The sequence below is a fragment of the Pectinophora gossypiella genome, unplaced genomic scaffold (assembly GCF_024362695.1).
Source record: "Pectinophora gossypiella unplaced genomic scaffold, ilPecGoss1.1 Pgos_35, whole genome shotgun sequence".
NCBI lineage: Eukaryota > Metazoa > Arthropoda > Insecta > Lepidoptera > Gelechiidae > Pectinophora > Pectinophora gossypiella.
Genome location: NW_026063245.1, coordinates 520,658 through 592,746, shown reverse-complemented (window position 1 = coordinate 592,746; position 72,089 = coordinate 520,658). Strand labels below are relative to the sequence as shown.

The window sequence follows — 72,089 nt, the reverse complement described above, 5'->3', positions numbered from 1 at the left end:
GACCACCCGGTGAGTATGGGAAAACTTCCAGATCCTGGAAAACTGCTCCGCATCAGGGAGACAACCGACAGTCTGGCGCAACTATTATACCTGGATCAATTTTTTTTTCGCAAAACCTATTTAAATCTTGGTCAAATTCTATTGTGGGTGAAAAAAAATCAAAATGGCGGAAAAACAAGATGGCCGCCATACAAAATTTCGTTTTTCCAGAAAATGTCTCGGAGGTAAAAATGATGTATGGGAGGTGTGATCGGAACGTATTGTTGAGTATGGAAATACTTCTCGATCTTGAAAACCTGCTCCGCATCAGGGAGACACCCTACGGCCTGGCAAAACTATCGCATCTGGCACGATTCTTTTTTCACAAAACCTATTTAAATCTTGGTCAAATTTTATCGCCGATAAAAAAAAATCAAAATGGCGAAAAATCAAGATGGCCGCCATACAAAATTTTCGTTTTTCCTGAAAATGCCTCGGGGGTGAATATGATGTAAGAGGGATGTGATCAAAATGTCATGTTGAGTATGGAAATACTTCCCGACCTTCAAAAACTGCTCCGCATCAGGCAGACACCCTACGGCCTGGCAAAACTATCGCACCTGGAACTTTTTTATTTTCACGAAACCTATTTAAATCTTGGTCAAATTTTATCGCCTGTGAAAAAAAAACAAAATGGCCGAAAAACAAGATGGCCGCCATATAAATTTTTGTTTTTCCAGAAAATGTCTCGGGTGTAAAAATGATGTATAGGGGTGTGATCGGAACGTCATCTTGAAAAACTGCTCCGCATCAGGGAGACACCCTACGGCCTGGCAAAACTATAGCACCTAGAACTTTTTTGATTTCACGAGACCTATTCAAGTCTTGGTCAAATTCTATCGCGGTAAAAAAATGGCGGGAAAACAAAACACGCGAGCAGCTTGCTGCGAGCGAACCACGCGACATCTAGTTATATTATATATAGCTACAAACCCATGTACTGACTGACTGACTCACTGACAGGGTTGTTCTCCCAGAAGGAGTGTCGGGGGGTGAAAATCATGTATGTGGGGTGTGACCGGGACCTTCCGGTGAGTATGGGAAAACTTCCAGATCTTGGAAAACTGATCCGCATCAGGGAGACACCCTACGGCCTGGCGAAACTATCGCACCTGGAATGATTCTTTTTTCACAAAACATATTTAAATCTTGGTCAAATTCTATCATGAGTGAAAAAAAATCAAAATGTCGGAAAATCAAGATGGCCGCCATACAAATTTTTCGTTTTTCCTGAAAATGCCTCGGGGGTAAAAATGATGTATAGGAATGTGATCGGATCGTCATGTTGAGTATTTCAATACTGCTCGATCTTGAAAACTGCTCCGCATCAGGGAGACACCCTACGGCCTGGCAAAACTATAAAACCTGGAGCAATAAATTTTTCACGAAACCTATTTAAATCTTGGTCAAATCCAATCGCCGGTAAAAAAAAAACAAAATGGCGGAAAAACAAGATGGCCGCCATACAAATATTTGTTTTATCCGAAAATGCTTCAGGAGTGAAATGATGTCTGAGGGTTTTGGTGGCAACGTCATCTTGGAAAACTGCTCCGCATCAGGGAGTCCCCCTACGGCCTGGCAAAACTATAGCACCTAGAACTTTTTTGGTTTCACGAGACCTATTTAAGTATTGGTCAAATTCTATCGCGGTAAAACAATGGCGGAAAAACAAGATGGCCGCCATACATAGCATCGAACTAATACAGGACACGCGAGCAGCTTGCTGCGAGCGAACCACGCGAAATCTAGTTATTATATTATATTATATATAGCTACAAACCCATTGACTCACTGACTCACTGACTCACTGACAGGGTTGTTCTCCCAGAAGGAGCGTCGGGGGGTCAAAATGATGTATGGGGGGTGTGATCGGGACCTCCCGGTGAGTATGGGAAAACTTCCAGATCTTGGAAAACTGCTCCGCATCAGGGAGAGACCCTACGGCCTGGCGCAACTATTATAGCTGGATCAATTTTTTTTTCACGAAACCTATTTAATTCCTGGTCAAATTCAATCACCGGTGAAAAAAAATCAAAATGGCGGAAAAACAAGATGGCCGCCATACAAAATTTCTTTTTTCTAGAAAATGTCTCGGAGGTAAAAATGATGTATGGGAGGTGTGATCGAAACGTCAAGCTGAGTATGGAAAAACTGTTCGATCTTGAAAAACTGCTCCGCATCAGGGAGACACCCTACGGCCTGGCAAAACTATCGCACCTGGAACGATTATTTTTTCACAGAACCTATTTAAATCTTGGTCAAATCCAATCCCCGGTGAAAAAAAACCAAGATGGTGGAAAAACAAGATGGCCGCCATACAAAATTTTCGTTTTTCCTGAAAATGCCTCAAAGGTAAAAATGATGTATAGGGATGTGATCGGATCGTCATGTTGAGTATTTCAATACTGCTCGATCTTGAAAAACTGCTCCGCATCAGGGAGACACCCTACGGCCTGGAAAAACTATAAAACCTAGAGCAATATTTTTTTCACGAAACCTATTCAAATCTTGGTCAAATCCAATCCCCGGTGAAAAAAAACCAAAATGGGGGAAAAACAAGATGGCCGCCATACAAATTTTTCGTTTTTTCTGAAAATGCCTTGGGGGTAAAAATGATGTTTAGGGGTGTGATCGGAACGTCATGTCAAGTATGGAAATACTTCCCGATCTTCAAAAACTGCTCCGCATCAGGGCGGCACCTTACGGCCTGGCAAAACTATCGCACCTGGAACTTTTTTGTTTTCACGAAACCTATTTAAATCTTGGTCAAATTTTATCGCCGGTGAAAAAAAACCAAAATGGCCGATAAACAAGATGGCCGACATACAAAGTTTTATTTTTCCAGAAAATGTCTCGTTGGTAAAAACTGTGTATGGGATTGTAATCGGAACATCTTGTTAAGTATGGAAAAACTGCTCGATCTTGAAAAACTGCTCCGCATCAGGGAGACACCCTACGGCCTGGCGAAACTATCGCACCTAGGACTTTTTTGTTTTTTTGATACATATTTAAATCTTAGTCAAATTTTATCGCCGGTGAAAAAAAAACAAAATGGCGGAAAAACAAGATGGCCGCCATACATATTTTTCGTTTTTCCTGAAAATGCCTCGGCGGTAAAAACTGTGTATGGGGAATGTGATCGAAACATCATGTTGAGTATGGAAATACTTTTCGAACTTCGAAAGCTGCTCCGCATCAGGGAGACACCCTACAGCCTGGCGAAACTATCGCACCTGGAACTTTTTTGTTTTCACGAAACCAATTTAAATCTTGGTCAAATTCTATCGTGAGTGAAAAAAAACAAAATGGTGGAAAAACAAGATGGCCGCCATACAAATTTTTCGTTTTTCCTGAAAATGCCTCGGGGGTAAAAATGATGTATAAGGATTTGAATGGAACGTCATGTCGAGTATGAAAATATTACTCGATCTTGGAAAACTGCTCCGCATCAGAGAGACACCCTACGGCCTAGCAAAACTATAGCACCTAGAACTTTTTTGATTTCACGAAAACAAGATGGCCGCCATACAAAGCTTCGAACTAATACAGGACACGCGAGCAGCTTGCTGCGAGCGAACCACGCGACATCTAGTTATACTATATATAGCTACAAACCCATGTACCTATTGACTGACTCACTGACAGGGTTGTTCTCCCAGAAGGAGCCTCGGGGGTTGAAAATAATGTATGGGGGATGTGATCAAAATTTTCCGGTGAGTATGAGAAAACTTCCAGATCTTGGAAAACTGCTCCGCATCAGGGAGACACCATACGGCCTGTCGAAACTATTGCACCTGGAATGATTCTTTTTTCACAAAACCTACTTAAATCTTGGTCAAATTTTATCGCCGGTGAAAAAAAAACAAAATGGCCGAAAAACAAGTTGGCCGCCATACAAATTTTTGTTTTTCCAGAAAATGTCTCGGGGGTAAAAATTGTGTATGGGGTTGTGATCTGGACCTCCGATATAGTATGGGAAAACTTCTAGATTTTGGAAAACTGCTCCGCATCAGGGAGGCACCCTACGGCCTGGCAAAACTATCGCACCTGGAACGATTATTTTTTCACAAAACCTATTTAAATCTTAGTCAAATTTTATTGCCGACGAAAAAAAATCAAAATGGCGGAATAACAAGATGGCCGCCATACAAAATTTTGTTTTTTCAAAAAATGTCTCGGTGGTAAAAATTATGTATGGGGGTGTGATCGTAACGTCATGTCGAGTATAAAAGTATGTCTGGGTTTTCGATAGCTGCTCCGCATCAGGGAGACACCCTACGGCCTGGCGAAACTACAGCACCTGGAACTTTTTTATTTTCACGAAACCTATTTAAATCTTGGTCAAATTTTATTGCTTGTGAAAAAAAATCAAAATGGCGGAAAAACAAGATGGCCGCCATACAAAATTTTCGTTTTTTCCGAAAATCCCTCGGGGTGAATATCATGTAAGAGGGATGAGATCAAAATGTCATATTGAGTATGGAAATACTTCCCGACCTTCAAAAACTGCTCCGCATCAGGGCGGCAGCCTACGGCCTGGGAAAACTATCGCTCCTGGAACGATTCTTTTTTCACCAAACCTAATAAAATCTTGGTCAAATTTTATCGCCGGTGAAAAAAAAACAAAATGGCCGAAAAACAAGATGGCCGCCATACAAATTTTTGTTTGTCCAGAAAATGTCTCGGGTGTAAAAACGATGTATAGGGGTGTTATCGGAACGTCATGTTGGAAAACTGCTCCGCATCAGGGAGACATCCTACGGCCTGGCAAAACTATAGCACCTAGAACTTTTTGATTTCACGACACCTATTTAAGTCTTGGTCAAATTCTATCGCCGGCAAAAAAATGGCGGGAAAACAAGACACGCGAGCAGCTTGCTGCGAGCGAACCACGCGACATCTAGTTTATATATAAATACACAATACAATAAACAGTTACAACAACACAAATATCTACGATAATATAATGTATAATATATTTATAATATAGTATCTTAATACAAGTAATATAACATCAGCTGATCGTCCGGCCGCACCTGTTGCCGTACATCAGTGGAAACTTCGAGGCGAAACTAGTTTCTTTGTTCTCGCCTCGGGCGTAGCTGTGTGACGTCAGGCCGGTCGATTCGCGGCGCCGGCGCAGACTGCGTGGCGCCAGTCAGATACCTATCTCGACGCGAAGCGCACGCTGCTTGAGCCTAAAAATTCCTTTGTTCTCGCTACGCTGTTAATTTTTGCCGTATCTTCTGTGCTGTTCTCTTGTGTTCGTGCTACGCTTTGCCTATCTTTCGATTACTGTTCTCCTTCTTTCTGTGTGCATACTGTGTATATTTGCTGTGAAATTTATTGTGTGGAGTAATATTATACGGACTTCTACCCCGTAAGGATTATTTATTTCCAACCGCATACCTACGCCGTGCACACTGACAACTGGAATAAAGGTATTTACTACGCATAGTTCCATAGAACTATTGCCCGAGGACACGCACACATTTGTCAGTTCCTCTAACGGCTGTCTCCGCGCTGGTTGGACCACTGCATTGTTTCTAGTGCAGCGCGACCATTAGTAGTAAATGCGACTGTCTTATATGGGGTTTATCCATCTGATCACATTCCCTTATTATTTGAGTGTAACATAAATTTGGTTACGCCAAAAACCGTTACTACACCTTCTGTGTGTAATAAAGCCACATGGGGTGAGAGAACCACGGATCAGATTAATAGGTACACTGAGTTTTGTAATTCTAGGCTAAGGTTAATGGATTTTCCCAGTGAATTTTATCGTTGCTCATTTTCAAGTTGCTCCGATCCCAGTCATCACCAAGTGCTAGATAATATGTATCATAGTCTGATAGGCATTATGAAAGACGGTGCGGAGTATACTTATCTGGGTAAATGTCACAGTCGTAATAAGATCAAGTATATACCTGGGTGGAATAAGCATGTACGCGATGCTCACAGGGAAGCTCGAATTTGGTATCAAAATTGGTTGTCCTATGGTAAACCAACCTCTGGTTTTGTGTATAATAAAATGGTCGAATCTAGAAAAAAAATTCAAATCAAAATTAAAATTTTGTCAAGACAATCAGAAGCAAATAAAAATGGATATGTTAGCCAAATCTCATACGGATAAACAATTTAGTAAATTTTGGAAATCTTGTAGCAAGCTGAATCCCAAACCGAGCGTTCCGGTGAGCGTTGCGGGCATGTACGAACCCACCGACATAGCCAATGCTTTTATGCAGCATTTTAGGGTGCAGTCACCTCTAGCAAGCGTGCTTCGGGGGTAGACGAGGGGGCCGGGCCTGGTGATCTTAATACTACTATTAGTTTCTGCGCTAAAGAAGTTGATCGCGTTATTAAAAAAATGGTAAGGGGAAAGTCACCAGGACACGATGGCCTCAGCGTCGAGCACCTGAGGTATGCAGGAGTACATTTGCCTAGGGTACTGGCTATGTTTTATAACTTGTGTGTTAGTCATTGTTATTTGCCTAAAGATCTCATGTATACCATAGTAGTGCCGATTGTAAAAAACAAAACGGCGGACGCCTCTGACATTTCCAATTACAGGCCGATATCTTTGGCTACTATAACGGCTAAGGTTCTGGACAGTCTGCTTGACAAACACCTGGCTAAACATATGACTCTGTACGACGCTCAGTTTGGCTTTAGACCGGGATTGTCCACAGAGAGCGCTATTTTATGCCTAAAGCAGACTGTGCAATATTATACCGACAGGAAGACGCCTGTATTTGCTTGTTACTTGGATTTGTCAAGGGCGTTCGACCTAGTTTCATATGAGGTGCTGTGGCGTAAACTTCAGCTTGAAACCACGCTACCTCCGGAAGTCGTATCACTGTTCAAGTTTTGGCATGATAATCAGGAAAACAGTGTAAAGTGGTGCGGCTCGAGATCCGATTCGTACGGGTTGGAGTGCGGTGTGAGGCAGGGGGGGTTGACTTCACCGCGACTCTTCAACCTGTACATGAATCGACTGATGGGTGAGCTCAGCAACACCAAAATCGGATGCCACGTTGATGGTGTTTGTATAAACAGTATCAGCTATGCGGATGATATGGTGTTGCTGACCCCATCCATCAGTGCTTTGAGACGCCTGTTGGCAGTGTGTGAGACATACGCGGAGGCCCATGGACTCAAATATAATAGCAAGAAAAGTGAGCTTATGGTTTTTAAGGCTGGTTCTAAAACCTATGATGATATTCCAGAAGTCTCACTGTGCGGAACACTCTTAAACAGGGTAAGCAAATTCAAATATTTGGGTCACTGGGTCTCTGACGATATGAATGACAACGACGACATAGAGAGGGAACGCAGGTCGCTGGCTGTCCGGTGTAATATGCTGGCTCGTAGGTTTGCACGATGTTCAACAGCAGTCAAAATCACGCTCTTTAAAGCCTACTGTCAATCGTTTTACACGTGCAGCCTATGGACTACTTTCACGCAGCGGAAGTACAGCGACCTGCGAGTCCAGTACAATAACGCATTCAGGATGCTGGTGGGGCTGCCGTGGCGCTGCAGCGCGTCGGGGATGTTCGCGGATGCGCGGGTCGATGGTTTCGCCGCCATTATCAGGAAGCGGTGCGCGTCCCTACTAGCGCGCGTCCGGGGCACCACCAGCACCATCCTGAGTGTGTTCGCAGACAGGTGGGACTCTCCACTGCTGCGCAGGTGGATGGAGCTCCATACCGACTGACAGACTGACTGACAGGACTGATGCATTATTTTTAGTTACTAACATTAGAGAGTAAGAAAATTGTTACTAACAAACTATGGACAAATGTCTGAAAATAAAATAAATAATAATAATAAAATAAATAAACTCTTCGTACGTCAAATAACAATTTCCCAACACTCTAATTAAATGGAATTTAGTTGATTTTACCCCCGCTTCCCAAAGACCTCCGAAATGGGGAGCGTAGGCAGGAGAAAAATGAAAATCAATGCCTTCGGTGGCAACATTCTCAGAAAACGAACTGCAATTAGCCTTCAGGAATTTACCTAACTCGTTGGCAGCGCCAACGAACGAAGTGCCATTGTCAGAATAGATGTTAACAGGTTTACCTCGTCGCGAAATAAATCGGCGCAAAGCTGACATAAAGCAATTGCTTGTTAAATCACCCACTAATTCTAGGTGGATGGCCTTTGTTGTGAAGCACACAAATATGGCAATATACACCTTTACGTGCCGGCATCCACGACCTTGACGACTTACCACTAACATTGGACCTGCGTAGTCTATACCTACGTTAAGAACCGTACAGCCGCCAGAATCTAAGCGCTGCCGTGGCAAATCTCCCATTATAGGCGCAACAATACGTCCTTTTACGCGACTACACCTTACGCATTTTCGGTAGCAAGCTTTCGCTAGTTTTAAACCTCCGATGGGCCAGTACTTGTCACGCAATGACGCCAATAATAATTGAGGCCCTGCATGCAACATTTTAATGTGTTCGTGATCAAATATTATTTTAGATAAAATATGACTGGACTGTATTAAAATAGGGAACTTTTTGTCATAATCAAAATCAGTGTTAGCGAGACGACCACCAACTCTCAATACTCCTTTGGCGTCAATAAATACATTAAACTTGAGCAAATGATTTTTATTTGGTAGATTTTTGTCCCTTCAATAAAATATTATACTCAGGGAATGATTCATTTTGTGCAGTTTTAATAATCACATTAAAAGCTTGGTTTAATTCTGGTGCGCTAAGACAGGCCGTGTCCCTTACACGATATTTGCAGTTCTTGATGAAACGCAGTACGTAAGCCATGGTACGTGTGAGCCGATTCAATTTAGAAAATCGATTGAAATCAATCAGCAACGATTTATTACTGTCAGAAACAACGGTATTTAATGTGACTTCGAGTTAGGAAGTCGTGTTTCTGGCAAATGACAATGGGCACTTTTGTATGAAACTTGGTCCAAGAACCTCCACTGATGAGACTTATATGTAATGAAAGCTTATGCTTTCCCTATGAATCTGGCAAAGTTCTATCAGATTCTGTCCCGGGGTTCTTTTTTTACGGCCATGTTTGTCCTGGCTAAAAATGTGATAAAATACAGTGGGAGCTAAAATCAACTCAAGATTTGTTGCTGGATAACTAAGTCTACATAAATAATTATGTATCATTATTGTATATCATTTTAAAGAGGATCTTTTCCAGAATCCGAAACATAAAAAAAAAAAAAAAAGTCTTTATGTAAGCGAATTATAGTCAATTTGCATCTGCAGCGCCATTGTTTCTCGGTAGCTAAGTTCAAGTTTCATGCCTTTTACCCCTTCCAAAAGTATCTTACCGATTTTTTTTTTATTGCTTCCGGAATTTGATCTGAGTGATAATAACAAGAAAAATAAATAGACACCTCTCCGATAGAGACCGCCTAAGCTATTGCCTATTGCAAGAAATCGTCATCATTAGCAAGTCATTACGGTATTGCATATTATAAGCTTATCAGCAACTTGGAACTTGGTCCAAGAACCTCCACTGGTGAGACTTGCATGTAATGATAGCTTATACTTGTCCTATGATTCTGCCAAAGTTCTATCAAACTCTGTCCTAGGGTTTTTTTACGGCCATGTTTGTCCTGAGTGTATAATCATGTTACGTCTGTTGGATTACGTATATAATGACTAGCCTTTGAGTACGTTATCTTGCAATAGGTCCATAGCTTACGCGGCCTCTATCGGAATGGTATCTATTTTATTTCTTGTTGTTGTCACTTGTCAGGTTAAGAATGCAATATCAGAAGAAGGAAAAAATGATTGGGCTTCTTTGGAAAGGTTGTAAGGCGCGAAACTCGTACGTAGCTGCTGAGAAAAATGGTGCTACGGACGTGAGTTGGCTAAAAGTCGTTTACATACTTAATGCATTTTTTTTTATATGTGTTTCTGATTCTGGTAACCTTCCCCTTTAAAATTGATATACATTATGATATATAATTATGTATATAGACTTAGTTAAATAGTTTTTCGACAACAAATCCTGAGGTGATTTTGCAGTCCACTACTGTACACTCAGGACAAACATGGCCGTAAAAAAACCCTAGGACAGAGTTTGATAGAACTTTGCCAGAATCATAGGACAAGTATAAACTATCATTACATGCAAGTCTCACCAGTGGAGGTTCTTGGACCAAGTTCCAAGTTGCTGATAAGCTTATAATATGCAATACCGTAATGACTTGCTAATGATGACGATTTCTTGCAATAGGCAATAGCTTAGGCGGTCTCTATCGGAGAGGTGTCTATTTATTTTTCTTGTTATTATCACTCAGATCAAATTCCGGAAGCAATATAAAAAAAATCGGTAAGATACTTTTGGAAGGGGTAAAAGGCATGAAACTTGAACTTAGCTACCGAGAAACAATGGCGCTGCAGATGCAAATTGACTATAATTCGCTTACATAAAGACTTTTTTGTTTTTTTTAATGTTTCGGATTCTGGAAAAGATCCTCTTTAAAATGATATACAATAATGATACATAGTTATTTATGTAGACTTAGTTATCCAGCAACAAATCTTGAGTCGATTTTAGCTCCCACTGTATTTTATCACATTTTTAGCCAGGACAAACATGGCCGTAAAAAAAGAACCCCGGGACAGAATCTGATAGAACTTTGCCAGATTCATAGAGAAAGCATAAGCTTTCATTACATATAAGTCTCATCAGTGGAGGTTCTTGGACCAGATTCGCCCATTCTCCTTTACTGCTGACTTCTCCACCACGTTAGCTGGCCAACAGGACTCTGCACTGTTCAAAAAGCTAGGGCCTGACCACCACTGCTCCAGGGAATGGATTGAAGAGGCATCAACTCCGCGCGAGATGTAATCGGCTGGATTGGCATCTGCTGGCACATGACGCCAAATACAGTTGCCACTTTTGTCCAAGATATCTGCAACACGATTACGCACGAAAACTTGTAATTTGTTAGGATGCATCTTCAACCATCCTAGAACAATAGTTAAGTCAGTCCAGAACGTGCAACGATCAATCTTCAATCTGCGTGAAGAGACGACCCTCTCATATAACTTCGCACCAACCAGAGCACCACACAGCTCAAGCCTTGGTATCGTGGTTGGCTTGACAGGAGCGACGCGGCTTTTTGCAGTAAGTAAACGAACGAGTATATGGGCGGCGTACCTTTTTGTTCACTATATATTACTATAAGTAATTAGTAGGAAAACTGTATCGTGTTATTTTTATGTTAAATCAATTTATGATTACATCCAAGTTGAGTGTTTACAACTTCCGGTTCTAGTTTATTTATAATTCTGTATTTGAATTACGCAAAATAAGTTATCTAATTGTATTTATATTTATATGCAACTTCTTGTATTTTTACTAATAATTTAATTGTAATATTGATTTATTAGAAGTTAAATCAATTGTAGTCACATCACTTGAATGGCGTGGTCAGGGAAATAGTGGGGGGTTGTTTGTCACTCACTATTTAAGTCCGCGCGCCATTCGAGCGGAGACATTTGTATTTGAACTGTGTTGTAAGCTGTTACTCTGCCCGAATTTCAATAAAAAAAAGTGAACTATACATTCAAAAGGATTTCCTTATATCCCCCATGGAACCTCACTATGTGGACTGTGGCCCTCCGCCGACAAGTACCTTGTTCTTCACGTCAATACTCCTTACATACACACACGCGCCGTACGCTGTCTGCGACGCATCAGTGCATATGTGTAACTCAATAGAGTTAACACTGTCGCACACGACATGTCGCGGTATGCGAACATGATTTAAGTCTGGCAAGCAGCTAATAATTTTGTTCCATTGTTGACAAACATCAGACGGGAGTGGTTCATCCCATGACAATTTTAATAACCAGAGCTTCTGTAGCATCATCTTAAATAATATAACGCAGGGTGATAACAAACCCAACGGATCAAACACCTGAGATACTACAGAAAGCATAATGCGCTTAGTCACATTCTTTGGGACATCAATATCAATCGAGAAGTACATCACATCGCTATCAGGCACCCAACCCAGGCCCAGTGTTTTACATGGTTCATTATCACCTAATTTTAAGTTAAGTGACGACTGTCTATCTTCGTGCATTAATAACAGGGGTTCATTAGATTTTCACTTACGCAGTGGCATGCACCCAGATGCAAGAGCCTTAGTTACGCCTTGACGTATTTTAATGCCTTCACTAATGGAATCAGCACCAGTAAGTAGGTCATCTACATAAAAATCGTGAAGGATAACCTCTGCGATCATCTCATCAGTGCACTCGATACCCATTGCTTCAAACATCTCACAGCCAGAAAGGGTGCACTGGCCGTGCCGTACGTAACGGTGTTGAGCTGGAACGACTTAACATCATGAGAGGGATCATCCCTCCATAGTATCTGCTGCAAATGCCTGTCATCGGGGTGAACAACAATCTGCCTGTACATCTTTTCCACATCTGCAGATAAAATGAATTTATGTTGACGAAAGCGTAATAATATAGAAATCAGATCATCTTGAATGGTAGGTCCCACCATCTGAATATCATTAAAAGAATGGCCTGATGTTGTGGGACTACTACCATTATAAACCACTCTTAATTTAGTAGTTGTACTACTTTCACGTTCAACACCGTGATGCGGTATGTAATGGGCAGACTGATCGTTGTTCACCGTTCATACTCGGCGTTCATACTCCGACATAAACTGACAGTATTTTTGCCTTAACGCAGGATTATTTTTCAACTTGCGTTCTAATGACCAAAGACATTTTAGAGACTTGTTGTAAGAATCATCTAGCAAACTTTCAGAATGTTTTAACGGGATTCTAACGCAGAAACGACTAGTTTCTAAACGTGAAACATTTTTTTATAAAATGTTCTTCACACATCCGCTCCTCATCAGAATAATATGATGTCTTAATGTCAACTTCTTCGAGTTGCCAGAACCGCGTTAATTGGGTGTCAATGACATCATGAGGAGTGTGATTACCCTGGTCAACATGTGCAAAGTTACATAAAATTGGATTGGATTCTGAATGAGTGACATGGCCTATAGGCCCGGAAATTAACCAACCCAATTTTGTATTACAAAGTGTAGGTTTACCTGCACCTAGTGAGATCTTTTGTGATTCTAGTAAGTCCCAAAATACATCGGCACCGATAATTAAATCCACAGAGGACGGTGAGTTAAAGCTAGGATCACATAAAGCCAAGTCAGACGGAATGTTCAATTCCGACACGTTCACATGACGACTTGATAAATCTACAATTATTGTTGTTAAAACAAAGCAGTCAATATTGCGAGTATAGTCGGTGTTTATTGATTTAATTTTGACACGACACATTTTTGTAATTAATGACGACGCATTTCCAACACCTAAAACCGTTTGGTTAACTTGTTTTATGGGCAAATTCAGACGCTGAAACATTCGCTCCGTTATGAGGTATGACGTGCTGCCGCTGTCAAGTACAGCCCGCGCGACGTGCTCGCGATGGTTGACATCGTATAACATTACCCTTTCTGGTACAGTAGAGCACTCATTAGGATTCTCGCCAAAAAGGAAAAGGTCCGCAGGCGATTGAAGAAATATGGCAATCCGAGAGATGCACATGAGTTCAACCTTCTGCGTTCGAGAAGTGAAAGACTTGCTCTTTTAAATTATAATGACTATGTTAGATGTTTAGAAAGTAACATTACTAATAATTGCAAATATTTCTGGTCTTTCATTAAGCAAAAGAGGGGAGATAAGAGTAATTATCCTGTTACAATGAGTGATGGCAATACGTGTTGTTCTGATGGTGACGGAATCTGCAACTTATTCGCTGGCCACTTCAGGTCGGTATATGAAGATGTCAACTCAGTAATTAATAATGACTCTCACAACAGCCCTAGTGTTGATGCAATAAATAGTACTGATTGTTTCACAAATCTTTGTATTGGGGAATCTGAAGTTAAAAAGCGCTTTAAGTCCTTAAATAAATCCAAGGGTGCTGGGCCAGATGGAATTCCTCCATTATTTATATCAAATTGTGCTGACACACTAGCTGTGCCGTTAACTTTAATTTATAATTCTTCGCTAAGCTCTGGTATCTTCCCAACAGCATGGAAAATGGCAAAAGTTGTACCGATCCATAAATCTGGTGATGACGGACTAGTCGGAAATTACAGACCGATCTCAATTTTATCGGCTTTTGCTAAAGTACTGGAAGCTCTTGTTTGTCCACATATTCAAAATTACTTTAAACAGCATCTGTCTGATCACCAGCATGGTTTCACTAGAGGTCGATCGACTTGTACTAATTTAGCGTCTTTCGTAGAGACAGTTATTGGTCATATGGACTCAAGTGCTGATGTTGACGTCATTTATACCGACTTCAGCAAGGCTTTCGACAAAGTTTCGCATAGTATTTTTGTTGATAAGTTGGCGAAGTACGGATTTAGTGGTCCTACGTTGCACTGGCTTAAATCTTACCTAAGCAATAGAAATTTCTACGTAGTAGTGAACGGATTTGCTTCTAATACATGTAAAATTACCTCCGGCGTCCCCCAAGGCTCCCATCTTGGTCCTATCCTTTTTAACATATTTATAAACGATATTCCAGATATATTTCAATTCTCAATACCATTTTTGTATGCTGACGATCTTAAATTAGTTAAAAGAATTAATTCATTATCTGATGTTAATCTACTACAAAGTGATTTAAATAAATTAAATTTATGGTGCAAGTCGAATAGCATGTATCTTAATGCTAATAAATGTTTGTTTATTGAATTCACACGTAGAATAAATGTATTTCGATCAGCTTATTTGCTAGAAGGGACCATTTTAAGTGAGGTAGAGTGTATAAAGGACCTGGGTGTGCTAATTGACAAAAAATGGGCTGCATTCCCTACCCTAGATTGCCGTGGTATTGGAGAGCTGGTATCAAACTTGATTTAGTTAGCAGCGTAATGACAATGGATCGATTTTTAATACTCCGTAACGCACTTCACGTTGTTCCTACAGAATCGCCACCTGAGTCTGAAAAAAATAATCCACTCTGGAAAGTGCAGCCATTAATAAAAAGAATAAAGGAAGCGTGTAACAATATAGAAAGAGTGCCAGGGTTTTACTCCATTGACGAGCAAATGATTCCGTTCACTGGACGTTGTAAGCTCCGTCAGGTGGTTAAAAACAAGCCACGTCCAGTGGGCTTAAAAAACTTTGTCTTGACTACTAGTAATGGACTTATGCTAGATTTTGAAATCTATAGAGGAGCAAAATCAATGTTTGGCGATACTAATCTCGGCCTTGGGCCTTCTGTGATTTTACACTTGGTTAAGAGTATTCCGCCGGGCAGCTGTGTTTATCACGACAGGTATTTTACTACCATCCCACTAATTGAAGAAATGAACAAAATGAACCTACATTCTACGGGAACAATAATGTTGAATAGAATCCCTGATAGGGCGACACTGAAATTAAAAAAAGATACCGAAATGAATCGTGGCGACACCCAACAGTTCATTTGCTCACCTACAGTAATTACCAAATGGAAAGATAATAAGTCAGTTTTACTTGCATCGAATTGTACTGGCGCAGGAGTGACGACTCTCGTAAAAAGGTGGGATAAAAACAGAAAGAGTTACATTGATGTATCAGCCCCAAAAGTAGTCCAAAACTATAACCGTTACATGGGCGGTGTTGATGTGCTCGACCAAGGGATGGAATACTACCGGACTTTCATTAAGACCAAGAAATGGACATTGAAAGTCATAATACACTTTTTGGATTTGGCTTTAGTAAATTGCCACAGGCAATATAAGAACGACTGCTTAGCCAATGGCTATGCCAGAAAAGACATTATGGAACTCCTGGATTTTCGCATGGATGTAGCGAATACGCTGGCCTGTACACCAGAACGAAGACGTATCGAAACCGAAGACGAGCCTCAGCTAGCTCCGCGTCGAGAGTATTTAATATACAGACCTGCAGTTCGGCCGTCTGATGGCAAAAGGTATGACGGTTATGACCACTGGCCAACCAGTGATGACATAAAGTCGCCAAGGTCCTGTCGCTTAGAGGATTGCAAAAGTCGCTCGAAAATTCGATGTTTAAAATGCGATGTTTATTTATGTATGTCTCGGGACAAAAACTGCTTTTTAACTTATCATACCGTGACCTAAGTTAGTAATTGTACGACTGATTCGACTGTGATTGATTAAGTTCCTATTCGAAATACGTTAAATTAAAAACTAGAAGAGAAACAAAAAGGCTGATTATTAATTATGTTGTTATTTAATTTGTAATGAGTATTTTTCTAGAAAATAATATTTTTATTAAGTTCAAGCTGAAGAGCTGTATTGTGTTACATTTTTCTTAATAAGAAGTGGTCTAAGACTCATCCATACTAATATTATAAATGCGAAAGTAACTCTGTCTGTCTGTCTGTCTGTCTGTCTGTCTGTCTGTCTGTCTGTCTGATACTCTTTCACGCCTAAACGGCTCAACGGATTTTGATGAAATTTGGTATGGTGATAGATGATAACCTAGAAATGGTCATAGGCTATAAATAATCACGCCATCGTTCTTAGGGGGTAGGCAGTTGGCAGATAACTAAATTGATTTAGTGATTTGTAGTCGTTTTTGTTGGGACTTTTGCTCTTTCACGTCTAAACGGCTGAACGGATTTTAATGAAATTTAGTAAGGTAATAGTTGGTTATGTAAAAACGGTTGTACGATCAAATTGATCACGTCATCGTACTTAGGGGGTAGGAAGTAGGCAGAAAACTGAATTGAGTTAGTGATTTTTTTATGGTTTTTGCTGGGAGTTTTGTCTATCATGCCTAAACGGCTCAACGGATTTTGATGAAATTTAGTTAGCTGATAGATAGTAATCTAGAAAAGGATATGGCCTATTAATATTTATGCTATCGTACTTAAGGCGTAGGCAGTAGACAGAAAACTAGGTTAGTGATTTTTAATTGTTTGTTTTAAAAGTTTGCCTCATTCACGCCTTAACGTCTGAACGGAATTTTATAAGACTTGGTTAATTTAAAGATAGGATCTTAGGCACGGACACAGGCTACTTTTTATGGCGGGAAAATACCTCATTCCCGCGGAAATCTAGATTTCGTGATCGTGTCAAGAAGCGCATGACGCCATAGCTACTGGAATGATTTCGATGTTTTTTTTTAAACTGAGTGACCTCAAGTTAGTATTTGATCACTTTTCTAACTTAGAGGGTAGGTAGGCGCCATAATTTAGGGAATTTATGATAAAATTTTGATGCAACTGTCTTTATTAAACAGTTATATCTCATTCCTACAGGAACCTACACATAGCTATAGCTAGCTATCTATTAACATTAAAACTCTTTCTAGAATCACATTACGCCAATTAATTGATCTGATTTGTATAAGTTTTTTTATTCAACTAACTATTACATTACATACAGATAAAATCTAATTACTTACACCACATAATTAATATAGTACTACATGACTAGCTACGCTTTAAACTTGAGGAGGTAATTCGATAGACATTTATACGAACTTTAAGCCCAGTAATCAATCATAGTAATAAGGTAATACTCATTTTAGACAAAGAAACGGATAGGTAATCAGTTCGTCAACGAAATTATAACACCTACACTTAGTTTGTTTACTATTTAACGAGGGAAAATAATCCTTACTAATATTATAAATGCGAAAGTAACTCTGTCTGTCTGTCTGTCTGTTACGCTTTCCCGCTAAAACCTCTCAACCGATTTTGATTAAATTTGGCACAGACAATCTTTAGACCCTGAGAAAGAAAATAGGATACCTTTTATTGCGAAAAGAAGGGACGAAGAGATTGAAATAGGGGTTGAAAGTTTGTATGGGATATTTTAATTTTAAAATATAAATCCATGAAACTTTATATTTAAGCACTTGATAAAAAATAATTAAACATTTGTTCTAGCGTTGCTGAAATTTCGACCAGTGAGGGGGTGAAATGAGGGTTGAAAGTTTGTATGGGAGTTCGTCATTTTTGGGGATAAAACCACGAAACTTTATATTTAGGAACTTGATAAGAAATAAAAAAACAATTTGTTAAAGCGTTTTTGAAAATTCGATCTTTGAGGGGATGAAATAGGTGTTGAAATTTTTTATGAGGTTCGTCATTTTTCAAGATAAAAATATTAAATTTTGTGTTTAGGCACTAAATAACAAACAAAAAATCGTTTGTTCAAGCATTTTGAAATTTTTACCAGTATGGGGGTGAAATACGGGTTGAATGTTTGTATGGGTATTCGTCATTTTTGAAGATAAAACCATGAAACTTGGTACGTAGGTCTCTTAGGATGTGCAGAGTTTTTCAACAAACGGATTTTCCGAAATTCGAACGGAACGGAACGGATTCGGAACGGGAACTACGAAGCCAAACTTTTTGTATACAAAATATTAACCACTGAACCTAGGAACATGATATTTAGTAGTTTTGGGTGTATCAAGTTAAAAAAATTTGGCTTTTGTAGATAAAGTTCCTTTTAACGAATACTCTGCATCGCCGCCACTGCCGTCGGTCGTCGTTCGTCGTCGCGCACATTCGCCGAAGTGTGGCGGCAGTCAACGGCGCTGTCTTGTGGTGGGGGAGCGCACGTGGTGTATACGTGGCCTGCTCGCGAGTGTCGAGTCCAAACAATTTCTACATTTTAACAAATAATAACAAAATAGCAAACGTTGTGTACAAAAAAGTTTTAAATTAGGTCATTTTAAAATATTTTTGTACACAACGTGACGCTGACCCCTGTAAGTGTCTTGGACATAAGGGACCGATAAATATTCCTAGGTAATTTCTGCCACTCAATGGAATACATAGGTACTTTATAACGACTGTAAACAGATATTTTTTATTTTTTTTAAATATACCTACTTACTCTCTTTTAATCACATGCTATACCGTTCCTTTTATATAATCCTTAATATTCAAATTAAAAGTACGCAGACGAAGTCGCGGGTACCAGCTAGTTTACTATAAGTATAAAACAATATTCTCATACCAAATGTGTTTTATTTCCACTAATAGGATTAAGCAAAATTAAAAATTTTGAAAAAACCCACGACGGTAAAAATATCATCGAAAAAGAATAAAATAACTCAAAACCCCCGACTTAACCCAATTATTATGTAACGAAATATTATATTAGACTTAAAAATACTTTCTAAAAAAGAGTTGATATCTCGAGACATCGGTAATAGATATACTTAAGTACCTAAACAATGAATATGGATGTTTACAGTTTTTTCCTAACGTGTCTGTTTCTCGAAGATATACTTAAATGTAGCGATAATAATTTTACCATAATACATAACCGAGGAATATCCGTCGGGGGCTGTCTTTTCTATATGAAATTTCAACAGAAATGTAATCATACTCATAAGTGTATTTTATGTCGTCGTTAAACATCTACAATTCTTCAATAATTGTATTCACGTCACTAGAAAAACTTTAGCTGGGTTAATGGCAGCCCCCGACGGATATTCCTCGGTTATGTATTATGGTAAAATTATTATCGCTACATTTAAGTATATCTTCGAGAAACAGACACGTTAGGAAAAAACTGTAAACATCCATATTCATTGTTTAGGTACTTAAGTATATCTATTACCGATGTCTCGAGATATCAACTCTTTTTTAGAAAGTATTTTTAAGTCTAATATAATATTTCGTTACATAATAATTGGGTTAAGTCGGGGGTTTTGAGTTATTTTATTCTTTTCCGATGATATTTTTACCGTCGTGGGTTTTTTCAAAATTTTTAATTTTGCTTAATTTTATTTTTAAAAAATTAAGCAAACCCCGACGGATATTCCTCGGTTATGTATTATGGTAAAATTATTATCGCTACATTTAAGTATATTTTCGAGAAACAGACACGTTAGGAAAAAACTGTAAACATCCATATTCATTGTTTAGGTACTTAAGTATATCTATTACCGATGTCTCGAGATATCAACTCTTTTTAGAAAGTATTTTTAAGTCTAATATAATATTTCGTTACATAATAATTGGGTTTAGTCGGGGGTTTTGAGTTATTTTATTCTTTTTCGATGAGATTTTTACCGTCGTGGGTTTTTTCAAAATTTTTAATTTTGCTTAATTTTATTTCAGACTTTTTAGAGAGCATATACGAATCATAATCTATAATTATAATGTGTAGGTAAGATCTCGCAAAACAATAAGTGTGATTCATCCTACCACATAATATTAAGTCCCTTATTATATACTAGCTTTTGCCCGCGACTTCGTCCGCGTGGCGTGTTATATAAGAGAGAGATCTTTGTGTGTGTGGGAGTGCATACTTATGCAGTTTAGATTTTTTCATAAGTACAATTTTTTTCCCAATAACTCCCATTTTTCAAAATACAGCCAAAAATAAACTTTATATTTACTAAGGTATGCATGCATGCTAGATTGAATCAATTGATTGAATTGATTTTTTTTAATTGATTGTTCATTGAGTTTTCATTTTAATACACACTTCCTCTCTTCCCTTCAACGTTGCTGTGCCCTACAGGGTCCATGTTTTAGTTCCTATGCCTATGTAACACCCCATTGTACTACATGGAATGCAATAAATAATTTAATTTAATTGAATTGAAAACATCTTCTATCTTACGCGGTTTCGATTTTTTCATACAAATGTTTTTTCCCGCTAACTACCGTTCCCGTGGGAATTTTGTAATATCCTGTTGCAACTAAGCTTTAAGTTTACTAAAGTACCTGCATGCCAAATTTCAAACGTCTAACTTGAGTGGTTTAGATTTTTCATACAAAAGGATTTTCCCGCTAATTCCCGTTCCCGTGAGAAATTTGGGAATTCCTTTCTTAGTGCACCTCTACGGTACCTATGGTACCTGCATGCCAAATTTCAAACGTCTAGCTTGAGTGGTTTAGATTTTTCATACAAAAGGATTTTCCCGCTAATTCCCGTTCCCGTGGGAATTGAAATTCCTTTCTTAGTACACCTCTACGGTATCTAAGGCACCTGCATGCCAAATTTCAAACGTCTAGCTTGAGTGGTTTAGATTTTTCATACAAAAGGATTTTCCCGCTAATTCCCGTTCCCGTGGGAATTGAAATTCCTTTCTTAGTACACCTCTACGGTATCTAAGGTACCTGCATGACAAATTTCAAACATCTAACTTGAATGGTTTAGATTTTTCATACAAAAGGATTTTCCCGCTAATTCCCGTTCCCGTGAGAATTTTGGGAATTTCTTTCTTAGTGCACCTCTACGGTACCTATGGTACCTGCATGCCAAATTTCAAACGTCTAACTTGAGTGGTTTAGATTTTTCATACAAAAGGATTTTCCCGCTAATTCCCGTTCCCGTGAGAATTTCGGGAATTCCTTTCTTAGTACACCTCTACGGTATCTAAGGTACCTGCATGACAAATTTCAAACATCTAACTTGAATGGTTTAGATTTTTCATACAAAAGGATTTTCCCGCTAATTCCCGTTCTCGTGGAAATTTCGGGAATTCCTTTCTTAATGCACCTTTACGGTACCTAAGGTACCTGCATGACAAATTTCAAACGTCTAACTTGAGTGGTTTAGATTTTTCATACAAAAGGATTTTCCCGCTAATTCCCGTTCTCGTGGGAATTTCGGGAATTCCTTTCTTAGTGCACCTCTACGGTACCTAAGGTATCTGCATGCCAAATTTCAAACGTCTAACTTGAGTGGTTTAGATTTTTCATACAAAAGGATTTTCCCGCATTCCCGTTCCCGTGAGAATTTCGGGAATTCCTTTCTTAGTGTACCTCTACGGTATCTAAGGTACCTGCGTGCCAAATTTCAAACGTCTAACTTGAGTGGTTTAGATTTTTCATACAAAAGGATTTTCCCGCTAATTCCCGTTCCCGTAGGAATTTCGGAAATTCCTTTCTTAGTGCACCTCTACGGTATCTAAGGTACCTGCATGCCAAATTTCAAACGTCTAACTTGAGTGGTTTAGATTTTTCATACAAAAGAATTTCCCTTCACTACTCTGCTCCTATTGATTGTAGCGTGATGAAAGGTATACTATAACCTGTCCAGGAGTGTGAAGAATAATTGTACCAAGTTTCATTAAAATCCGTCTAGTAGTTTTTGTTTCTATAAGGAACATACAGACAGACAGACAGACAGACAGACAGACAGACAGACAAAAATTTTACTGATTGCATTTTTGGCATCAGTATCGACCACTTATCACCCCCTGATAGTTATTTTGAAAAAATATTTAATGTACAGAATTGACCTCTCTACAGATCCATACTAATATTATAAATGCGAAAGTAACTCTGTCTGTCTGTCTGTCTGTCTGTCTGTCTGTCTGTCTGTCTGTCTGTCTGTCTGTCTGTCTGTTACTCTTTCACGCCTAAACGGCTCAACGGATTTTGATGAAATTTGGTATGGTGATAGATGATAACCTAGAAATGGTCATAGGCTATAAATAATCACGCCATCGTTCTTAGGGGGTAGGCAGTTGGCAGATAACTAAATTGATTTAGTGATTTGTAGTCGTTTTTGTTGGGACTTTTGCTCTTTCACGTCTAAACGGCTGAACGGATTTTAATGAAATTTAGTAAGGTAATAGTTGGTTATCTAAAAACGGTTGTACGATCAAATTGATCACGTCATCGTACTTAGGGGGTAGGAAGTAGGCAGAAAACTGAATTGAGTTAGTGATTTTTTTATGGTTTTTGCTGGGAGTTTTGTCTATCATGCCTAAACGGCTCAACGGATTTTGATGAAATTTAGTTAGCTGATAGATAGTAATCTAGAAAAGGATATGGCCTATTAATATTTATGCTATCGTACTTAAGGCGTAGGCAGTAGACAGAAAACTAGGTTAGTGATTTTTAATTGTTTGTTTTAAAAGTTTGCCTCATTCACGCCTTAACGTCTGAACGGAATTTTATAAGACTTGGTTAATTTAAAGATAGGATCTTAGGCACGGACACAGGCTACTTTTTATGGCGGGAAAATACCTCATTCCCGCGGAAATCTAGATTTCGTGATCGTGTCAAGAAGCGCATGACGCCATAGCTACTGGAATGATTTCGATGTTTTTTTTTAAACTGAGTGACCTCAAGTTAGTATTTGATCACTTTTCTAACTTAGAGGGTAGGTAGGCGCCATAATTTAGGGAATTTATGATAAAATTTTGATGCAACTGTCTTTATTAAACAGTTATATCTCATTCCTACAGGAACCTACACATAGCTATAGCTAGCTATCTATTAACATTAAAACTCTTTCTAGAATCACATTACGCCAATTAATTGATCTGATTTGTATAAGTTTTTTTATTCAACTAACTATTACATTACATACAGATAAAATCTAATTACTTACACCACATAATTAATATAGTACTACATGACTAGCTACGCTTTAAACTTGAGGAGGTAATTCGATAGACATTTATACGAACTTTAAGCCCAGTAATCAATCATAGTAATAAGGTAATACTCATTTTAGACAAAGAAACGGATAGGTAATCAGTTCTTCAACGAAATTATAACACCTACACTTAGTTTGTTTACTATTTAACGAGGGAAAATAATCCTTACTAATATTATAAATGCGAAAGTAACTCTGTCTGTCTGTCTGTCTGTTACGCTTTCCCGCTAAAACCTCTCAACCGATTTTGATTAAATTTGGCACAGACAATCTTTAGACCCTGAGAAAGAAAATAGGATACCTTTTATTGCGAAAAGAAGGGACGAAGAGATTGAAATAGGGGTTGAAAGTTTGTATGGGATATTTTAATTTTAAAATATAAATCCATGAAACTTTATATTTAAGCACTTGATAAAAAATAATTAAACATTTGTTCTAGCGTTGCTGAAATTTCGACCAGTGAGGGGGTGAAATGAGGGTTGAAAGTTTGTATGGGAGTTCGTCATTTTTGGGGATAAAACCACGAAACTTTATATTTAGGAACTTGATAAGAAATAAAAAAACAATTTGTTAAAGCGTTTTTGAAAATTCGATCTTTGAGGGGATGAAATAGGTGTTGAAATTTTTTATGAGGTTCGTCATTTTTCAAGATAAAAATATTAAATTTTGTGTTTAGGCACTAAATAACAAACAAAAAATCGTTTGTTCAAGCATTTTGAAATTTTTACCAGTATGGGGGTGAAATACGGGTTGAATGTTTGTATGGGTATTCGTCATTTTTGAAGATAAAACCATGAAACTTGGTACGTAGGTCTCTTAGGATGTGCAGAGTTTTTCAACAAACGGATTTTCCGAAATTCGAACGGAACGGAACGGATTCGGAACGGGAACTACGAAGCCAAACTTTTTGTATACAAAATATTAACCACTGAACCTAGGAACATGATATTTAGTAGTTTTGGGTGTATCAAGTTAAAAAAATTTGGCTTTTGTAGATAAAGTTCCTTTTAACGAATACTCTGCATCGCCGCCACTGCCGTCGGTCGTCGTTCGTCGTCGCGCACATTCGCCGAAGTGTGGCGGCAGTCAACGGCGCTGTCTTGTGGTGGGGGAGCGCACGTGGTGTATACGTGGCCTGCTCGCGAGTGTCGAGTCCAAACAATTTCTACATTTGAACAAATAATAACAAAATAGCAAACGTTGTGTACAAAAAAGTTTTAAATTAGGTCATTTTAAAATATTTTTGTACACAACGTGACGCTGACCCCTGTAAGTGTCTTGGACATAAGGGACCGATAAATATTCCTAGGTAATTTCTGCCACTCAATGGAATACATAGGTACTTTATAACGACTGTAAACAGATATTTTTTATTTTTTTTAAATATACCTACTTACTCTCTTTTAATCACATGCTATACCGTTCCTTTTATATAATCCTTAATATTCAAATTAAAAGTACGCAGACGAAGTCGCGGGTACCAGCTTGTTTATTATAAGTATAGATTATACAGTTGCTTTCTGTTTAAAGTTACCTCTATAACACTCATCTGAGAACATGCACCAATTACCCACGAACTCATTCCTGAAATCCGCATTGAAATCAGACAATACGTTTTAATTTTAATAATATTGCAATATAAACGTTTCACACTAATATAGCAGCGCCTCCTAGTGAGTTAATATCATAAGACTTATCTTAGACCATGCACCATTCAACTACGAACCCATTGCTGAAAACCGCATTGAAATCGGACAATTCGTTTTAATATTATTGCAATACTATTTTTCACTAATATTGTAGCACCCTCTAGTGAGTTAAAGACGTAATTTTTATTATTTGGGAACATGCAATAAGCTACCACGTACACATTGCCGAAAACAGAATTGTAATCGGACATTTCGTTTTGATTATATTGCAACATTGTTTTGCACTAATATTGTGGCGCCCCTAGTGAGTTACAGCCATGACACCTGTCTAAGAACATGAATTCATCAAACACAAACCCGCTATTGAAAACCGCCTCAAAATCGGATCATTAGTTTAAAAGATAGGTGGTAACATTACTTTGCACAAACGCACACACAAACATCTCTCACCCTAAACGCATATAAATGCTCCGTTCCGTCGTGGGTAATAAATGTAATTAAAATTATACTAACCGTAATTAACAACACTTTGCTTTACTTAATACATAACATACATAAACTGCCTATATACGTCCCACTGCTGGGCACAGGCCTCCCCTCAATCAACCGGAGGGGGTATGGAGCATACTCCATCACGCTGCTCCACTGCGGGTTGGTGGAGGTGTTTTTACGGCTAATAGCCGGGACCAACGGCTTAACGTACCCTCCGAAGCACAGAATCATCTTACTTTTTCGGACAATCAGGTGATTCAAGCCTGAAAAGTCCTTACCAAACAAAGAGGACAGTCTCACAAAGTGATTTCGACAATGTCCCCATCGGGAATCGAACCCGGAACACCAGATCGTGAGCCTAACGCTCTAACCACTAGACCACGGAGGCTGTTTACTTAATACTACCTGATTATTGAGTGATGGGTTCAACTTTATGAATTAAATGAGGATTAATTGGATGAATTTGATTCACTTGACCACACAATCCACGTGCCACTTATAGTCGATCTTGATTTTTCTTTAATCTTCTCTTTAATCTTCGCCAATCACTTCGTATTAATTTATCTACAATTTATTGATTGTGATCTGGGATCTTCTCTGAAATCTGGCTCGAAGGACCATGAATATGCCATCAGGCAAAAAGGCATATCAATGCCTTTTTACTGATTTTTAAGGGATTTAGGTAGCAATGAAACAGCACCGTGTTCGACGTAATTACGTGTAATCAATGGAACCGAAAAAAAAAACGCCTGTCAAAAACAATTAACTAATAAAAACTATTGCAAATAAATTGCTATTATAAATTGAAGAGGCGTTTCGGATAATATTTATTCTAAACACTAATATTGTGGCGCCCCCTAGTGAGTTACAGACATGACACTTGTCTAATAACATGAACTCATCAAACACAAACCCGTTATTGAAAACCGCATCAAAATCGGATTATTAGTTTAGAAGATAATTAATAACATTTCTTTGCACAAACGCACACACAAACATCTCTCACCCTAAACGCATATACCTGCTCCGTTCCGTCGTGGGTAAAAAACTACATTAAGCAAATCAAAAATATATCTGTGGTTGTTATGATAAGAGGAAAATGACAGAATAATTATACCACAAATACACAGGCACTGACTATTTCAGAGAAACTTTACCACGCGCCGCTTCCAGGTTAGTAGGTAAATACCTATATCAATCTAGAATACAAATACTGAAAGGATATTTCGGCATACAAAACATGGAACGTTTTCAGCTGCTTAGCTTCCCGGCCAAGTCGTAAATCAGAAATGGTACTAATATTAATTTTAATATTAGTACTATTTCCTAATTACCGACATACATAAGTAGTCAAAGTGACACCCATATCGCAGCCGAGCGGCGAGATCACTAGGACATTGCAGTCTGGTTACCGGATTGCCCAAAAGTAAGATGATCTGTGCGTCGGAGGGCACGTTAGGCAGTCGGTTGCGGCTTAATTAAGTATGCAGGTTTGTCGTCGTTACATGAGGCATGTCAAGGACCTATGGCGGCTCAGTAGTAACCCTGATACCAGGGTTGATGAGGTCAGTCAAATATTGTCTCAACCCACACGAGAGAAGAAGAAGTTTACTCGACTTTAGTAGGATACCGATAGGTACATACGAACCTTCAAAAGAATGTGTCTCATGTTGACTACGACGAGAAGATATACCATAGTTTCTTGAAATATTTTTGCATTTCTGGTCATTCTTCCACTGGGTTGTACTGGATTGGGTTGCAGTATGAGTGGAATCTGTTAATTGTAACATAATGGTTTAAATACATTGTTTGTAGGTAGGTACATAATAGACGTTAAGCAATAAAAAGGACCCATTACCAAATCACCCTAATAATTAGACACAAACCTAGATATTTTAACGTTATTTAGGTATTAAATAGAAGGTTTGTGCCAATGCGTTAATAATAAAATGCATATCAAACTTAAGCGAACAAATAACAACAAAATCAAGGTGTTTTTGAAAAATTTAACTTATATACCTAGGTAGATAATTCACAACCACGCCGAAATACTACAGTTGATCACGTAACAGTTTTTTGTTAAAATATCTTTATTTTATTCATATACCAGGTGCTATGCCAGGTGATAGCGAATGTACAAAAACGGCACACTCCAATTTAAATAGGTAGTAAGTTTATAGATTAAAAGCACCGAATAGGCACCTAGGCATGCTTAGTTTACTTTAATAATTAGTACAGAGCAGTGCAATCATCATCACGCATTAACCAAACCAACTTACGTCGAGTAGGTAGGTATCTACTTCTGTGTAAACCTTACAAAACAAAATATTTAATATTAATAGTCTAATAAATAGTAATATACTGGCCCCGATTCCTGCAAACACCGCCTAATTTTATTTTAAGTTATATCCGTCATTTTCATATCCGTCGAAAAGGAAAGGGACGGATGATTCACAGCTCTTAATTTTAGGAAGAATGATTGACTGACGTAAAATTTTTAGACGGTTGGTTTAGATTTGTGCTTAAAATTGACGTGTGATTCATAAATTTTATGCTTGTCAATTACCCGTCCCTTTCCTTTTCGGCGGATAAGAAAATGACAGATATAACTTAAAATAAAATTAGATGGTATTTACAGGAATTAGCACCACTAAGTAGTTAAGGTAATAAATAGGTCCCTAAAATCTAGCTAGTCTATTTATAAGTAAATAACTCACCATCTTCGATTTTGTCCAAGTTGAGCATACGTATAATCCTTGGGTTTTTTACTTCCACACAAAGATATGCACGCTTCGAGTAGCCACCATGAACAAATTAAATAGAGAGATAATTATTACATCTATCCAACATTCGTCAATCATGACTTTTTATTCTAACAAAAATCGACCTTATTATTACTACAATACGATCGTTATTTGTAGGGTCGTGTGGCGAATTACGCTCACGATTTATTTACATAAGATATTTATCTTTCGTTATAATTTTAATTATTATTAAGTTAATTTTGAATATTCATGACGTAATAATATTATTTTGTTAATTTCCGAACGTTCCTTTTAAAGTATCATGTTTCTGAACGTTCGCGGTTTGACATTATATAGAGAGCGATTTTTTGAACGCGCACGCAACATGTCGAAACTTGTCCGCTTGACCATAACTTTTGTTTTGTATCTAACAATTTAAAGAAAATATAATTACTTTACACCGAGCTATTTGCCGTTTGAATCTGAGCCACCATCAATACTCAATACCATCAAGAACACTATCCAGAACATCAGGACTACGATTCCCAATACACGAAATTGGTGACCCCTCTCTACACTTCATAGCGGCGAAGGCCGGCTTGAAAAACTTTATAATCGGCTGGGAAGTGTATTTTAATGGTGCTGGACTGTTCCCTGGTGTTGTGATTCCGTGTTTGTGACGTCAAATCTAACCCACTAACTGCATGACGCGGAGACGACTGGCTTCATCATTCTGCACGCTGGTGATATATTTCATTTTCTTTCTGCATGGACTTTTAACAAACGCATACGACGAGTTTCATCATCCTACTGGTGTTATTTCAACATACTACTGCATGGACTTTTCAACAAAAACAAAAATTACAAATAACGTTCCGGACTTTTAACAAAAATATTTTACAACTTAAAATTTATTTTTATTGTGTTGTGTTCATGACTGTGGATGTTTATTATTAATTTTCTGGTTGTGTGTTTAGTTATTTATTATAATTTTAAATAATTTTGGTTGCGGTACAGTTAACAATATTTTTTAAGGGTATTTTCTTATGGTGCATTTTATAATATGGGATTTTATTACCGTGCATTTTGGTTTATTACTTTTTATTGAATGTTAATATTCTCCTGTGTGTGTTTGTTACTTTGGGGGTGCACATAACATTTTTATTTACATGTTTATATAATATTTTATTGTTGTGCTATTTTTTAACATTGTATTAAACCATGGCGGAGGTACAGGCTTTGAAGGATCAGTTGGAGAAAATTCTTATTGACAAGGCTGTTCTCGAAGAGCAGCTTAATACTAAACAAGAGGCTTGTAGGGTGTCAGTTAAACTTCCACCATTTTGGCCGGATAAGCCATCGGTATGGTTCGCACAGGTAGAGGCTCAATTCCAGATGGCAGGCATTTCATCCGACGCCACCATGTACAATTGCATTGTTGGTCAAATTGATTATAAGCTTGCAGGTGAAGTGGAAGACATCATCACACGTCCTCTCCCGACTGGAGAAAAGTACTCCACACTCAAGAACGAACTGATTCGAAGACTGTCCATGTCGGAGGAGCAAAAGGTTCGGCAGCTACTTACCGACGAGGAACTTGGGGACAGAAAACCGTCTCAGTTCCTCCGGCACCTAAGGTCATTGGCTGGTGTCTCACTTTCAGACCAAAGTATCCTGAGGCAGCTATGGATGCGTCGCCTTCCACATAATATCCAGGTCATTCTCGCATCCCAACCTGAGCTAAGCCTAGATAAGTTGGCCGACTTAGCTGATAAGATCCTCGAACTTACCGGACGATCAAGTTCAGTCTTCTCCACCACCGTCAATACGCCTGCGCCTGCACACGAATCTGATGTACTTCAGACATTGGTTCTTAAGGTCGAAGAACTCACAAACCGAGTAAACTCTTTGACCTCTAACAACCAACGGTCCCGCAGCACCAGCTCCAATAGGCAATCTGCACGTACAGCTTCACCTGCTTCTGCCAAGCTGTGCTGGTATCACAAACGCTTCGGGAAGCGAGCTGCCAAGTGCATCGCCCCCTGCAATTGGAAGCCGGAAAACCCTCGGAGCGGTCAGTAGCGGCGGCAACTGATTGCTCACTCCGCAGCCGTCGACTTTTTGTTACAGATCAGGTCACTAAACGTCAATTTCTTATTGACACCGGCTCCGACTTGTGCTGTTACCCTCACAACTGGCTCCCACGTCGTCGGGAAACTTCTGACTATGAGCTCAGTGCAGCTAATGGTAGCAAAATTAGAACATTTGGAACGGTCAACCTCTGTCTCAATTTGGGGCTGCGTCGCTCATTTGCATGGCAGTTTGTCGTTGCTGATGTGGAAAGGGCGATAATAGGAGCTGATTTCTTGGCTCATTATCACCTACTCCCCGACTGCCGCAACAATTCTCTTGTGGACAACACTACTGGCTTGTGTTCTGCGGTCTCTTCAATCGACGTTGAACAACCGAGCGTTAGAGCTGTAGATGCTGGAAGCTCTATTTATTCAGCAATTCTCGCTGAGTTTCCAGACGTTACACGACCTCCTGGCTTGCCTAGAATCACTAAGCACAGTACTGTCCACCACATTAAAACTACAGATGGTCCTCCCGTATCATGCCGCCCTCGTCGGTTAGCTCTTCAAAAACTGGCCGCTGCCAAGAAGGAGTTTGAGGACATGGTGCGATGCGGTACCGCGAGGCCGTCCAAAAGCGCATGGTCTTCACCTCTGCACTTAGCACCCAAAAAGGATTCGACATGGCGCCCCTGTGGCGACTACCGTGTCCTTAACGCGCGCACTATCCCGGACAGGTATCCCGTCCGTCATATCGGGGACTTCTCACAAAACTTGGCGGGTTGCACGGTGTTTAGCACTGTGGACCTGGTCAAAGCTTATCAACAGATCCCTGTTCACGGCGATGACATTGGCAAGACTGCTATCATCACGCCCTTTGGACTTTTTGAGTTCCCCTATATGACGTTCGGGTTACGCAATGCTGGACAAACATTCCAGCGCTTTATCGACGAGGTGGTACGTGGCTTCACTTTCTGCTTCGCCTACGTCGATGACATTCTGGTGTTTTCTAAGAGTCCCGCCGAACACGCGCAACATCTCAGAGCTTTATTTCAGAGGCTTCACGATTACGGCGTTGTTGTCAATCCGTCTAAGTGCGTCCTTGGAGCCAGTGAGGTTACCTTTCTCGGCTACCTTATTAATGCTGAAGGTACTCGGCCACCTCAGGATCGCATTCAAGCCCTTCTGGATTTTACACCCCCTGAAACAGTGCAAGGGATGCGGAGATTCCTCGGCATGTTAAATTATTATCGCCGTTTCATTCCTCATGCTGCACAGTTCCAGGCCCCGCTCATAGATGCTTTGGCTGCTACTCATAGCAAGGGTTCCAAACCATATCCCTGGACGCCCGAGCTATTGCAGAAGTTCGAGGAGTGCAAGAGAAGCTTATCCGATGCAACATTGCTACATCACACTATTGACGATGCGCCTCTCGGTTTATTTACCGACGCGTCAAGTGTGCACATTAGCTCTTGTTTACAGCAGTTCATCGATGGACAGTGGTTCCCCCTTGCATTCTTCAGCAGAAAGCTGACCACTCGTCAGTCTGAGTGGCCTGCGTACTATCGAGAACTCTTGGCGGTGTACGAAAGCGTACAACATTTTCGGCATATCCTTGAGGTCCAACACGTGACCATCTTCACGGATCACAAGCCGTTGCTCTACGCTTTCCTACAACGCCGCGAAAGACTCCCACCAGCACAACTTAACCAATTGTCCTTTATAAGTCAATTTACAACTGACATAAAGTACATAAAAGGCGAGGACAACGTTGTCGCGGATGCTATGTCTCGAGTAGACGCGATTTCTCTGGAACAAGAGTACGAAGCTCTTGCTCGGTCTCAGGAAGCAGACGAGGAGTTGACCCAACTACTGGATAATTCCAGCCTTATGCTATCCAAAGTTAGCGTCCCTGGCTCGGGCATTTCCTTACTCTGCGACACTTCGACCGGCAAGCCTCGTCCCTACGTCCCTCCAGATTTGCGCCGCGTAATTTTTAACAAATTACACAGTCTTAGCCACCCCGGCATTCGAGCCACGACTCGCCTGGTGACTGATCGCTATGTTTGGCCGTCTATTAACAAAGACTGTAGGGAGTGGGCTCGCACTTGTGATGCGTGTCAACGCAGCAAAGTGACGAGGCACAACACTGCTCCACTTAGCACCTTCGATACCCCTACCGGCCGCTTCATGCATGTCCACATAGACATTATTCAAATTCAAATTCAAATTCAAAAATATCTTTATTCAGTAGGTAACATAGTTACACTTTGAATCGTCAATTTTTACATAACGAACGTCTCATCCGCCTAAAACTACTGCAGCTTCTCACAACCTGTATAGCCGGGGAAAAGAAGCTGCAAGAAAAACCTCGGCACAGGGCCCTAGACGTTCTTTTAAAAAAAAATAAAAATAAACATAAAATATTGATATACAATTGAGTAATTTAGCTGCCTAATATCAGTTCTCAGACAGTTAATCCCATGCATTCATATCTTCTAAATAATCACTAACTTTATAATAACCTTTTTTGTAAAGTTTTTGTTTAACTACTTTCTTAAAGCAGTTGAAAGGCAAATTCTGAATGTCAATGGGAATCTTATTGTAAAAACGTATACATTGCCCCTTAAAAGATTTAGTAATCTTATGTAATCGACTGACTTGTAAAGCAAGTTTATTTTTATTCCGGGTATTAACAATGTGCCGATCGCTATTTTTTGCAAATAATCCTATATGTTTTTTTACATATATTAAGTTTTCAAAGATATATTGTGATGCCATAGTTAAAATATTAATTTCTTTAAATTTATTTCTAAGTGACATCTTGGGTCCCAATTTGTAAATCGCCCGAATGGCCCGCTTTTGCAGAACAAAAATGCTGTTCACATCTGCAGCATGACCCCACAGCAAGATGCCGTACGACATTAGACTGTGGAAGTAGGCAAAATAAACTAATCGCGCGGTTTCTACATCGGTTATTAAACGAATTTTTTTGACCGCGAATGCTGCTGAGCTGAGCCTTTTGGACAACTTATCAATATGAGGACTCCATTGCAACTTAGCGTCCAAAGTAATTCCCAAAAATACAGCAGTATCCGTGAGGTCCAATTCCTTATTTTTTACAATAATAGAATCGAGCGGCCTACTAACATTCGATAACGTAAAATAAACATATTTTGTTTTATTTTCATTAAGTAGCAGGTTGTTTACAGTAAACCAATCCACTACCTCTGAAATGGCGTTGTTTACATCGTCAAAGGAATCTTGTCGTCTCTTTACTTTAAAAAGTAAGGAGGTATCATCTGCAAACAGCACCACTTCATGTTTTACAAGACTAGGTAGGTCGTTTATGTAAACTAGGAATAGAAATGGACCTAGAATTGAGCCCTGCGGGACGCCTATAGTGACGTTAGATCCACACGATCTGGAGCCATGCACATCAACCCTCTGAACGCGGCCACTAAGGTACGACTCTAAAAGAGCGATGGCATTATCTGTTATTCCATAGTGACGAAGTTTCGCGATCAATATATCATGACAAACGCAATCGAAGGCTTTGGAAAGGTCACAAAAGACACCAATAGCATCTTTGGACTCCTCCCAAGCTTGAAAAACATGATTTATTAACTCAACACCAGCATCGGTTGTTGAGCGACCCTTTGTGAAACCAAATTGTTTATTAGACATTAAATTGTTTAAATTGAAATCGATAGAGTTTCCAGGTGGCCTGAAGTCTGGCCTATGCAGACTATTACAGCGGAAGAGGTAGCAGAAACACTCGTGAGAGAGTGGATCTCTCGCTTCGGCGTGCCCTCAATGATCACAACAGATCAAGGTACTCAGTTTGAGTCTGATCTGTTCCGACGTTTGATGCACATTTTTGCCGCGAAGCGTATCAGAACCACCTCTTACCATCCACAAGCGAATGGCATGATCGAGCGCGTCCACCGGCAGTTGAAAGCTGCTATCATGTGCCATGGTGGCGAATGGTTAAGCTCTCTGCCTCTCGTACTGTTGGGGATGCGTACTGCGTTTAAAGAGGATTTACGTTCTTCCGTCGCTGAAATGTTGTATGGCGAAACACTGCGCCTTCCCGGTGAACTCTTGGTCTCATCACCCAGCTCTGGTGGTTTAAACGACCCCGCTGACTTTGTCGTATCACTACGGCGACATATGTCGAACATTCGACCTGTCCCGGCTTCTCGGCATGGTGAAAAGTCCTCGTTCACATTCAAGGACCTAGCTACGTCTTCTCACGTTTATCTTCGTGAAGACGCCGTTCGTCGCCCATTTCAAGCGCCCTACACTGGTCCTCATCAAGTTATTGATAGGGCCACTGATGGGAAAACCTTGACGATCTTATTCAAGGGCAAAAACGTTACGGTGAGCGTTGATCGAGTCAAACCCGCTTTTATACTGCCCGACGTTTCCAGCGAATTAGTCGCGCCATCACCTGCTGTATCTGCAGACTCTCCTGCACCTACCGTTCAGCTGACTCCCACGCCTGCAGCTCAGCCAACACCTACGACCACGGTTCCGCCGATTCCTTCTCCACCTTCTCCTCCTGGTTCTCCAGAGCCTGTGCCTTATACCACACGATCTGGTAGACGTGTTAAATTTAAGTTGTTCAGAGACTAACTTGTCTCTCTCCGTGGGGGGGTGGTGTGGCGAATTACGCTCACGATTTATTTACATAAGATATTTATCTTTCGTTATAATTTTAATTATTATTATATTGTGGCTCTATGGTGGAGGCCGATGGACATCACGCCTTAAGTTGTTGTCGCTGCTCGGGGAGGTTCCCGCGTCACCACGCCCTGAACGATTTGCTCCGGCGTGCCCTGGTGTCCGCCCAAATACCGTGTGTCCTCGAGCCTCCTGGGCTTAGTCGCTCAGATGGAAAGAGGCCAGACGGACTGACTTTGGTGCCTTGGAAGAACGGTAGGTGCTTGATCTGGGACGCTACTTGCGTCAGCACCTTTGCCGCTAGTCACCTAAGTCGGACGGTTAGAAAACCCGGGGCTGCAGCGGAATGCGCAGCGGTGAAAAAGCGGGAAAAATACTCAGCCCTCGCCCAGCAATATATTTTCGTGCCGTTCGCGGTGGAAGCTGCGGTGTAACGCCTGCCGCGTTTTACTACTGAGTGTAATTGCTCTTGTTTTTCTGTTAGGAACTATCAAAAAGTTATCATTGAAAACACTTAAAAACTACTGCTTAAAACTAAAATATTATTACATAAATAAACATATACAAATTAATTTAACAAAACATAGCTATTTACAAAATAATTCCGTTAATATTGTACGACTTTAATAATTATCACATTGCGTAGGTAGCCGTACCTACATTCCACAGCCGAGCCGTTACTCTTCCGATCGGATGTTCGACACAATCCTTCTGCCTTTGTAGCGAGAACACCTCGATTACTCGTATATTTTTTTAAATACGTTTTTTTTACTAATTTTGTCTACGATATAATAATTTATAGTGTTGTGTTATCCCCATTGATTGGGTAAGTGTAGCAATTACCATTTTTATTAGTTTAAATATTAACGTAGACTAGTACATGCTTTCTTTGTTCATTGCATGACTGTCATTTTTCATAATCATCGTGTAAATGTTTTTTCACGCTTTAGTGCTTATTTTATATCATAATTAGCAATCTTTTATGTTCAAAACAACATTTAAATTGTCAATTTTTCTAAATTAATTCTACTTAACCAACTTAAAGTTATCTTTGTACCTAAGTACTTTCCTTGTTTAAATAATTCTTAAATGGAACAATAATAATGTACAAAATACGTTTAATATCGTTGCTATTAAAATTATTCAGTTTAAAATATTCAATTTTACTATTTTGTTAGATAGTTTTTTAAAACAACTACCTACCATAAATTTATCTTGTTCTTTGTTCTTTTTCTAAATTTATTTTGCTAAATTCACTTTTATTGTGTGTAATTTGCTGACAGCCACATCTTAGATTGCTAAGCTTGCTTGCTATCCACTTCCCATCTTCAATCAAGCTAAGGGATCGGCATGTGGCAGTCAGACTGGGAATTCGGACAATTCTTGAAATGACTAATTCCGGGTTCCAGGGTTCACCCTTCGAGTTCTACAATCGCAGGACCTACTACCGGTCCTGTACTTACCTCTACCGTTTCACCCTTCGAGTTCTACAATCGCAGGACCTACTACCGGTCCTGTACTTACCTCTACCGCTTCACCCTTCGAGTTCAGCAACCGCTGGACCCACTACCGGTCCTGTACTTACCTGCACCGTTTCACCCTTCGAGTTCAGCAACCGCTGGACCCACTACCGGTCCTGTACTTACCTGCACCGTTTCACCCTTCGAGTTCTACAACCGCAGGACCCACTACCGGTCCTGTACTTACCTCTACCGCTTCACCTTTCGGGTTCTACAACCCGCTGGATCCACTTTCGGTCCTGTACTTACCCCACCGTTTCTGCTGCCCTGCTGCGCGCGCCGGTGTACCCCGTGTCGTCGTGGGAAGAGTTACAGGGAAGTGGTAGTTTTCCTACTGCACCAAGGGTGCTCAGCCAGTATCAAATTACCTGCGACCCAGAGATCCGATCTATGTACTTGCTAGGGATTTAATGTCAATAAACTTGGTTTTATTTCTATATACCGTTTTATTTACCCTAGTAAGTACAACCTATTTGATTTGCGTGATAGAAGCGACAATGGCGCCCAACTAAGGAAATACTGAGCTGAGTATCCTTTTTGCTGGTTTTGGCATTTTTGGTCATCTTTGGTGTTGGTCTGATTATTTTGTCTAGCTCTAAGTGAATTGTAACTGCAACTTTTGTGTGCTGTGGTTGCTTTGTGGGAATACCTTACTATTTCTCTTTCAAGGTGATTGCATACAATTAAAAACTCAAAATCGAACCTACCACATCGCACAGAAGGAAATCTTTGATTTTGCACTGCCAACCTCTGTCTATCCCTGTGTTTTAATTGTTGTGTACTTTTGATAGTAGCATTTGTTTTCTTGTTATTTTCCTTCTGCCGTTTGTTGTGTTTTAGTTATTAAGACTTCAGGTACTTGCAACACTTACTCAAAAAATAACTATTCAATTAAACTAATTACAATTAAAACATAAAGTAATAGAGATGTCTCGTCCAATCAAATATTTATCACTTCAGAAAGATGAACTCCTTTATGAAGAGGTACATGGCATGTCAAGGATATTAAACTTACAAACTATTCTAAATAATTATATCTAAACTTTTACCTAACTAAAATAAAACTTTCTATATTTACAAAACTTCCTTGCTGGGATGGAAGTGAGAGAAAAACATAGAATCCCCCAGCTGCTTACTAATTCTCGAGCAGACTGTAAGAGTCAGTCAAGAGATTGATGTGTAATACCATCTAACGCCTTAGGCCTGCCAAAAACTTAAATCTTGAGCATGGCATGCGTCTTCTAATATCTTCTAATATTCTCTAAAAATACCTTAAATACTACTTTATAAAAAAAAAAAACAAAAACTACACTTACTAAAACTACCAAAACTTATACTAAAAAATCCAAAACTAGCCTAAAACAATGTCTTACTTACTAAAACTACCTACCGTCTTAAATATATTTACTTATATATAGTATTTCTAATTTTTCTTTTTTACAAAAAAAAATATTGAATCTCCAGGCCCTACCCCTAGGACATTCTAATTATTTTATCTTCGGCCCTACCCCGAAGATAAGAAAATTATACTATAAAAAGAAAAAAACGGTTACCTTAAATCTCCTATTGATTACGTGTGAGTACTAAGCTGCGGTTAAAAGTCTAGTACTCTTTTTGGAAAGGACACAGTCACTTAAAACTAAATAAGATAACTGTTTGTGTGTGAAAGGGATGAAAGAAAGTAGGGGGGTGAATGGAAGGGTTGAAATGAATGTGTACCACGTAATTTTTAGAATGGTCAATAGTAAGAAGGACAGACTAGGTTACATTTTAGTCAGCGGATTTTCTTAGCGAAAATCCTACCCAAAAAAGGGGGGTATGTAACGCCTGCCGCGTTTTACTACTGAGTGTAATTGCTCTTGTTTTTCTGTTAGGAACTATCAAAAAGTTATCATTGAAAACACTTAAAAACTACTGCTTAAAACTAAAATATTATTACATAAATAAACATATACAAATTAATTTAACAAAACATAGCTATTTACAAAATAATTCCGTTAATATTGTACGACTTTAATAATTATCACATTGCGTAGGTAGCCGTACCTACATTCCACAGCCGAGCCGTTACTCTTCCGATCGGATGTTCGACACAATCCTTCTGCCTTTGTAGCGAGAACACCTCGATTACTCGTATATTTTTTTAAATACGTTTTTTTTACTAATTTTGTCTACGATATAATAATTTATAGTGTTGTGTTATCCCCATTGATTGGGTAAGTGTAGCAATTACCATTTTTATTAGTTTAAATATTAACGTAGACTAGTACATGCTTTCTTTGTTCATTGCATGACTGTCATTTTTCATAATCATCGTGTAAATGTTTTTTCACGCTTTAGTGCTTATTTTATATCATAATTAGCAATCTTTTATGTTCAAAACAACATTTAAATTGTCAATTTTTCTAAATTAATTCTACTTAACCAACTTAAAGTTATCTTTGTACCTAAGTACTTTCCTTGTTTAAATAATTCTTAAATGGAACAATAATAATGTACAAAATACGTTTAATATCGTTGCTATTAAAATTATTCAGTTTAAAATATTCAATTTTACTATTTTGTTAGATAGTTTTTTAAAACAACTACCTACCATAAATTTATCTTGTTCTTTGTTCTTTTTCTAAATTTATTTTGCTAAATTCACTTTTATTGTGTGTAATTTGCTGACAGCCACATCTTAGATTGCTAAGCTTGCTTGCTATCCACTTCCCATCTTCAATCAAGCTAAGGGATCGGCATGTGGCAGTCAGACTGGGAATTCGGACAATTCTTGAAATGACTAATTCCGGGTTCCAGGGTTCACCCTTCGAGTTCTACAATCGCAGGACCTACTACCGGTCCTGTACTTACCTCTACCGTTTCACCCTTCGAGTTCTACAATCGCAGGACCTACTACCGGTCCTGTACTTACCTCTACCGCTTCACCCTTCGAGTTCAGCAACCGCTGGACCCACTACCGGTCCTGTACTTACCTGCACCGTTTCACCCTTCGAGTTCAGCAACCGCTGGACCCACTACCGGTCCTGTACTTACCTGCACCGTTTCACCCTTCGAGTTCTACAACCGCAGGACCCACTACCGGTCCTGTACTTACCTCTACCGCTTCACCTTTCGGGTTCTACAACCCGCTGGATCCACTTTCGGTCCTGTACTTACCCCACCGTTTCTGCTGCCCTGCTGCGCGCGCCGGTGTACCCCGTGTCGTCGTGGGAAGAGTTACAGGGAAGTGGTAGTTTTCCTACTGCACCAAGGGTGCTCAGCCAGTATCAAATTACCTGCGACCCAGAGATCCGATCTATGTACTTGCTAGGGATTTAATGTCAATAAACTTGGTTTTATTTCTATATACCGTTTTATTTACCCTAGTAAGTACAACCTATTTGATTCGCGTGATAAGAACGTGACTCCTCCTGGTGTGTGGAGGCGAAGGCATTTGTGGCTGAGGTGGGCCGGCGATTGAGAGAACGTGGTTATGACGCCCGCTCCGGTTCGTACCTTGTGCAACGGTTGTCCATCGCTATCCAGCGTGGAAATGCGGCTAGTTTGATGGGCACCTTTGCGCCGGGAATGACACGAGGTGGATTATTTGAACATGACGCACGTGCACATAGACGTTAATTCACTGATGTTGGATTAATTTAAAATTCATTTAATTATCATTTTTTATCTATGTGTAATTAGACTAAGTTTTTATAGTTATTTATGAATTTTAATAAAGAAAAAGACTAGACTTGTAGGATGACTGGGACGATGGAACGAACGGTACAGATTGTGTGTGAGTGAGATGATGTGAGTGAGATGGCATGAGAGGGGAAAGGAGAGAAGGAAGGGGGTAATGGCGAATGGTGTGTGACGGACGACGTGTGTGAGATAGTGAATATTTCTGTTAAAAATAGTTTAAAATAGTGGAAAATAATAATAAACTCAGTGTCTCAGTGAACTTGACGGATTTTATTTGTTTTACCCAACCTCAATTTCTACAAATTGGGGGCTCGTCCGGGATTGAAGAACAGTATTGCGGTTTGAGGTTGGGCGTGGCGTGGCACGTGGCGGCGTGGGTGAAAACGGCGAAAAGGCGATTTTACGACGAACGACGACGACGAAAAGGCGTTTTCATCACTTGTCCAACATGTCTAAAGACCAGCAACGCGTTAACGACGACGGCATTAAAGAGGATGTCAATTTTGGGAGCAAAATGCTTTTCATGACGGCCGAACTTGTGCCTACATTCAACGGCCAAGATGGAGATTATACGGTGTCAAATTTCATAGAAGACCTGGAAGATAACGCGGAAATATTTTCGTGGTCACCATTGCAGAAATTATTAGTGGCGCGGCGAGCTCTAACGGGAACGGCGGCGTTGTGGATAAAATCGGAACGACCTCATAAATCATGGGAGAACCTAAAGGCGGCGCTGTTGAAAGAGTTTCCCGATAAAATGGACGTGAAGAAAGTACATGAAATAATGACCGCGAGGAAAAAGAGACGAGATGAAAGCTGTCTCGATTATATGTTGGTAATGAAAGAACTTGGACGGCGCGGCAAAATGGCAGATTACGTGGCTGTACAATACATAGTCGATGGCATTATTGACAAGGAAACCAACAAAATGATGCTTTATGGTGTCTCCACGTACGGCGAGCTGAAAGAAAAATTGAAGATTTATGAGAGTATAAAGGAGAAAATGAAACACGACGACAGAAGAAGTGACGGCGGCGGTATGCGACCACAACCATCGGCGCAGCCCCGGCAAGGACACTACCTAGATGGAAGAAAATGCTTCAATTGCGGCGATAATGGGCATTTATCAGTGGATTGTCCTCATAGAAACAAGGGTTCGAAGTGCTTTCGATGCGGTTCATTCGGACATTTGTCATCTCAGTGCAAAATGGCGGAATCGAGCAATGGCGGCGGCGCGAGCGCGACAACAAACACCGGAATTGGAGTCCAAGCGGCGGCGGGCAAGTTTGAAAATCAGAGAGGGCGTGAGCGAAATCGTCAAGTTGGCGGTACTGCGGCACAGCAGCGACATCGCTCTTTCTCGGTGGCAGAAATGGGAAATAGACGAACGTCAACTTTATATTGCGAAGCGGAACGTAACCCTGAAGTGACATTTGATAACGAGACGTCAACTTTATATTGTGAAACGGAACGCAACCGTGAAGTGTCATTTGACAATGGCAAACAAGATGGCGACTACACGTCAACAACAGGTGATGTACTGAGCGTCGATAAACGCATGACGGGTACAAGAAAACCTATGAAAATAATGAAAATTGCTGGTAAGGAACTGAGTGCGCTTATTGATACCGGCAGTGATGTTAATCTAATGTCGTGGCAGTGCTATAAAAGCTTAACTGGGTGCAAATACGATGACTGTGACGTGGTGTTGACGGGACTCGGCTCGACGAGAATTCGTGCCCTTGGGCAAATAATAACATCAGTGTCTGTGGACGACGTCTGTTATAGAGACATTACGTTTTATATAGTGCAAAATAACGCTATACCTTGTTCTGTTATCATTGGGCAACAATTTTTACAGCACACAGTTATGGTAATGGATGGCTCGGATGTATATTTTATGCTTGAAAACGAAAATTGGTTGCAATGTGTTGCATGTGTTGTGTCTGATTTTGACATTATAGGACGTGAGGTGTCACCGGGAGTGCAGCGAGCAGTGGGTGAGTTGGTGACGTCATATCAACCGGTAAAGACGAGGGAAGCTCCCATCAAGCTCAAACTACACCTGAAAGATGATATCCCTGTAGCGCAGCGACCGCGTCGTGTGGCGTTAAAGGAACAGATTGAAATTGATGCTCAAGTAAAACAGTGGTTACAGGATGGAATTATCCGCGTAAGTACATCTGAATATTCTAGCCCATTGGTGTTGGTACGTAAGAAAGATGGCAGCTTGAGGGTCTGCGTTGATTACAGGAAACTAAACCAAAAAATGGTCAAGGATCAATATCCTCTGCCATTGATTGATAACTTGCTGGATAAATGTCATAATGCAACGATCTTTAGTGCTTTGGATTTAAAAAATGGTTATTTTCACCTTGGTGTGCATGAAGATTCAATAGAGTACACATCGTTTGTAACTATGAATGGACAGTACGAATTCCTAAAGGCACCATTTGGTATTGCCACATGTCCGAAGGTGTTTACACGCTTCATAAATATAATATTTCGTGATCTGATTGAGGAGGGCATTGTTCTGGTATTCATTGACGATATTTTAATTCCAGCAGAGGATGAACAACAAGCGGTGCAGCGGTTGGAACGAGTGTTGAGAAGAGCTTCCGAATATGGCCTGGATATTAATTGGAAAAAGAGTCAGCTTGTGGTGAAGAGTGTTGAATACTTGGGGCATGTTATTGGATGTGGAGAGATACGACCATCGCCCGAGAAGACGCAGGTAGTCAGGAGATATCCAGAGCCAAAAGATTTAAAACAGCTGCACAGCTTTGTTGGATTATGCTCATATTTCAGGAAGTTTGTGGAGAATTTTGCCATTGTGGCGAAGCCATTAACAGACTTATTAAAGAAGAATGTTCAATTTGAGTTTAGTGATGAGCATAGGAAGAGTTTCATCACATTAAAGGAAGCGTTGGTAACAAATCCAGTCTTAAAAATCTTTGACCCAAGAAAAGAAACTGAAGTTCACACGGATGCTTCAAGCATTGCATATTCAGCAATTTTAATGCAAAGGGATCCAGAAGATGGACAATTGCATCCAGTACACTATCTAAGCCGGAAGACCAGCGATGCAGAAAGCAAATATAGCAGCTATGAATTGGAAGCATTGGCTATAGTTGAAGGAATCAAAAAGTTTCGACATTATTTGTTTGGTATACACTTTAAAGTTGTTACAGATTGTAAGGCATTTGAAATGACAATAAAGAAGAAAGACTTGGCAATGTCCACCAGGGTGGCTAGATGGATAATTTTATTACAAGACTATGATTTTGAAGTGGTGCACCGTGAAGGCCAGAAAATGCGCCATGTCGACGCATTGAGCAGGGTACCTTATGTGGGAATGATATTTTCTGATCTTCATGACAGCATACTATATTCGCAAGATAATGATGAAGGTTTAAAAGCCATAAAAGAAATTTTGAAGTCTCAGTCTTTTGAAGATTATTGTCTAGATAATGGACTCCTGTATAAAGGACAAGAAAAGAAGTTGGTAATTCCGAAGAGTTTAGAAAGTGAGATAATTAAAAGAGCACATGAAAATGGTCACTTCGCAAAAACAAAAATGATGAGTCTCATCAGTAAGGACTACCACATTTCTAATTTAGAGAAGAAAGTTGAGAATTTTATCATCACATGTGTTCCTTGTTTACTAGCAAACCGAAAAGAAGGGAAGCAAGAGGGATGGCTGAACCCTATAGACAAGGAAAATGTACCACTACATACCCTACATGTAGATCACCTTGGACCTATGACGACTACAAAGAAACAGTATAATCACATACTCACTATTGTGGACGCTTTTACAAAATTCACATGGATTTTCCCTACTAAAAGTACCACAAGCAGAGAGACGATAGAGAAACTAAAGATTCATCAAGAAACATTTGGAAACCCTACTAGGATAGTGTCAGACAGGGGAACCGCTTTTACTAGTGGTGAGTTCCAAGACTATTGTAAAGAGGAAGGCATCCAGCATATCACCATCACAACGGGCATACCTAGAGGAAATGGACAGGTTGAGAGGATGCACAGGACCATCATATCAGTACTCACTAAATATTGCATAGAAGACCCTACTCTATGGTACAAGCATGTCAGTAAAATACAAAGATGTCTCAATAGTACCTACCAGAGAAGCATTGGCATGTCTCCTTTTGAGTTACTGACTGGTGTGAAGATGAAGAATAGGGAAGACATAGAATTATGTAGATTGTTGAAAGAAGAGGAAATAGAAAATTACTTTATAAATAGAGAAGATTTAAGAGAGAAAGCGAAACAGCAAATATTAAAAATTCAAGAGGAAAATGCAAGAACATTCAATAGGAAGAGAAAAGCAAGCCAAAAGTATTCAGTTGGAGATCTGGTGGCGATCAGAAGAACGCAATTTGGAGTTGGAATGAAGATAAAACCTAAATTCCTAGGTCCTTACAAGGTCACAACAATTAAGGGTAAAGATCGCTATGATGTGGAGAAACTCGACGACTTGGCGGAAGGACCGAGGAGAACCAGCTCGGCAGCAGATTTCATGAAGCCTTGGCCTGCAGGTGACAGCTCTGCTAATTAGAGAAGGTTTGTAGGTACACTATCACATAGCAAAAATTTTCATAGTGCAGTAGGTATTTTATTTCTTCTAAACTTTCAGTGCTGTGGCTGTGTGATGTAATATTGTTGCTACTTAAAAGGTTAATAATTTAATTAAGTGCCTGTTATATTTCTAAATAGTCTTGATTTATTGTACACTTTTATTCAAAATTAGCCATTATTGTGTATTGAGAGAATGTGTAATACTGAAACTTTACTATGTTGTGTTTTTTATTAGGATAAGAGTAAGATTATTTAAAAACGTTTGATGATACCTGCCTAACTTTTATTTTTATGAAAACTGTTCTTAATTTTGAGATGTTTGATGATACCTAACTTTTATTTTTAAGAAAACTGTCTTAATTTAAGATGTTTGATGACACCCAACTTTTATTTTTAAGAAAACTGTTCTTAATTTAAGATGTTTGATGATACCTAACTTTTATTTTATTATGAAAACTATTTGTTGTAAATTTTAAGATGTTTTGATGATACCTAACTTTTGCATGGAAGTGTTTGTTGCTGCCAGTCTATGCTATCATTGTATTTCTTAGCTCTGAGTTGTTGTTTGCTATACTTACCATAATTATTATACTTACTTGATTCATTGTAACTTTGTTTTGGTGGTCTGAGGGCAGACTTAACTTCAGGATGGCCGAGCTGTAGGATGACTGGGACGATGGAACGAACGGTACAGATTGTGTGTGAGTGAGATGATGTGAGTGAGATGGCATGAGAGGGGAAAGGAGAGAAGGAAGGGGGTAATGGCGAATGGTGTGTGACGGACGACGTGTGTGAGATAGTGAATATTTCTGTTAAAAATAGTTTAAAATAGTGGAAAATAATAATAAACTCAGTGTCTCAGTGAACTTGACGGATTTTATTTGTTTTACCCAACCTCAATTTCTACATATATGTATTATAAAATATATAAATAAGTTAAATAGAAAAATAAAATGTTTTTCGATTATTATTAAGTTAATTTTGAATATTCATGACGTAATAATATTATTTTGTTAATTTCCGAACGTTCCTTTTAAAGTATCATGTTTCTGAACGTTCGCGGTTTGACATTATATAGAGAGCGATTTTTTGAACGCGCACGCAACATGTCGAAACTTGTCCGCTTGACCATAACTTTTGTTTTGTATCTAACAATTTAAAGAAAATATAATTACTTTACACCGAGCTATTTGCCGTTTGAATCTGAGCCACCATCAATACTCAATACCATCAAGAACACTATCCAGAACATCAGGACTACGATTCCCAATACACGAAAGTCGTATGCTGACTGACGGAATACCGTGGTAAAACTACGATCACAAATAGACGAAGTACGTACAGTAACCAAATAAAACGTAGGGATTTACGCTAGTGATTAGTAAGTATATTTATTTAGGACATTAATAAGTAGTCTATATTTGTAGGTAATTAGAATAACACGACAAATGATTCAAATTACTGCCTTTAAAAGAGTTGTATTCATATTTACGAAGAGTATAGTGTAAAATATGTCATCGAAAAATGAAGTTAAATGAAATAACGTAATATCAAACCTTGCTTGGAAAAAACTACGTGATTATATTTACACCAAACCGTTACGCTAAAAGATTCGCAGAATAGGCAAGTAGCTGGAGTTACACCAAATAGTAACGCTACAAGATTCGTGGAATAACGAAGTAACTAGACGTACAACCACAGTCGTGTCGTATAATGTCGTGAAACATGTCAGTACGTTTACTTACGACTCGACCATCCTAAAAAACTTTCGTGTAAAATCAACGTAAGTGTTATTATGACTTTACTATATGGGAAAATTACAAAAAAAAAATCACGTATTTATACTTACTTTCTTATTATGGGGGAAAAATATTTTTATCAATGTTGCACAATTTCATTGTTTTTGTAATAATTTCTTCATTTTTACTGATATCTTAATGAAAATTTGTGAGAAGGTGTATTCGTGTACGCTGAATTGAATGGTGCAATCAAAAAAAAATGTCGCTAGTCCACTTACTGCGTTTTTCCACGGGGGGTGCGATTTCATTGTCGAGATTATTGTCGACGTAGTGAGTACCACAAGAAACAAGTTCTCTTCCATAAACTAAAAAGGAGGGCGTGTAACCGGTAGCCTCGTTTACAGAATTGTTTATTGCAAATTGGACCTGAGGAATAAAGGTGTCCCAAGTTCTATGATCATTTTCGACGAATGTAGAAATACAAGTCATTATTGTTCTATTATATCTTTCGACCGTGTTTATTTGTGGAGTGTATTTTGGTGTGAAAAATACATTTGGAATATTGTATTTTTTGAAAAACGCATCGGTCGCACCACTAATAAATTGACTGCCATTGTCCATGATTACAGTTTGTGGTACGCCGTGGACCAAAAACACTTGATTTTCTAATATTTTAATGACGATATCTGATGTTGTTCTTTTTACTGGAAAAATGAGACAGTATTTTGAGAAACAACATGTGACAACTAAAATGTAGCTGTTTTGTGCACGACTGACTGGAAGGGGACCTACGAGATCTATTGAAATCATTTGAAATGGTCGTGAGCATTGCTTAGGACGACCCATTTCTCCTAGGGTTTTGTGATTCTGCTGTTTGTATTCAAGGCATTTAATGCATGACCCAATGAACTTAACTACATCAGCGTGCATCCCTGGCCAAAAATAACGCAAGGCTATCCTTCGGTAAGTCTTGAAAATGCCTAAATGGCCTGCTGTAGGTTCGCTGTGATTTTCAGCCAAAACCTGTTCGCGAAGTTCTATTGGTACGACTTCTTTCCATGAGAACTCTGAAGTGAGCTCGCACTTATTTTTGGTCAGTCTATATAGTGTATTGTTATTAATGTAGTAATTTGGAAATTTGTGAGGTGTATTAAGCACCCCGTTAAAGACATCTTTGTACCAATCATCACTTGTAGTGTTAAAAGCATTAGAGGTTAAAATAGCATTAACAGGGACCGCTCTGGAGAGAGCGTCTGGAATAACGTTATCTACACCGCGCCTATGCTTAATTTCAAAATCGAAGGCCGACAAACGAACTCCCCAACGCGCCAACCTTCCAGTAGGATTGGTTATAGACAAGAACCATTTTAATGCGCTATGGTCTGTATAGACAGTGAACTGCTTTCCGTTCTCCAAATAACACCTCCAGTGTTCGATTGCGGTGATGACAGCTAAGGTTTCGCGCTCGGTTATGCTGTAATTTCTTTCTGCTTTGGCCAGTGACTTGCTCATGTAAGCTATTGGATGCTCCTTGCCATTTATGGTCTGGGTCAACATGCCACCGACACCATAATTTGACGCATCAGTATGCACCTCGAAAGGCAATGAGTAGTCTGGACAAGAAAGAACAGGCGCTGAAACCAAGGACGCTTTTAGCTTCTGAAATGCCGAATCTGCTTCTGGTGTCCATTCAAATGGTGGCGCTCCTTTTTTATTTGACGTTAATTTATTCAAGGGACCAGCTACAGTGCTGAAGTTAGGGACAAAACGACGATACCAGGTAGCTGTTCCAAGAAAACGCTTGAGCTCCTTGCGATTGGTTGGAGATGGGTAATTGAGAATTGCCTCGACTTTCTCCGGATCAGTCCGCAAACCCGCACTATCAACGACATAGCCAAGGTATCGTAGTTGACTACTAAAAAAATTACACTTCTCAAGGTTAATAGTAAGGTTTGCCTGTTTAAGTTTATCAAGCACCCGTAACAGTAAGGAAACATGGCTATTGAAATCTTGGGAAACGATGATGATGTCATCAAAATAACAGAATACCTTAAGCTCAAATTCCCTAAAGAGGAGGTCAACAAGCCGCTGTTGAGTTGCTGGCGCATTAGTGAGACCGAATGCAGTGCGTTTAAAACGTAAGGTACCTCTGCCAGGTACATAGAATGCAGTTTTATCTCTATCTTTTTCTGCTATTGGTATTTGCCAGAAGGCCTTTGACAAGTCGATGCTGGACAAATAACGAGCATCTCGAAGGTTGTCGAGAATTTCTGAAACGTATGGCAAACTGTATGCATCGCGTTTAGTTATTGAATTCAGTTTACGACTATCCAGGCAAAAACGAGGTTGGCCATTCTTCTTGGTAACAAGGAGGACAGGCGAAGACCAAGCGCTTTCACAAGACTCGACGACATCTAGAGACAACATTTCATCGACTTGTTCAACCAGAATGCGTTGTTTTTCCGGTGACATGCGGTAATAGCGCTGTCGAATCGGTTGTGCGTCGCCGGTGTCTATGTGATGCGCTATGATGTTTGTTTTACCTAAACCTTTCCGCTCTGAAGAGATGTCTTTAAATTGCTCAACAACGTTATCCGCTAATCGCTGCTGTGTTTCGCTCAAATTGTTATAATCGTGTAAATGTGTGTTTGTTTCACTTTGGTTTGGTGTCTGGTGTATGCTACCTAAGTATTTTTGACATATTTTAAAATCTCGCCAAAAATCGATGCCTAGTATGAGGTTATCATAAACGGATGGGATTACAAAAGCTTTTATGGTATGGCATTTGTTATCGAACTTAAAGGGCACAAGAATGTGTCCGATGCATTGCAGTAATTGTCCGCCAGCCGCTTGTATTGTCATACTGGTATCATTCCGCATTATCAAACCACGATTTAGTAAAGGTAAATGTGCATCGTTGCCAATTATTGTAACTGCCGAACCTGAATCGAGAAGACCATAAATTTTGATATCATTAATTTCGACAGAGACGTAAGGTCTAATATCATTTTCTGGTCTTTTATTCAGAATTGTGTTGACCCTATAAGATTTAAAGAAGTTATTGATAGTTTTGAGCCAGATATTCCATTCTGCTTTTACAAACTTATTCTTACTCGGGTACACACAATTCTGATTAATTAGTTTTTTGAAGTCGAAGACGAGTTTTTATTTTTATTACAGTCAGGACATTGTGGTGTCTTGACATCCTTTCGACCACAGACGAAGCAAACGATAATATCTTTATTAGCCGTACACTGACGTAAGTTATGTGTATCTATGCGGCATCGAGGACAGAAGCGCTTCTTAACGTCTTTTGTGTTTGTGTTTATAGCATCTAAGTTCTCATATTTTGTTTTATTGTAATTATTTTTGTAATTTGTGTAGTTTGTTTTATGTTGATTATTTTTATTTGAATTTGTGCCACCAGTATACGCAAATTCCGGGGCTAAAGTATCTGCAGTTAGTTTGGCTGGCTCATGAAAGTGAGCTAGGCGTGACTGGTAATTTTCATAATTACGACATATGTTTCTTAGTGACCCTATATCTTTGATTTCAGGTACGGCTGCTAAAGTGCTTGTGTAAGCAGGCCTGATATTATGCAGAATGATTTCTAGCTTATCCTCTTCTGACATGGACTTTGTCAATCGAGAAAACATACCTGACATTATGGAAAGATAAATTGTGATGTTCTCTGTTTCACCTTGGGTGCGTGATCGTATTTCCGAAAGGAGCCTATAATCGTAGTCCGCCAGATCAAAGTCCTGTTTTAATAAAACTACCAGACTATTCCAATCCTTCACATTGTCTATAACGCTCCTATACCAGTGGAGGGCGTCACCTGTAAATATTTCTGTACAATACGACAGAAGTTTAGAATCGTCAATGTTCCTTGCTTTGCAAAATTCTGTAACGCGTTGTATAAACGTTCGCACACATGTCTTGCCATCAAATTTAAGTTTGGTGATTTCACTAGAAATTCCGCGTTCACAAGTAACCTTAATGTTCATAGAACTATTAGCCTCCTGCTCACTACTCTGGACGTCAAGGGGGTCAACGACACTGTCCTTGATATCGTCATAACGTTTGTACAATTTCCTAAATAATTTTACATATGAATCCTTGACTGTGTTATATTGTGCATCCTCGTCTAGTTGTACACGTTTAAGACGATGATAAACGTGATGCAATAAATTTTGAGTACGTAAAAGTGTACTCTTGTCCAGCAACTCTTCGGATTCTAATACAGCCGAAATGACAATGGGCACTTTTGTATGAAACTTGGTCCAAGAACCTCCACTGATGAGACTTATATGTAATGAAAGCTTATGCTTTCCCTATGATTCTGGCAAAGTTCTATCAGATTCTGTCCCGGGGTTCTTTTTTTACGGCCATGTTTGTCCTGGCTAAAAATGTGATAAAATACAGTGGGAGCTAAAATCGACTCAAGATTTGTTGCTGGATAACTAAGTCTACATAAATAATTATGTATCATATTGTATATCATTTTAAAGAGGATCTTTTCCAAAATCCGAAACATAAAAAAAAAAAACAAAAAAAAACTTTTTGTAAGCGAATTATAGTCAATTTATATCTGCAGCGCCATTGTTTCTCGGTAGCTAAGTTCAAGTTTCATGCCTTTTACCCCTTCCAAAAGTATCTTACCGATTTTTTTTTATATTGCTTCCGGAATTTGATCTGAGTGATAATAACAAGAAAAATAAATAGACTCCTCTCCGATAGAGACCGCCTAAGCTATTGCCTATTGCAAGAAATCGTCATCATTAGCAAGTCATTACGGTATTGCATATTATAAGCTTATCAGCAACTTGGAACTTGGTCCAAGAACCTCCACTGGTGAGACTTGCATGTAATGATAGCTTATACTTGTCCTATGATTCTGGCAAAGTTCTATCAAACTCTGCCCTAGGGTTTTTTTACGGCCATGTTTGTCCTGAGTGTACAGTAGTGGACTGCAAAATCACCTCAGGATTTGTTGTCGAAAAACTATTTAACAAATCTATATACATAATTATATATCATAATGTATATCAATTTTAAAGGGGAAGGTTACCAGAATCAGAAACACATATAAAAAAAAATGCATTAAGTATGTAAACGACTTTTAGCCAACTCACGTCCGTAGCACCATTTTTCTCAGCAGCTACGTACGAGTTTCGCGCCTTCCAACCTTTCCAAAGAAGCCCAATCATTTTTTCCTTCTTCTGATATTGCATTCTTAACCTGACAAGTGACAACAACAAGAAATAAAATAGATACCATTCCGATAGAGGCCGCGTAAGCTATGGACCTATTGCAAGATAACGTACTCAAAGGCTAGTCATTATAATCCAACAGACGTAACATGATTAGAATGCGGCGGGACGGAAATGTAGTACATCGCCTTATGCGAAAGAGACGAAATATGTGTCTCTTTAACACTAACAGTATACAGCTTAGTACGAGAGAAACAAGAAATAAGTCATTCTAATCAAGATGCAATACAATGACTCTATTGTATACAAAAGAAACACATTTATTAAACAAGTTCAGGCAATAACTGGTGCAAAAGGCGGCTTTATTGCCAAGGTAGCAATTACTACCAGGCAACCTTACGTTTACGATACGTTTGTTGTACCATTCGGCATTGTATATAAGACAAGATATAAGCCTGGATTAATAAAACAAGATTGTGGTGAAAGAAAACATACTACATTTGCGTCCTCCCGCATTCTAATCATGTTACGTCTGTTGGATTATAATGACTAGCCTTTGAGTACGTTATCTTGCAATAGGTCCATAGCTTACGCGGCCTCTATCGGAATGGTATCTATTTTATTTCTTGTTGTTGTCACTTGTCAGGTTAAGAATGCAATATCAGAAGAAGGAAAAAATGATTGGGCTTCTTTGGAAAGGTTGGAAGGCGCGAAACTCGTACGTAGCTGCTGAGAAAAATGGTGCTACGGACGTGAGTTGGCTAAAAGTCGTTTACATACTTAATGCATTTTTTTTATTTGTGTTTCTGATTCTGATAACCTTCCCCTTTAAAATTGATATACATTATGATATATAATTATGTATATAGACTTAGTTAAATAGTTTTTCGATAACAAATCCTGAGGTGATTTTGCAGTCCACTACTGTACACTCAGGACAAACATGGCCGTAAAAAAACCCTAGGACAGAGTTTGATAGAACTTTGCCAGAATCATAGGACAAGTATAAGCTATCATTACATGCAAGTCTCACCAGTGGAGGTTCTTGGACCAAGTTCCAAGTTGCTGATAAGCTTATAATATGCAATACCGTAATGACTTGCTAATGATGACGATTTCTTGCAATAGGCAATAGCTTAGGCGGTCTCTATCGGAGAGGAGTCTATTTATTTTTCTTGTTATTATCACTCAGATCAAATTCCGGAAGCAATATAAAAAAAATCGGTAAGATACTTTTGGAAGGGGTAAAAGGCATGAAACTTGAACTTAGCTACCGAGAAACAATGGCGCTGCAGATGCAAATTGGCTATAATTCGCTTACATAAAGATTTTTTTTGGTTTTTTTTATGTTTCGGATTCTGGAAAAGATCCTCTTTAAAATGATATACAATATGATACATAATTATTTATGTAGACTTAGTTATCCAGCAACAAATCTTGAGCCGATTTTAGCTCCCACTGTATTTTATCACATTTTTAGCCAGGACAAACATGGCCGTAAAAAAAGAACCCCGGGACAGAATCTGATAGAACTTTGCCAGATTCATAGAGAAAGCATAAGCTTTCATTACATATAAGTCTCATCAGTGGAGGTTCTTGGACCAGATTCGCCCATTCTCTCCTTTAGTAAAAACGGTGTTTATGCCTGATAAGTCTATTTTGACCTCCAGGCTACTGTTCAACACATCTTCTGATGGATATAGAGCTGTTAATTTTGAAATCTGCTTCCGCAAGTCTTGTACTGTACTAGCTGGAGTATCACCGCGAATAGCCACTTCGTATTCAAGTTCCGCCTTATTAAGGGACAAAAATTTTATGTGATAAGCCATTTTACGAGAATCAATCTTATTTTGGGTAAATGTTGAACAAAATGTTTACTAGTTATTCTAATTACAACTAATGAATAAGAAAAGAAAAACTAAAGCTACTAATTGTAGAAGACCTAGCTCTGTTACAATAAGCGTTAATATATTACGACGTCCTTGTTGTAACAGGAATATAATCAACTTTTAAACAATAAAAAATAAAAAATGTGTAACCAAGTACCAAATTATGAGAAATAAAAAGAAATCCTGGAAATAAGGAAATAAAAGAAAAGTCATTAATTTTATTTAACTATTTCGCACTTGTACAATTTATTTTTAAACTTTCTTGGCTGACCGTACTTTTAAGAAGTACTCAGCTACTTACAATATGAACAAGTCAAGGAAGTGCGAATTAGTTAGACAAGAAGAAAGGAAAAAAAAACAAAGAAAACGTCTCACAAATCTGTTAAAAAAATTACACATGCACACTAACTACTTACTGTTCGGACCACGAACAAAATATAAAAATATCTATGGTTTTGTTACTATTAAAAAGGTATTGTCATAGACAAATAGTGGACTTCCTTCTTGGCATCAAAAATGGATGCATACATATTTCATATTTTCTTGTGTTAAATTAATTAATTCAACGAATACTAAAAACATGTTGATTTATAAAACACTAGCTTTTGCCCGCGACTTCGTCCGCGTGGCGTGTTATATAAGAGAGAGATCTTTGTGTGTGTGGGAGTGCATATCAAATTTCAAGCATCTAACTTATGCAGTTTAGATTTTTTCATACAATTTTTTTCCCAATAACTCCCATTTTTCAAAATACAGCCAAAAATAAACTTTATATTTACTAAGGTATGCATGCATGCTAGATTGAATCAATTGATTGAATTGATTTTTTTTTAATTGATTGTTCATTGAGTTTTAATTTTAATACACACTTCCTCTCTTCCCTTCAACGTTGCTGTGCCCTACAGGGTCCATGTTTTAGTTCCTATGCCTATGTAACACCCCATTGTACTACATGGAATGCAATAAATAATTTAATTGAATTGAATTGAAAACATCTATCTTACGCGGTTTCGATTTTTTCATACAAATGTTTTTTTCCCGCTAACTCCCGTTTCCGTGGGAATTTTGCAATATCCTGTTGCAACTAAGGTTTAAGTTAACTAAGGTACCTGCATGCCAAATTTCAAGCGTCTAACTTAAGCGGTTTAGATTTTTCATACAAAAGGATTTTCCCGCTAATTTCCGTTCCCGTGGGAATTCCGGGAATTCCTTTCTTAGTGCACCTCTACGGTACATAAGCTATGTCCCTTCCAAATTTCAAATGCCTACATTTAGCCGTTCAGGCTATGCGTTGATATGTCAGTCACTGAGTCAGTCAGTTTCTCCTTTTATTTAGATTTGATTTTTTCATACAAATGTTTTTTCCCGCTAACTACCGTTCCCGTGGGAATTTTGTAATATCCTGTTGCAACTAAGCTTTAAGTTTACTAAAGTACCTGCATGCCAAATTTCAAACGTCTAACTTGAGTGGTTTAGATTTTTCATACAAAAGGATTTTCCCGCTAATTCCCGTTCCCGTGGGAATTTCGGGAATTCCTTTCTTAGTACACCTCTACGGTGTCTAAGGTACCTGCGTGCCAAATTTTAAACATCTTACTTGAATGGTTTAGATTTTTCATACAAAAGGATTTTCCCGTTAATTCCCGTTCCCGTAGAAATTTCGGGAATTCCTTTCTTAGTGCACCTCCACGGTACCTAAGGTACCTGCATGCTAAATTTCAAATGTCTAACTTGAGTGGTTTAGATTTTTCATACAAAAGGTATTTCCCGCTAATTCCCGTTCCCGTGAGAATTTTGGGAATTCCTTTCTTAGTGCACCTCTACGGTACCTATGGTACCTGCATGCCAAATTTCAAACGTCTAACTTGAGTGGTTTAGATTTTTCATACAAAAGGATTTTCCCGCTAATTCCCGTTCCCGTGGGAATTTCGGGAATTCCTTTCTTAGTACACCTCTACGGTATCTAAGGTACCTGCATGACAAATTTCAAACATCTAACTTGAATGGTTTAGATTTTTCATACAAAAATATTTTTCCGCTAATTCCCGTTCCCGTGGGAATTTCGGGAATTCCTTTCTTAGTGCACCTTTACGTTATCTAAGGTACCTGCATGCCAAATTTCAAAAGTCTAACTTGAGTGGTTTAGATTTTTCATACAAAAGGATTTTCCCGCTAATTCCCGTTCCCGTAGGAATTTCGGGAATTCCTTTCTTAGTGCACCTCTACGGTATCTAAGGTACCTTCATGCCAAATTTCAAACGTCTAACTTGAGTGGTTTAGGTTTTTCATACAAAAGGATTTCCCTTCACTACTCTGCTCCTATTGATTGTAGCGTGATGAAAGGTATACTATAACCTGTCCAGGAGTGTGAAGAATAATTGTACCAAGTTTCATTAAAATCCGTCCAGTAGTTTTTGTTTCTATAAGGAACATACAGACAGACAGACAGACAGACAGATAGACAGACAGACAGACAGACAGACAAAAATTTTACTGATTGCATTTTTGGCATCAGTATCGATCACTTATCACCCCCTGATAGTTATTTTGAAAAAATATTTAATGTACAGAATTGACCTCTCTACAGATTTATTATAAGTATAGATGTGGTGTAAGTAATTAGATTTTATCTGTATGTAATGTAATAGTTAGTTGAATAAAAAAACTTATACAAATCAGATCAATTAATTGGCGTAATGTGATTCTAGAAAGAGTTTTAATGTTAATAGATAGCTAGCTATAGCTATGTGTAGGTTCCTGTAGGAATGAGATATAACTGTTTAATAAAGACAGTTGCATCAAAATTTTATCATAAATTCCCTAAATTATGGCGCCTACCTACCCTCTAAGTTAGAAAAGTGATCAAATACTAACTTGAGGTCACTCAGTTTAAAAAAAAACATCGAAATCATTCCAGTAGCTATGGCGTCATGCGCTTCTTGACACGATCACGAAATCTAGATTTCCGCGGGAATGAGGTATTTTCCCGCCATAAAAAGTAGCCTGTGTCCGTGCCTAAGATCCTATCTTTAAATTAACCAAGTCTTATAAAATTCCGTTCAGACGTTAAGGCGTGAATGAGGCAAACTTTTAAAACAAACAATTAAAAATCACTAACCTAGTTTTCTGTCTACTGCCTACGCCTTAAGTACGATAGCATAAATATTAATAGGCCATATCCTTTTCTAGATTACTATCTATCAGCTAACTAAATTTCATCAAAATCCGTTGAGCCGTTTAGGCATGATAGACAAAACTCCCAGCAAAAACCATAAAAAAATCACTAACTCAATTCAGTTTTCTGCCTACTTCCTACCCCCTAAGTACGATGACGTGATCAATTTGATCGTACAACCGTTTTTAGATAACCAACTATTACCTTACTAAATTTCATTAAAATCCGTTCAGCCGTTTAGACGTGAAAGAGCAAAAGTCCCAACAAAAACGACTACAAATCACTAAATCAATTTAGTTATCTGCCAACTGCCTACCCCCTAAGAACGATGGCGTGATTATTTATAGCCTATGACCATTTCTAGGTTATCATCTATCACCATACCAAATTTCATCAAAATCCGTTGAGCCGTTTAGGCGTGAAAGAGTAACAGACAGACAGACAGACAGACAGACAGACAGACAGACAGACAGACAGACAGACAGACAGAGTTACTTTCGCATTTATAATATTAGTATGGATAAAATTCAATAAGAAAAAAATAGGTAAAAAAACTTTTTAAGTTAAACGGTTTTATGTTAAACATACATTGCAATGTTTAAGCTAAATGTACTAAAAACCAAAAAATAATAAAATAGATACAGTCGTGGGAATTATAAACATATGCATAGACTAGACTAAAATAAAACCGTGGGGCACGTCAATTGTCTACAAATTATCGACTAAATGTTCGATAGAAGAATCGTTTAATTCGTCGTTAGGCAGTTGGCCCGCAGACGGTGAGGAAATTACTTACTATTTTCTTGCTCATGGAAATTCCAATAGTTTTACACTCCATGTAAATAAAAGAGATGTTTCAACTAGTTTATCGTTGGACATTCACACTGCTGGCTGGCGAGGAATCGTTTCACTGCTCGTAGTTTGTCTTTAATCGACAAAACATATGATAAAAAAACCCACGACGGTAAAAATATCATCGAAAAAGAATAAAATAACTCAAAACCCCCGACTTAACCCAATTATTATGTAACGAAATATTATATTAGACTTAAAAATACTTTCTAAAAAAGAGTTGATATCTCGAGACATCGGTAATAGATATACTTAAGTACCTAAACAATGAATATGGATGTTTACAGTTTTTTCCTAACGTGTCTGTTTCTCGAAGATATACTTAAATGTAGCGATAATAATTTTACCATAATACATAACCGAGGAATATCCGTCGGGGGCTGCCATTAACCCAGCTAAAGTTTTTCTAGTGACGTGAATACAATTATTGAAGAATTGTAGATGTTTAACGACGACATAAAATACACTTATGAGTATGATTACATTTCTGTTGAAATTTCATATAGAAAAGACAGCCCCCGACGGATATTCCTCGGTTATGTATTATGGTAAAATTATTATCGCTACATTTAAGTATATCTTCGAGAAACAGACACGTTAGAAAAAAACTGTAAACATCTACGAATAAATAATAAGTCAGGAAGAGTAACTATGAACAAACGCCGGCGAAATATTGGCCCCACGACATTCTAAAAGATCGTAAATCCATAAAACCAATCAGTAGCGATTCCGTGACGCGCTTCATTGCGACAAGCGCTGTGATTGGTTATCAATAGCAATCACAATAGAGGTTGGTGCGTGTGTTTCCGGGGTTCTCAAATCAAGGATGTTGTTATGCAATGCATGGATGAGTATAAGTAAAAAATGGACGAAACTAACGGTGGATTTAATAATTTTTAGTGTTTTGTATTTCGGATGAGGCGTGTTGCTGAATTATGTATTCAAGTAGTATTATTATATTGCATGTTTTGTGTTTTGAATTAATTGGTATTTAGTAAAAACAACTATTCAATACTTTAATTTTTTACTTGGATGATATATAAATATAATTACAATGTTACTTATTATTTACTGGAATAGGATGGAAGCCGATCATCCTCTCTTTTTTCGTAACGAACTGCTTTTATCCATTTTTGCAGTCGGTTTTCATTTTTGGGGAAAATAAAAAAAGGAAATTTCGACAAGACTAAATAACTGAAAAACTTATATTTTGCTGGAAATCCATACTAATATTATAAATGCGAAAGTAACTCTGTCTGTCTGTCTGTCTGTCTGTCTGTCTGTCTGTCTGTCTGTCTGTCTGTCTGTCTGTCTGTCTGTCTGTCTGTCTGTCTGTCTGTCTGTCTGTCTGTCTGTTACTCTTTCACGCCTAAACGGCTCAACGGATTTTGATGAAATTTGGTATGGTGATAGATGATAACCTAGAAATGGTCATAGGCTATAAATAATCACGCCATCGTTCTTAGGGGGTAGGCAGTTGGCAGATAACTAAATTGATTTAGTGATTTGTAGTCGTTTTTGTTGGGACTTTTGCTCTTTCACGTCTAAACGGCTGAACGGATTTTAATGAAATTTAGTAAGGTAATAGTTGGTTATCTAAAAACGGTTGTACGATCAAATTGATCACGTCATCGTACTTAGGGGGTAGGAAGTAGGCAGAAAACTGAATTGAGTTAGTGATTTTTTTATGGTTTTTGCTGGGAGTTTTGTCTATCATGCCTAAACGGCTCAACGGATTTTGATGAAATTTAGTTAGCTGATAGATAGTAATCTAGAAAAGGATATGGCCTATTAATATTTATGCTATCGTACTTAAGGCGTAGGCAGTAGACAGAAAACTAGGTTAGTGATTTTTAATTGTTTGTTTTAAAAGTTTGCCTCATTCACGCCTTAACGTCTGAACGGAATTTTATAAGACTTGGTTAATTTAAAGATAGGATCTTAGGCACGGACACAGGCTACTTTTTATGGCGGGAAAATACCTCATTCCCGCGGAAATCTAGATTTCGTGATCGTGTCAAGAAGCGCATGACGCCATAGCTACTGGAATGATTTCGATGTTTTTTTTTAAACTGAGTGACCTCAAGTTAGTATTTGATCACTTTTCTAACTTAGAGGGTAGGTAGGCGCCATAATTTAGGGAATTTATGATAAAATTTTGATGCAACTGTCTTTATTAAACAGTTATATCTCATTCCTACAGGAACCTACACATAGCTATAGCTAGCTATCTATTAACATTAAAACTCTTTCTAGAATCACATTACGCCAATTAATTGATCTGATTTGTATAAGTTTTTTTATTCAACTGACTGTTACATTACATACAGATAAAATCTAATTACTTACACCACATAATTAATATAGTACTACATGACTAGCTACGCTTTAAACTTGAGGAGGTAATTCGATAGACATTTATACGAACTTTAAGCCCAGTAATCAATCATAGTAATAAGGTAATACTCATTTTAGACAAAGAAACGGATAGGTAATCAGTTCGTCAACGAAATTATAACACCTACACTTAGTTTGTTTACTATTTAACGAGGGAAAATAATCCTTACTAATATTATAAATGCGAAAGTAACTCTGTCTGTCTGTCTGTCTGTTACGCTTTCCCGCTAAAACCTCTCAACCGATTTTGATTAAATTTGGCACAGACAATCTTTAGACCCTGAGAAAGAAAATAGGATACCTTTTATTGCGAAAAGAAGGGACGAAGAGATTGAAATAGGGGTTGAAAGTTTGTATGGGATATTTTAATTTTAAAATATAAATCCATGAAACTTTATATTTAAGCACTTGATAAAAAATAATTAAACATTTGTTCTAGCGTTGCTGAAATTTCGACCAGTGAGGGGGTGAAATGAGGGTTGAAAGTTTGTATGGGAGTTCGTCATTTTTGGGGATAAAACCACGAAACTTTATATTTAGGAACTTGATAAGAAATAAAAAAACAATTTGTTAAAGCGTTTTTGAAAATTCGATCTTTGAGGGGATGAAATAGGTGTTGAAATTTTTTATGAGGTTCGTCATTTTTCAAGATAAAAATATTAAATTTTGTGTTTAGGCACTAAATAACAAACAAAAAATCGTTTGTTCAAGCATTTTGAAATTTTTACCAGTATGGGGGTGAAATACGGGTTGAATGTTTGTATGGGTATTCGTCATTTTTGAAGATAAAACCATGAAACTTGGTACGTAGGTCTCTTAGGATGTGCAGAGTTTTTCAACAAACGGATTTTCCGAAATTCGAACGGAACGGAACGGATTCGGAACGGGAACTACGAAGGCAAACTTTTTGTATACAAAATATTAACCACTGAACCTAGGAACATGATATTTAGTAGTTTTGGGTGTATCAAGTTAAAAAAATTTGGCTTTTGTAGATAAAGTTCCTTTTAACGAATACTCTGCATCGCCGCCACTGCCGTCGGTCGTCGTTCGTCGTCGCGCACATTCGCCGAAGTGTGGCGGCAGTCAACGGCGCTGTCTTGTGGTGGGGGAGCGCACGTGGTGTATACGTGGCCTGCTCGCGAGTGTCGAGTCCAAACAATTTCTACATTTTAACAAATAATAACAAAATAGCAAACGTTGTGTACAAAAAAGTTTTAAATTAGGTCATTTTAAAATATTTTTGTACACAACGTGACGCTGACCCCTGTAAGTGTCTTGGACATAAGGGACCGATAAATATTCCTAGGTAATTTCTGCCACTCAATGGAATACATAGGTACTTTATAACGACTGTAAACAGATATTTTTTATTTTTTTTAAATATACCTACTTACTCTCTTTTAATCACATGCTATACCGTTCCTTTTATATAATCCTTAATATTCAAATTAAAAGTACGCAGACGAAGTCGCGGGTACCAGCTAGTTGATAATATTACTTGACTGCATAGTATTAAAAATTATAATTTACCTATCTGAATATTAAGCTAGGAACTTCTTGAATAATGCGGACCAAAGTACAATGTGTTTACGAGAACAGAAATGTTATATTTACCGATGATAAGTTATTCCAATTATCTTTTTGCTGCGCTTTTTTTGTTTCCTACACCAACTAACTACACATGACGACATTTTACATAATATTTCACTGTTTTTTCCATAGAAATATAGCATAAATCGAGCAACGACATACGTTAGTGACGGCGCGAGGCAGATTGAAGTAGGTGCGAGTAGTCATTTTAAGCCCCGCCCACTCAGTGTACATTTTAGTGGCGTCAAATTGTGAGCGTTGTTACTCTTCCTGACTTATTATTTATTCGTAGGTAAACATCCATATTCATTGTTTAGGTACTTAAGTATTACCGATGTCTCGAGATATCAACTCTTTTTTAGAAAGTATTTTTAAGTCTAATATAATATTTCGTTACATAATAATTGGGTTAAGTCGGGGGTTTTGAGTTATTTTATTCTTTTTCGATGATATTTTTACCGTCGTGGGTTTTTTCAAAATTTTTAATTTTGCTTAATTTTATTTCAGACTTTTTAGAGAGCATATACGAATTATAATCTATATAATGTGTAGGTAAGATCTCGCAAAACAATAAGTGTGATTCATCCTACCACATAATATTAAGTCCCTTATTATATATTATACAGTTGCTTTCTGTTTAAAGTTACCTCTATAACACTCATCTGAGAACATGCACCAATCACCCACGAACTCATTCCTGAAATCCGCATTGAAATCAGACAATACGTTTTAATTTTAATAATATTGCAATATAAACGTTTCACACTAATATAGCAGCGCCTCCTAGTGAGTTTATATCATAAGACTTATCTTAGACCATGCACCATTCAACTACGAACCCATTGCTGAAAACCGCATTGAAATTGGACAATTCGTTTTAATATTATTGCAATACTATTTTTCACTAATATTGTAGCACCCTCTAGAAAGACGTAATTTTTATATTATTTGGGAACATGCAATAAGCTACCACGTACACATTGCCGAAAACAGAATTGTCATAGGACATTTCGTTTTGATCTTCTTCTTCTATCGTGTGGGTTTTGAGGCGAATTACTAACCTCATCAACCCTGGTGTCAGGGTTACTATTGAGCCGCCAAAGGCCCCTGACATGACTCATTTATAACGACTACGTTCGTTTTGATTATATTGCAACATTGTTTTGCACTAATATTGTGGCACCCCTTAGTGAGTTACAGCCATGACACCTGTCTAAGAACATGAACTCATCAAACACAATCCCGTTATTGAAAACCGCCTTAAAATCGGATCATTAGTTTAAAAGATAGGTGGTAACGTTACTTTGCACAAACGCACACACAAACATATCTCACCCTAAACGCATATACCTGCTCCGTTCCGTCGTGGGTAATAAATGTAATTAAAATTATACTAACCGTAATTAACAACACTTTGCTTTACTTAATACATAACATACATAAACTGCCTATATACGTCCCACTGCTGGGCACAGGCCTCCCCTCAATCAACCGGAGGGGGTATGGAGCATACTCCACCACGCTGCTCCACTGCGGGTTGGTGGAGATATTTTTACGGCTAATAGCCGGGACCAACGGCTTAACGTGCCCTCCGAAGCACGGAATCATCTTACTTTTTCGGACAATCAGGTGATTCAAGCCTGAAAAGTCCTTACCAAACAAAGGACAGTCTCACAAAGTGATTATTGAGTGATGGGTACAACTTTATGAATTAAATGAGGATTAATTGGATGAATTTGATTCACTTGACCACACAATCCACGTGCCACTTATAGTCGATCTTGATTTTTCTTTAATCTTCGCCAATCACTTCGTATTAATTTAACTACAATTTATTGATTGTGATCTTCTCTGAAATCTGGCTCGAAGGACCATGAATATGCCTGGTATGCCTTTTTACTGATTTTTAAGGGATTTAGGTAGCAATGAAACAGCACCGTGTTCGACGTAATTACGTGTAATCAATGGAACCGAAAAAAAAACGCCTGTCAAAAACAATTAACTAATAAAAACTATTGCAAATAAATTGCTATTATAAATTGAAGAGGCGTTTCGAATAATATTGACTCTAAACACTAATATTGTGGCGCCCCCTAGTGAGTTACAGACATGACACCTGTCTAATAACATGAACTTATCAAACACAAACCCGTTATTGAAAACCGCATCAAAATCGGATTATTAGTTTAGAAGATAATTAGTAACATTTCTTTGCACAAACGCACACACAAACATCTCTCACCCTAAACGCATATACCTGCTCCGTTCCGTCGTGGGTAATAAAAGTACTACTCGCTCACCACTATGAAACCCTAAAACTCGCTTATAATCGAGCTTGCTAGCTTGTTTCCACATTCTAGCCCTACTTATCACACGTCCATCGTTGTCGGTTGAACAACTGCCTAATTATAGTGTAACATTACAAAACAAACATTTTAATCAACGATTGTAGACAATTGACGTGCCCCACGGTTTTATTTTAGTCTAGTCTATGCATATGTTTATAATTCCCACGACTGTATCTATATTATTATTTTTTTGTTTTTAGTACATTTAGCTTAAACATTGCAATGTATGTTTAACATAAAACCGTTTAACTTAAAAAGTTTTTTTACCTATTTTTATTTTCTACATAAACTCATACATAAACTCACGCCCGTAATCCCTAATGGGGTGGGCAGAGCCACAAGTAATCAAAGACAACTTGCAGCCACTGTTGATACGAAGTCCAAAGATGGATATGATTTACCTATTTTTACCTTTTTTTTTTTTACCTATTTTTATTTTCTAGTTTTTAGTTTTTATTTCGCATTCTGTTTAATTCATTTAGTGCTTCATTATTGCAAGGTTTCGTGCCCGTTAGTTTATTGCAGTCCAACTCCTCTATACGTAGTCCCTGCAAAGATCTTACTCTACTAAGAGCCACGTAGGCTTGACCTTCTTCAAACAGTTTCGCACCTAAGTATACGACTGCGTGATCCACAGTGCTGCCCTGCATTTTATGTATTGTAGAAGCCCATGATAGTATTAAAGGCAACATTCTTCTTTCAGCCGTCATCCCAGATTCAATTTCTAAATTTTAATCTTATTATTATACGCCATTTAGTGGCTGCGCCCATCTTAAATATTGAGGTTGTATAGTGCACTGTATTCTTCTTGTCAAGCCCTTTTATTTGATACCCATATTGGTGGGATTGATAAAAAATTGTTATAAGCCATTTGGTAGCGGCGGCCATCTTAGATTTCAATTTTGCATAGTAAATTGTATTCTACTTGTTGAGACCTTTCATTTGATACCCATGTTGATGGGATTGATAAAACCTAAGTTATCCGCCATTTTGTAGAGGTCGCCATCTTGGATTTTAATTTTATATAGTACATTGTATTCTACTGGTTGAGCACTTTCATTTGATACCCATATTGATAGGATTGATAAAACCTACGTTATCCGCCATTTTGTAGCGGCCGCCATCTTGGATTTAATTTTTTTTAGTATATTGTATTCTGCTTGTTGAACCCTTTCATTTGATACCCATATTGATGGGATTGATAAAACCAAAGACCTTGTATAGAATAGACGGATAATATTTTAGAGTGACGATCAAACTATCACAGCTCTCTTTCTTCCCTATGGCAACAATCTCTGTGGAAAAAAGAAACAAACATAGACAAACACCGCTGTCTAGAACGTCAGTGTTTACCGTTTTGAGATGTTGTGGTAGTCAGCTGGATACCAAACCTGCCGTTAGTTTTTTGGTGTTTTGGGACATTATTTTAACTTTTTATATAAACAATCTGTGAAATAGTTATTCATTATGAACCATGGCTTGCGTAGCTATTGGTTGTGAGAGTAGAATGGGTGTTATAATGGAGAACGATCAAACAATGTCTCACCATGGGTAAGTTATCGACCACATAATACATGTTTGTGTGCAAGAAATACATTACCTGGTCTGGTTTTTTACCCACGACGGAACGGAGCAGGTATATGCGTTTAGGGTGAGAGATGTTTGTGTGTGCGTTTGTGCAAAGAAATGTTATTAATTATCTTCTAAACTAATAATCCGATTTTGATGCGGTTTTCAATAACGGGTTTGTGTTTGATGAGTTCATGTTATTAGACAAGTGTCATGTCTGTAACTCACTAGGGGGCGCCACAATATTAGTGTTTAGAATAAATATTATCCGAAACGCCTCTTCAATTTATAATAGCAATTTATTTGCAATAGTTTTTATTAGTTAATTGTTTTTGACAGGCGTTTTTTTTTTTCGGTTCCATTGATTACACGTATTTACGTCGAACACGGTGCTGTTTCATTGCTACCTAAATCCCTTAAAAATCAGTAAAAAGGCATTGATATGCCTTTTTGCCTGATGGCATATTCATGGTCCTTCGAGCCAGATTTCAGAGAAGATCCCAGATCACAATCAATAAATTGTAGATAAATTAATACGAAGTGATTGGCGAAGATTAAAGAGAAGATTAAAGAAAAATCAAGATCGACTATAAGTGGCACGTGGATTGTGTGGTCAAGTGAATCAAATTCATCCAATTAATCCTCATTTAATTCATAAAGTTGAACCCATCACTCAATAATCAGGTAGTATTAAGTAAACAGCCTCCGTGGTCTAGTGGTTAGAGCGTTAGGCTCACGATCTGGTGTTCCGGGTTCGATTCCCGATGGGGACATTGTCGAAATCACTTTGTGAGACTGTCCTCTTTGTTTGGTAAGGACTTTTCAGGCTTGAATCACCTGATTGTCCGAAAAAGTAAGATGATTCTGTGCTTCGGAGGGTACGTTAAGCCGTTGGTCCCGGCTATTAGCTGTAAAAACACCTCCACCAACCCGCAGTGGAGCAGCGTGATGGAGTATGCTCCATACCCCCTCCGGTTGATTGAGGGGAGGCCTGTGCCCAGCAGTGGGACGTATATAGGCAGTTTATGTATGTTATGTATTAAGTAAAGCAAAGTGTTGTTAATTACGGTTAGTATAATTTTAATTACATTTATTACCCACGACGGAACGGAGCATTTATATGCGTTTAGGGTGAGAGATGTTTGTGTGTGCGTTTGTGCAAAGTAATGTTACAACCTATCTTTAAAACTAATGATCCGATTTTGAGGCGGTTTTCAATAGCGGGTTTGTGTTTGATGAATTCATGTTCTTAGACAGGTGTCATGGCTGTAACTCACTAGGGGCGCCACAATATTAGTGCAAAACAATGTTGCAATATAATCAAAACGAAATGTCCGATTACAATTCTGTTTTCGGCAATGTGTACGTGGTAGCTTATTGCATGTTCCCAAATAATAAAAATTACGTCTTTAACTCACTAGAGGGTGCTACAATATTAGTGAAAAATAGTATTGCAATAATATTAAAACGAATTGTCCGATTTCAATGCGGTTTTCAGCAATGGGTTCGTAGTTGAATGGTGCATGGTCTAAGATAAGTCTTATGATATTAACTCACTAGGAGGCGCTGCTATATTAGTGTGAAACGTTTATATTGCAATATTATTAAAATTAAAACGTATTGTCTGATTTCAATGCGGATTTCAGGAATGAGTTCGTGGGTGATTGGTGCATGTTCTCAGATGAGTGTTATAGAGGTAACTTTAAACAGAAAGCAACTGTATAATATATAATAAGGGACTTAATATTATGTGGTAGGATGAATCACACTTATTGTTTTGCGAGATCTTACCTACACATTATATAGATTATGATTCGTATATGCTCTCTAAAAAGTCTGAAATAAAATTAAGCAAAATTAAAAATTTTGAAAAAACCCACGACGGTAAAAATCTCATCGAAAAAGAATAAAATAACTCAAAACCCCCGACTTAACCCAATTATTATGTAACGAAATATTATATTAGACTTAAAAATACTTTCTAAAAAGAGTTGATATCTCGAGACATCGGTAATAGATATACTTAAGTACCTAAACAATGAATATGGATGTTTACAGTTTTTTCCTAACGTGTCTGTTTCTCGAAAATATACTTAAATGTAGCGATAATAATTTTACCATAATACATAACCGAGGAATATCCGTCGGGGGCTGCCTTTTCTATATGAAATTTCAACAAAAATTTAATCATACTCATAAGTGTATTTTATGTCGTCGTTAAACATCTACAATTCTTCAATAATTGTATTCACGTCACTAGAAAAACTTTAGCTGGGTTAATGGCAGCCCCCGACGGATATTCCTCGGTTATGTATTATGGTAAAATTATTATCGCTACATTTAAGTATATTTTCGAGAAACAGACACGTTAGGAAAAAACTGTAAACATCCATATTCATTGTTTAGGTACTTAAGTATATCTATTACCGATGTCTCGAGATATCAACTCTTTTTAGAAAGTATTTTTAAGTCTAATATAATATTTCGTTACATAATAATTGGGTTAAGTCGGGGGTTTTGAGTTATTTTATTCTTTTTCGATGAGATTTTTACCGTCGTGGGTTTTTTCAAAATTTTTAATTTTGCTTATGTAAAGTTTATTGAGCCCTAAACACGATGCAGACGCATATTTTCAGCAAAGCCGTCACATTTGTACAAATAATTGATTTCACATTTTACGTTAATCAGCTTTGACAGATCATGTACCCAAAGTATTATAAGTAGTGTTGTCCTTTGATATCGATAACATAATATTATGTTTGAATGTAACATCTATATGTTGCGTTATTCTATTCACGTTTAATTTATTTTTCGACCTGTTTCCGATTTGGATGAACATTACATAAAGATATTGTATTTTCCAGATTTCCTAAATATCCTAATTTACGAAACAAGAAATTAAGAAACAATTAGATTCAGACCATGAAACGAGATAATTCTCTCTTCTGAAGGACGCCTTCTCCTTATTTAAGCCTGTGCTAATTACATTTCGATGTATCTTGCTTTCTATCGAGCAGGATACCAAACAAAAATATTACATAGAGATGCAGTACCAACAATATTCACTCACATATCTCACATAAGGTGAGTTTAAGTTTAGTTATAAGTTTATAGATAAATTTGCAGCTATTTCGTTTTTGTATTCTACATTAGCATTGTCGTGACGATGAGTCACGATTCTAAATATGGAATGTCACAAGTAGCAACACCGAAACGGAAGCCCGCTAATTTTTCTATCAGTAAGTGAATCTTGTCTATGTCTTAAATCTTGTCGTGACAAGCTCGTTTTCTAAGAAAGTAGTTAAAGTGAGTTTAACTTTTATATGAGTGAAAAAGTGCAGAAAGTCCCGCTGATGCTGTTACTAAAGCTACGTAGTGGTGATATAACTCCCTTTTATAATTCTGACTATAATTTTACTAACGATGATGCCAAATTCTGTTTGATAACTTGTGTTTAAAATGGCCGGCCGGCAATGCGACTTGTAAAGATAGATGAGTACTCAATAAGTAATGCCCACAATTGAAGACGTTGTCTGTATGCATAGCTTGCAATTGTAGAAGCCTTCCTTGGCTACCGTTGTCCAAATGAGTAGCCCGCAATCGAAGAAGTATTTCCTGGCCAGGTTGCATCTAAGAGTATGGTGCACCAAATGTAGAGGCTTTCTTGGCCACGTAAGTGCTGGCGTGCACACTGTTATGAGAGGCTTTCTTGGCCACGTAAGTGCTGGCGTGCACACTGTTATGAGAGGCTTTCTTGGCCACGTAAGTGCTGGCGTGCACACTGTTATGAGAGGCTTTCTTGGCCACGTAAGTGCTGGCGCGCACACTGTTATGAGAGGCTTTCTTGGCCATGTAAGTGCTGGCGTGCACACTGTTATGAGAGGCTTTCTTGGCCATGTAAGTGCTGGCGTGCACACTGTTATGAGAGGCTTTCTTGGCCATGTAAGTGCTGGCGTGCACACTGTTATGAGAGGCTTTCTTGGCCATGTAAGTGCTGGCGTGCACACTGTTATGAGAGGCTTTCTTGGCCATGTAAGTGCTGGCGTGCACACCGTTGAAGAGGTCTTCCTTGACCACCTAAGTGCTGGCGTGCACACTGTTATAAGAGGCCTTCTTGGCCACCTAAGTGCTGGCGTGCACACCGTTGAAGAGGTCTTCCTTGACCACCTAAGTGCTGGCGTGCACACTGTTATAAGAGGCTTTCTTGGCCACCCAAGTGCTGGCGGGCACACTGATGAATAGGGCCTTCTTGGCCACCCAAGTGCTGGCATGCACACTAATGAATAAGTCTTACTCGGCTAACTAAGTGCTGATAAGCACACCATTGAAAGGGTCATGTATAAAAGGGCAATTAACTGACATAAAGTAATACCTAAGAGTAACTAATAAGATCACATATGCTGGTGTTCAGCCAGAGTCATTAAGAGAGATAAGCTTACATTCTGCAGGGTGATGTGTCACCAAGTAGGTGGTAGTTGTATCACCAATCAGTAGTTCATTTATGTTTCTTAAACTTACAGATGGAGAAGTAATCCGTATCCATGAGGTGAAAGGAAAGGTGTAAGGAAAGCCATATTGAGGATCTGATCACTGACATAGGAACCTATGAGTGAGTAAGAGTTACATCCTATCTACACATACTGACTGGTATTCGCGACGTCAGTCTAGTATGTGTGCATTCACATCCCTACAATAGATTCATAATTCTTTGATTATCTATATACATAATTATAGATATACACAAGTGTAAAAGAGTCGTCGCGACAAGCATGGAAAAAATATTTCAATACAATACAAATATTCTCTATTGCACAAAATAATTAGTATGAATAACTATTTTGGTAATTACCTGTGATTATTCCTTCTATAAATAATTAGTATGAATAACTATTTTTGTAATTACCTGTGATTATTCCTTCTATGTGCAATGTGTAAACATGCAATGCTTGTGTATTTGTGTGCTCCACGTTAATATGTGCCATTCTTGCAGGTAAAGTTATAACGACCAGAGCCGACACTATACACTTCTAAAGAAAGTGAACAAGAGGAAATATTTTTTTTTATCACCAAAAGTCGGAATTGTTCAGTGCTTCGTAGTCATTGTATTCTAACTATATTGAATAAAAATCTTATAAAGAAGTATTTGCTTTTATTCTTTAATCGCATTGAGATAATCCCCGAAATATACTATAAGGTCGTCTACTTCTTGTATCGAGAGCCGATTCGATTTCCGGTCAAGTCAATGAAAAACGTGTATTTAATTTTTATAAAAGGGTAGGTATGTGATTTATAGCAACCAAAGGGTGGCCGCAATGTCGTATTAAAATGATACTATAGTATATGTGGACTAGATGGACCGTCCTCGACCTCCTCGGCCATAACACCTTGCGAAATGACATAGATTCAAAAATGATAAATTGACCTTTAACAAGTTTGTCCATGATAATTACGTTGAATAAGTGGTTCTGAATCTGTCACCGCAACGTACGGTTCTTCTTAGGTATCTTTCTATCAGGGTACAAATAGGTATCGTTTTAACTAATTTACTTGTGGTTCTACCCACCCAGGTATGGATACTAGGTCGTTATTTCTGTATTTAATTAATCATTCAATTTGTAATGTATATTTTTTTAGATCTTGGACTAACATGAAATAATATTTAGCCAATAATAATGTCGATAAAGACATGGAACGGCACTAGTGGTTCTGATACAAAAACATATACTATAGGTACGTTTCTATAACAAACCCGCTACACGAGTACAAAAGACGTTACGACGATAGTATATTTATCTCTTTTTAACTTATGACGGCTCACATGAGTGCGAAAGACAAAACCTATGTTTTTCTTTCGTCTTAAATATGCTCCGTCTATTCTATACAAGGTCTTTGGATAAAACCTACGTTATCCGCCATTTTGTAGCGGCCGCCATCTTGGATTTATAATGATAATGAATAAACATAATTGTATTGTCACCAAAATCCAAAGTGTATACAAAATTTCAGATTAATCGGTTGACAGGAAGAGGGTGAAATTTGAATTACTAAATTTGACCCACGAATAAATAAAACAAACGGGGTGAGCTAAATAAAACCGTTTAATAATAGTATTTTATGCAACAGTTGTATAAGAAGGGTCAAAAAATGCGAGTGGCGTGAGTTGCGATGTGAGCCTTGGCGAACATCGCAATAAGAGACGCCACGAGCATTTTTTGACCTAGTTATACAACGTTGCATACAATACTTTTTCTACGACGACGTAATTTTAAATGAAACAAAAATTTTCCAATTTATTTTCCAACGCGCGGGAAAATGGCGGCAAATGTATACTTTTTTTTTATAGTATATCTATGGCACCAAACAAAGTAAAGGTGCCAGTTTCCAGGTCAAAAAAAAAAAAAAAACAACAACAATGCT

At 38.3% G+C, this 72,089-nt stretch overlaps 3 long non-coding RNA genes across 5 annotated transcripts; 2 read left to right on the top strand and 1 right to left on the bottom strand.

The window, feature by feature from the left end:
• Nucleotides 1-35,527: 35,527 nt before the first annotated feature.
• On the top strand, nt 35,528-39,570 carry LOC126381083 (uncharacterized). 3 transcript variants are annotated; one of them, XR_007568667.1, is made up of 2 exons: nt 35,528-35,920; nt 39,414-39,570. It is a non-coding gene; the product is annotated as an uncharacterized LOC126381083 (long non-coding RNA). The 3 variants fall into 3 exon arrangements; XR_007568668.1 differs by lacking the exon at nt 39,414-39,570 and adding an exon at nt 36,504-36,660; XR_007568666.1 differs by lacking the exon at nt 35,528-35,920 and adding an exon at nt 37,112-38,830.
• Nucleotides 39,571-44,925: 5,355 nt separating this feature from the next.
• Nucleotides 44,926-45,642, bottom strand: LOC126381086 (uncharacterized). Its single transcript, XR_007568671.1, has 2 exons — nt 45,390-45,642; nt 44,926-45,329 (listed from the first exon to the last, which is right to left on the bottom strand). It is a non-coding gene; the product is annotated as an uncharacterized LOC126381086 (long non-coding RNA).
• Nucleotides 45,643-68,580: 22,938 nt separating this feature from the next.
• Nucleotides 68,581-70,811, top strand: LOC126381087 (uncharacterized). Its single transcript, XR_007568672.1, has 2 exons — nt 68,581-68,756; nt 70,663-70,811. It is a non-coding gene; the product is annotated as an uncharacterized LOC126381087 (long non-coding RNA).
• Nucleotides 70,812-72,089: the final 1,278 nt, after the last annotated feature.